Source organism: Lithobates pipiens, unplaced genomic scaffold (genome assembly GCF_037356315.1).
Source record: "Lithobates pipiens isolate NorthernLeopardFrog02 unplaced genomic scaffold, aLitPip1_a1.2 Scaffold_19, whole genome shotgun sequence".
NCBI lineage: Eukaryota > Metazoa > Chordata > Amphibia > Anura > Ranidae > Lithobates > Lithobates pipiens.
This window is the reverse complement of record NW_027507764.1, coordinates 174,894,543-174,954,193: the sequence shown is the minus strand read 5'-3', so window position 1 is coordinate 174,954,193 and position 59,651 is coordinate 174,894,543. Positions and strand designations below refer to the sequence as shown.

At 42.2% G+C, this 59,651-nt stretch overlaps 2 protein-coding genes across 3 annotated transcripts; one reads left to right on the top strand and one right to left on the bottom strand.

Moving 5' to 3' along the window:
• Positions 1-232: 232 nt before the first annotated feature.
• Positions 233-30,202, bottom strand: EAF1 (ELL associated factor 1). The gene is made up of 6 exons (XM_077491492.1): positions 29,994-30,202; positions 17,349-17,443; positions 10,427-10,563; positions 3,967-4,133; positions 2,341-2,556; positions 233-762 (listed from the first exon to the last, which is right to left on the bottom strand). The coding sequence occupies exons 1-6, from the start codon at positions 30,196-30,198 to the stop codon at positions 716-718; spliced, it is 867 nt and encodes a 288-aa protein (XP_077347618.1). The 5' UTR covers positions 30,199-30,202; the 3' UTR covers positions 233-715.
• Positions 30,203-30,267: 65 nt separating this feature from the next.
• METTL6 (methyltransferase 6, tRNA N3-cytidine) lies at positions 30,268-44,590 on the top strand. 2 transcript variants are annotated; one of them, XM_077491491.1, is made up of 7 exons: positions 30,268-30,437; positions 32,741-32,813; positions 33,041-33,362; positions 37,890-38,024; positions 39,376-39,546; positions 39,632-39,773; positions 44,340-44,590. In XM_077491491.1, exons 3-7 carry the CDS (start codon positions 33,063-33,065, stop codon positions 44,486-44,488), a joined length of 897 nt encoding a protein of 298 aa, XP_077347617.1. In that variant the 5' UTR covers positions 30,268-30,437; positions 32,741-32,813; positions 33,041-33,062; the 3' UTR covers positions 44,489-44,590. The 2 variants fall into 2 exon arrangements, with proteins under 2 accessions (XP_077347617.1, XP_077347616.1); XM_077491490.1 differs by lacking the exon at positions 32,741-32,813.
• The last annotated feature ends 15,061 nt before the right edge of the window (positions 44,591-59,651 follow it).

Here is a 59,651-nt window from a genome sequence, read left to right as displayed (position 1 = left end):
CAGGGTGATAGACAACGCTAGTAAAGCAATGAGGACTGGTGCTCCCTCAGAGCCATTAGATGTTTACCACTTAGCCAATGTCCATCTCTGCTACAGAATATAATTATATATGAATTCATGTTTCAGCTCCAGTGTTTTCAGAAAGTTTGCAACTGCTAACCTTTTTGTATATGTAGATGCTGTTTTGAATAGATATTAAGTGTCAAAAACACACAGGAAGAGACCATAGGAGTACTTGAAAACGCTTTATCCCTTTCCAATACATAAATACAGAGTTAAAATTAATATATGTATATATAATATATACACGGGAACAATTTTTAAAACATTAATATACACCTACAAGCTAGTGCAGAGAAAACAGACTTCTTATTTCCCCAAATATTATGAAGACTGCGGTGGCATTTAAAATGAAATAGCAGTTTAGACTAACAGTTAACAATGTCTGCTACATGACTCCAGTCCAAGAGCTCTCCAACATGGTGGAAAGAGGTTCTAGACTACTAAAACTCCACACACACACATACACACAATAGCTTTTTGAACAGGTCTACTTCATAAAGAAAAGTGTCCATTCTTGTATTAGCAAAATTGAAATATTGTTTTTCTTAAGAGCCAGCATTTAAAAACCTGATTTAGTACTTCAGCGGGTGTGAATGAGGACATTTCTCTGCAGATGATGAGATGAAATATATACATGATTAAAGTGTCTTCTTTAGTCATCACTGTCACTTCCTGATTCACTTAGCTGAAGGTCATTTCCTAATGCAGTTGAAGAAAAGAGAGACATCAAATGACAAATGCTTTTATCGTGGCCTGAATGCATAGAGTACCTTCTGTGTCATTTGAGCAGAGAGCTTCTGGGTTCATTTACTGGGGAGAGATTCGAGAAACAGATGCTTCTTGATCTTCCCTCATTCACCATCCTGTCATCTTTTATTGTGGGCTCCCTGGGCAGGGGAGCCCATGACCTACTGAAGGAGATGTGCAGAACACATCATTAGCAGTCAAAGGGTTAAGGTGCTGGATGTCAGAATGTGTTTTTGATATCACATGATTTGTGTGTAAAGTTCTTCAGAGCTCAGTTCTGGGAAAATTAAAAAATCCCACTGCATTGGTGGATTTTACATTTTAGTGGGAGGTGGGCTTTAACACAACCTTCCTCCCAACCTTGAAATATATCTGAAGCCAAAGCTTTTTTTTTTTACAGTAGGAAATAGTTAACCCTGTGAAACTATTTTTTTTTCCTTGTGGTCGTTGGGCTGAGGGGAACACCCATTTTATATTGTTGTCACTGAACCAGGTGTCCTCATTAGAAGATTCCCCCTCTATTCCTCTTGCGGCGACATATACGCTTGGATAGAAGCCTTATTGCATTTTTTCCCCTCCTCTTCTCGGGTCCCCCGCTGATGCTCTGGGCTCCTCCCCCTTGCCGAGTGCCCCATAGCCAGTCGCTTGCTATAAGGGCACTTGTGCATGCTCGATCCTGAGCCCTGCTCTGTGTGTCCATAAGACACACATAACAGGGCTCGGCCCTGCCCCTGCTCCCTTACCACTGGCTGTGATTGACAGCAGGGAGAACCAATGACTCCTGCTGCTGGCTGAGCCAATGAGGAGTCAGAGAGCCACATCAGCAGCTTCTCTCGTGCACATCACTGGATCAAGATCAGGCGCAGGCAAGTATTAGGGGGGCTGAGCTGCATAATAAAAGTTTTTTTACCTTTCTGAATAGAATGCATGAAGGTAAAAACAGGTTTTACAACTACTTTAATTGCACTCCCACGCATCTGTTGAACACATGCACAGCCAACAAAACACATGGTAGTGCATTTTGGTGCAGTGTTATTTCAAAAACCATTCTAGCCCATTTCTGACACAGAGCAGCCTACTGAAATTATTAGACTGCCTGAAAACGCAACATGGGAATATGCAGAAAGACATGCATGATCAGACACACCTCCTGGTGTGAACAAGCCCTTAATCTCAATACTTACCTTACTAATCTTACTACAATTTTGATCTTGTTTTTCACATTGAGAGTAACTTTATTTGAACCCAACAAGTCTATTTTGAATGATCCTTTACTGCACACATTTTAGCACATTGGCACACCTGAATACGCAATCATATTTGTGCCCCCAATTTACATAATCTTCTCCCGAGCCCTGTAGATCATTAACACAAAGGCTACCTGATTTTCAGAAAAAGTACTCGCTTATTTCTGAAAAAGTGGTTTGTGCCTTAAGTAGCTATAATTATTACAGCTGCACTGTACATCATAATTAATCACAATTATGTGATACTATATAAAAGGTTTGAAAAGCAGAAGGCTTTACTTACGGAGAGTGTTCATAAGTTGGTTGGATCCCTGGGTTCTGTTGGTACCATTGGAGGCAGATGTTCGATTGCCATACTGCTGAGAAGGAGATGTGTGTGTGTCATCTTCCGCTCCACTGCTGGAACTATCATCACTCCCCGAGGAGCTTCCTGTATCAGATGAACTGGATCCACTGCTGCTGCTCATCTGTTCAATCATATCGACCTCAGCTCTCAGTTCTATGACAAGCAAACACACATTTCATATAAGAAATGACTCTGGAGATAAGTCATTCTAGTCTTTCTATATTATAACAATTAGTAATTATTTATTGGAGAGAATGAACATAGCTGACTTTCATAAGAGACCGGGAGGTGGTGATCGCATGCTCTAATACTATAAAAACATCATCCAGAAAACGCAAGAGTTATACAGAGAGAGGGCTGGAGCTCAAAGATAGCAAATATGACAGTGCTCTATACACACACATGCACATTATAATACTGGAAGTTTAGGAAGGGGGGGGGGGATTATCGGACATGCTCAGATAGCAGCTGTGCGCAGGGCTTAAGAAGACAGTGAGGGTTTTATGTGATGCTCCCTGGAAAGAGAAGTATTTTGTTTCTTCTTTTGCAGGGAGCAGCTGGCTAAAAAATTTTTGAGAAGCGACAGGATCACTTTGAGGAGGAACTGGCCCCGCAATTTTTAGTTATCCCGCGCATATGCCGCAGGTCCTACATCTGTCCGCACGCAATGATTTCAATTTGTACACATGCTGCCGATATCTAGGACCATGATATCTGCTGCATCTATGCATATGTGTAGGTATCGGATACATGTGTATATGTGCCACAGGTCTCTGGCAAGTCCTAAGGTCCTGCAGCACATCTGTGCATGTGTGGAATCCCACAGCATGCATGTGCCCATTAGTAAAGCTGTCCCCTGGGGTGTGCGATGTGAACATTCTGAAAAGCAGAGGTTGGGGGGGGGGGGGGGGGGTTCCAATGTCATCCTCGTCTAGGAGAGAAACCAGGAAGCAGCACTAAAAAAGCTGCATGCACATGGGCACGTTAAAATAATTCCATCTATGCTAGATATTTTCTGCAAATAACATCCACAGTATAAAATGCTCACTTTGGTGTGCAATTACACATACTTACAGGTGTGGGGTTTAGAAGTGTATACATGTAAACTTACACGTAAACTTATTCTACTGTGTATTCATTTATTCTGGCCATTTAATGTGAATTTATGCACATACAGCATGTGCATAAATGATGACCTCAGGTTTGGGGCCTTTTCACCCAAAAACGCTGCTCTAAAAATCTGAATCTAAACACTACAAAGTGCATGGATACATTGGCTAAAATAGAGCTAAATTTTATATATATATATTATATATATATATATATATATAATCACATGATGAAAAATTCCTTTAAAAGTAAAAAAATTTCTGCCCAATGTGCATGTTGTCGAAGGTTAAAAAAAAAGTTCTAAAAGTTAAGAGTATGCAATTGTGGAAGAGGGAGGGAGGATGACCCAGGAGCAATAAAGCTTTTTGAATGGGTGAAGGGTCGGCTTTAAGTCTCACTAGAAAATATGTTAAATAAAAAAACAATTTGTTTCATCTCAAGCTTTAACCCTACCTCTCTTGATGTCATCAAGCTGAGGCTCTGGAGATGGATGATCCTTCACTGGAGAGGTTTTAGGTCCAGCAGATAGTTTGGATGGGGTCTTAAACTGGGAGCTTGGCTGGGTAGAACGAGCAGATTGTTGTTCCAAGCGAGCCTGTATCTTGCTGCTCCCTTCAGCCCTGAAAAGGAAACACTTTTCATTATTTCAAGATCATAGTTCATTATTTAGTTAGTAAATTTTATACTCACATTCATGCTGAAAACAAGACATCAGTTTTTCTTATTTACTTGATTGCATTTGATTGTTCCACATCCACATAGGCACTCAATTCCAGAGAGATTTTTTGGAAGCCTAAAGTGGTTCTAAAGGCTTTTGTCCCGTACACACAATCGGATTTTCCGAAAACAAATGTTGGATGTGAGCTTGTTGGCGGAAAGTCTGACTGTGTGTATGCTCCATCGAACATTTGTGGTTGGACTTTCTGCCAACAAATTTTGGCTAGCAGGTTCCCAAATTTTCCGCCAACAAATTTTTGTTGTCGGACTTTACGATCGTGTGTACACAAGTTCGTCGCACAAAAGTCCACGCATGCTCGGAATCGATATCTCCATTTGTAATGGAGATATCACGTACGTCTTGTACGTCACTATGTTCGTAATTGTTGGCCAACATTTGTGTGACTGTGTGTATGCAAGACAAGTTGGAGCCAACAACCTTTGAACAAAAATCCATGGTTTTGTTGTCAGAAAGTCGGGTCGTGTGTACAGGGGCATAAGAGTTTTTTTTTTACCTCAATGCGGTGAACGCATTAAGGTTAAAAAAAAAAAAAAAAAAACACTCTTAAAAAAATTCCATATAAACTGATCCCCTACCCCCCCCCCCCCCCAAACACTCACCTGAGCTTTTTAGTGATTCAAGGCTATGCTCAGCTTCAAGACTTCACTTCCTGGCCTCACAGGAGACTCTGACAGCAGCGAGAGCCACCGGATCCTGCTGCTGTCAATCAAAATTAGGTGAGGAGCGAGTGGGGGCGTGGTCAAGCAACGTTTTATGCAGTCTGTACACACACAGCCCAGCTTGGGAACGTGCCAGCACAGGTGCCCCTATAGCACATGGCTTGCTATGGGGGTACATGCAGGAAAGTAGGAGCCAAGGAGTTGAGGGACAGCTGTGGGCAATACCACTGCTCAAAGCAGGCAAGTATAGCATCTTTTTTATTTAAGACAAAAAATAGGATATAAAACCACTTTAAAGCAGGACATAAGTTTATTATACTTACCTACCCTCCAGCAATGCAATGTCTGCAAGCTTCCCTGCTGGCACTGACACCTTTGCTTGGTTTCCAGGTTTGGCGTCATTGGTCTATCTCGATTGGCTGGCCCAGGATGACGTAACCCCCACATATGTGCAAGGGAATTCATCTCTGTGCACTCAGCAAAGGAAAAAGTCAGGTCACAAGCCCGTCTCTACTGTCTGGCAAAGCTGTGTAAACATAAGGACTCCATGGACAGAGCTAAAAAAAAAATATATATATATATATATTTTTTCAGATGAAACATTTCCCATAGAATAGAAAATGATTATGGTTAAGAACTGATCTTTTTTTTTTTGCTGCCAGTGATTGGATAGCTTGTCCTTTACAGACAGACACAGTCCATTTGTGCCACATCATGAGAATGTTGAACTGAAATGGTCGGGAGTAGTAGTGAGCTAAGGGAACTTCCTTAGAGGCCAGCATGAGGCCCAGAACCCTCATGCAGAAGTGGGTCGAAGGGGTGCCTGGCTGATCTGACGGTTTGACAGCTGGACTCAGAAAAGCAATGTAAGAACATTTTGGACTGTGGCTTACCTAAAATCAATACTATGTATTCTAGGAAAAGGAAAGCCTGCTGGAAGGCAGACCTCTTGAAATTGAACACCCATTCCAAAGTTTGAAAGAGCTGAATCATCAATTGAATGTTGGAAGACAACACTGTGGCTGAGGAGTCTTTCAGTAGCAGCTCACCTAGGTATTCCGTGACATGGATGCCCTGAGATCTTAGCAGGTTCAAAAGCGTAGCAAGTACCTTTGTGAAGACTTTTGCAGAAGAGAACCCGAAAGGGAGGGGGACAAATGGAATTCATTGGTGTTTGGAAAAGATGGGAATATGAAGACAGAGATCTTGAATGTCTGCTGGTGCCAAAAATTAGCCTGGGAAAAGCAATGACAGTGCTTGCGAACTTCATGCAAGATGAAACAGTGGGTTGAATTAAACAGGACTAAAACTGCAAGGGGCTTTTATGTCTACTGAGCGCCGCACCCACTTACAGCGGAACCATACTCGCCTCCCACCTGTGATGAGGCAGGCATCTCTGTTAGGTCTTCTTTCAAGTTCAGAGTCTTTGGCTATCTTGATTGGCCACGATGGGATGGCTGAAGAGTTCATTCACAGGAGTTCATTCAGCACAGGCCAAAATTGTTAAATTGAGAAGAGGTACAATGCACACTTTCGGCAATCTTCTTCATGATGTACACTGAGCTGTTTACATTGTAGGCAGCTCAGGGTACATTGTGAAGTAGACTGCGAACAGACATGTAAGAATACTGTATTGCAAAAGAGACAGAATTGGTCTCCTTTGCAAAAAAAAGCCTGTGTGCTCACAGGTTTTAATTTTCTTGTAAAAACCCAGTTTAATTTCAGAAAAAGGTCATGGTACTCAGGAACGTAACATTATAGTTAACTGGAACTTACTATATGTAAACAGAATTACAGTATCTCACAAAAGAGAGTACACCCCTTACATTTTTGTAAAGATTTAATTTATTTTTTTATGTGACAACACTGAAGAAATGACACTTTGTTACAATGTAAAGCAGTGAGTGCACAGCTTGTGTAACAGTGTAAATTTGCTATCCCTTCAAAATAACTCAACACACAGCCATTAAAGTGGTTGTAAACCAATTTTTATAACTTTATGCTTCAGGTAAGCCATATTAAGGCTTACCTGTATCTACCCTGGATATCTCCTAAACCTGTACTGTTTAGGAGATATCACCCTGTGTCTGCATGTGCTGAAGTGATCGGCACATGCGCACTGAAGCAACGGCACATCGTGCCTTTGCTTCAGTTGGATGTGCCGTTACCGCCAGCTCCCACGCACATGCTTACTTCCGGGTATCGCGGCTCCAAAGTGTCAATATTTTGTATGGCCATCATTTTCCAGCACTGCCTTAACCTTCTTGGGCATGGAGTTCAGAGCTTCACAGGTTGCCACTGGAGTCCTCTTCTACTTCTCCATGATGACATCACAGAGCTTGTGGATGTTAGAGAATTTACACTCCTCCACCTTCCATTTGAGGATGCCTCACAGATGCTCAATAGGGTTTAGGTCTGGAGACATGCTTGGCCAGTCCATCACCTTTACCCTCATCTTCTTTAGCAAGGCAGTGGTCATCTTGGAAGTGTGTTTGGGGTCGTTATGTTGGAATACTGCCCTGCAGCCCAGTCTTATGCTCATGCTCTGCTTCAGTATGTCACAGTACATATTGGCATTCTTGGTTCCCTCAATGAACTGTAGCTCCCCAGTGCAGGCAGCACTCATGCAGCCCCAGATCATGACACTTCCACCACCATGCTTGACACCATCTGAACCAAATAATTTTATATTAGTCTCATCGGATCACAGGACATGGTTCCAGTATTCAATGTTCTTAGTCTGCTTGTCTTTAGCAAACTGTTTGCAGGCTTTCTTGTGCATCATCTTTAGAAGATGCTTCTTTCTTTGACAAAAGTCATGAGACCAATTTGATGCAGTGTGTGGTATATGGTCTGAGCACTGACAGGCTGACCCCCCACCCCTCCAACCTCAGCAGCAATGCTGGCAGCACTCATACATCATTTCTCAAAGACAACCTCTGGATATGACGCTGAGCACGTGCACTCAACTTCTTTGGTAGACCATGGTGAGGCCTGTTCTGAGTGGAACCTGTCCTGTTAAACCGCCGTGAGAGTCATAACACCAAATTTAACACACCTGCTCCCCATTCACACCTGAAACCATGTAACACTAACGAATCACATGACACCGGGAGGGAAAATTGATAATTGGGCCCAATTTGGAAATTTTCAATTAGGGGTGTACTCACTTTTGTTGCCAGCGGTTTAGACATTACTGGCTGTGTGTTGAGTTATTTTAAGGGGACAGCAAAGTGTTATTTCTTTAGTATTGTCACATGAAAAGATATAATAAAATATGTACAAAAATGTGAGGGGTGTACTCACTTTTGTGAGATACTGCATGTAAGGAAGTGTAACTCATCAATTAGAAAACGGCTGCATACCTAAACCAGGGCACAAGGCAGGACTGACAGTATAGCAGGAGGCCCATAAAACACTAGTTTGACATGCCTGCCCTAGCACTTCTCAATTCTACCTAAAACTAAGAAAAATGTTTTGGATGGAGTTCTACTTTAAAGCTCAACTCTGAGCAAATAAAAAAAAAATATCCCTTGCAGTGGGGCTGTGCCTGCACTGCAAAGGCTAATTCCTTGTTTATGTCTAGGGAAACAATAAAAGGAGATATACTTACCCAATTCTCTGCTCCTCCCCGCAGCAAGACCGATCCCTGCAGCTTCTGTACCCCTGTGATTTAGGATCCTGACATTATCAAGACCAGAGCAGAGTCCATAGCCCTGCTCTGGAGGAGGCTGAGGGACAGTCCACAGCCAGATCATAGGGGGAGCACCGCCTGCCAAGGGAGCAGAGAACCAGATAAATAAAACTGTTTCTCCTTTCCCCTAGACGAAATTAGCGAATTACCCTTGCAGTATGAGCAGAGCCCCATTGTAAAGGATACATTTTTATTTAAAAATATATACATTTTGCAAGCTACTCTAGAGCAACTGGAGACTGCAATCAGCATCAGGTATGAAGTAACCTGAGGTTACAACCTAGCATCAGGTGTGGTAAAACAATTCCTGCGAAACAAAGTGCAAATTCACAGCTGCTAAGCATTGATCACAATCCCATAATTTGTGAAAACATATATATATATATATAAAACAAGCGGTGTGCGATACTGAACCTTACAAATGCATAGATAGTGCCATAAACAATGATAATCAATATTGCTAAAAAATGTAAGTAGGACATAGAAAAAAAAAAATTTGTGTAAAAAGCAAGTTCACAGTGAAAAAAAATGTAGTATTAATCCTTAGTATCAAGTGTCCAAAAAAATAATAATCATCAATCCACAGAGACAAAAATGCAAATTTGGGTATTATACATCTTATTGTCCAAAAGGTGACTCTAGTGATGGTAACCCTGATCAGAAGGGGCGACTTCACACATGGGCGCTCAACCCCCCCCCCCCCCCCCCATGTGAATGCGCTCACTGGCTTAGCAGAATCCCACAGGAAAATCCAGAGAAGTTGTCCTCAATTTAAAACAAGAAAGAGGCTGGATAGTGCATTATCACTAGAGCTCCTCCACTGTCCTGACCCATCCCCATGGTGGAGGAGCTCAGATATATGCTTGTTTGTACAAGCTGCTGACACATGCAAGTTTGAACGTCGTTTGGAGGGGAATCCTATGCTCAATGCTTTTATGGTTTTATAGTTTGGTGGGCTGGAAGCACCTAAAATGTGTGAGTACCCTGATGTTATGTTTTCTAAATACATTTTTAAACTAGCGATAATGCCAGCCTCTTTCTTGTTTTAAATTGAGGACAACTTCTCTGGATTTTCCTGTGGGATTATGCTGCGCCAGTTTCACTTAGAGCCCAGGAGTGGTTCAACTGCTTATGTGGACCAAACTCTGGACCACGGGTGGGGGGCACGTGTGTGAAGTCACCCTCTTCTGATCAGGATTACCATCACTAGAGTCACCTTTTGGACAGTAACACGTATAATACTCCAATTTGCACTTTTGTCTCTGTGGTTTGATGAAAATTGGGAGAAAAAATCTCCCTTTTTTTGGACACTTGATACTAAGGGTTAATACAAAAAAAAATAAAAAAATCAACGTGAGCTTGCTTGTTACAAAAATAAATAAATAAATAAATAAAAAAATAATGTTCATAGTTACATTTTTTTGCAATATTGATTTTCATTGTTTATGGCACCATCTATGCATTTATAAGGTTCAGTATCACACACCACTGCATTTTTTTGGATACATTTTATTTGCCTGGATTTGGGCTTTAAAAAAAAATAAAGGAGCGGAATGTGCACTACATAGTGTAGAAAAGAGAAACCAAAGTAGACTTTTTTTTAAATGAGAGAGTAGAGTGCAGTGCATTCTCTCAGCAATTAAAACAACCCAAGGAAGGCATAAGAACAAGGTCAGTTGACACAATAAAGGTTGTCCGAGTTGGCAAAAGTGAAGTAACCCATAGCAACTAATCTAGATTCAGCTTTCATTGATGTGACTAAGGGGCAGTTTTTCTTCTGCATTTTTCTATAAGATAAACACGTTGATTCCTTTGTTGTACCTAGTTTTCTTGACTTGTATGCTGCTGCTTAGTTTTTCCAGGACATACTCCCCAGTGTCATGGTTTATTATAAGCACGCAGTCTTTCTGGTAGGGCCTCTTATTCCCTTTGAAGACAGTCATAGGAGGCGTTGAGCCCTGAAACAAAGAAGAGCATTGAGTTTAGTTACAAAAAAGAGAATTTAATAAAACATCCAGTTTATTTATTTTTATCACAGACACCTTACTTTAGATATGAAGTGCTGTACATCCAAAAAAGAAGTACCGAGTGTCCATTTTACATACCGTATTTCCCGGTGTATAAGGCGACCAGGTGTATAACACGACACTCTAATTTTAATGTTTTTCTAGAGTTTTTGCCTATACTCACTGTACAAAGATGAACCCCCTTCCAAGGCCTCATATTCCCTATATTTCCTTCTTCTTGCTGGAGCTGGAACCATACTGCGCTGAGCCAATCACGGCGAGTGATGTATTCTATTAATGAATACAAGGCCTGCGCGGATTGGCAGAGGCCTTGTAACTAGTGTACTGGGTGACAATGGTTAGCTAATTTTTTATAGCATCAAGGCACCCGCCGTATTTTATCTAAATAAAGGTTTAACCCCCTGATCACCCGGTGGGTGATATCAGTTAGGTTTTAGTGTCAGATAGGGTCTGCGTCGACCCACACACACACCATACACCTCCCTTAGTAGTATAGCGTCTGAACGGATCAATATCTGATCAAATATATACTAGCATCCCGAGCAGTTTAGTGTTCCCAAAAATGCAGTATTTGCAGGATCAGCCCAGATACCTGCTAGCACCTGCATTTAGCCTCTCCGCCCAGCCCACCCAAGTGCAGTATCAATCGATCACTGTCACTTACAAAAACACAACACACATAACTGCAGCCTTTTCAGAGTCCGGCCTGATACCTGCAAACGCTAACAGTTTTTTTTTTGCAGAGTCTGAAGCAGTCGCTGACAGTCAGGAGCTTTTTTCCTGTGAGTCTCAGTAGCGTACCAGTAAATTTAGAGACCAAAATGCCAAATTGAAGGTCCACAAGTGAAGAGGCCTAAACATTTTTAAGCATGACAGATAGTGAAGAGGAAGTCACTCATCTGTCAGATTGAGGCTCAGAATATGAACCTGTAGACAGCAGTGGCACCCTGACAATGAAGTTGTGGTCCCTGCCAAGGTCAGGCATACCCGACCCCGTTCTGCTGCTGTCGCTAATGTTCAAGAACTACAGGGCTCTCGTATGGAGCAGAGAGCCAGTACTAGCACCGCTCATCCTGGTGAACTGGCAAGTACCAGCAGCCTAGTACATCCAGCACTGCAGTAACACTTGGTGATGTGGCGAGTCCCATAAGTGTAGTTCAAGCTGGCGATGTGGCTAGCACGAGTAGTGTCCCACTACCACCAAGAAGAAAACAAATACAGGCCCTTGTGCCATAGTGCCCTTCCTGCTGCATTCGCCAATCCTAATTGGGAGCCCACCACTTCTGCAGCATCCGTACTTTCCCCATTCACAGGCCAACCTGGAATTCAGGTGGAAACAGTTCATTTTACGTCACTTGATTTTTATTCGTTTGTCACGGAAGATCTCTATAGATCTATTGTGGACCAAACAATTTGTATGTTGGTCAATTCATCGTTGCTAATCCCCCAGTTGACCCTTGCCAGAGATTGGAGACCTATTACTGTCTCCAAATTTAAGACCTTCCTGGGCCTATCCCTCTTCATGGGCGTAACTAAAAAGAGTGAGTTGCGGTCATATTGGTCCACTGACCCAATTCACCATATGCCTGTGTTCTCTGCCTCCATGACCAGGTCACGATATGAGCGGATCTTGCGGTTCATGCACTTCAATGATAATGAACTCTTGTCCTCGGTTGACCCTGGATTTGAACGGCTCTACAAAATTCGCCCCCTCATAAACCACTTCAACCAACAGTTTGCAGCCTTGTTTACTCCCAATCAAGTTGTCTGCGTTGCGGAGTCCCTGACTGAGTTTTTTGGCCGCTTGTCTATCAAACAGTATCTTCCCAGCAAGCGTGCCAGATATGGGGTCAAGATGTATAAGCTCTGTGACAGAGCAACAGGCTATACATATAGTTTTATGGTTTACGAGAGAAAAGATAGTCACTTAGAGCCCGAGAACTGCCCAGACTACATAGGAGCACTGGTAAGATTGTGTGGGACTTGGTGTCACCCTTATTCGGAAAGGAGTACCACTTGTGGACAATTATTACACAAGCGTGCCACTTTTTAGCCACCTTCTTGATTATGGAATTGGCACATGTGGCACCATGCGATCTAATCGCCAGGGGTTCCCCCAACAGCGTGTAGAATCCCAACTTAAACAGGGGGAGAGAGCCTGCTTGAAGTGTAATAATTTGTTAGTGAAGTGGAAGGATATGTGTTTTGGTTCTGTCCTCCCTTCACGCAGACATGATGGTCCAAATTCTTACGGCAACTGGTGTTGTGGAGAAACCCCTCTGTGTCCACGAATACAATCTTAATATGGGAGGGGTGGACCTCAATGACCAGTTGCTGGCGCTGTACCTAATTGCCCATAAGGCCAGACGCTGGTACAAAAAAAGTGTCTGTATATTTATTTCAATTGGCTCTGCTGAACACTTTTGTGCTATACAAAGCTTCAGGACGGACTAATCCTTCCTTAAATTCCAGGAAGAGATCGTCACAGCCCTTCTGTTTCCAGACGGTGCTATGGTCCACCTTCCCAATGCAAATGCAGTGAGCCGGCTGCATGAGAGGCATTTTCTGTATGTCCTCCCTGGTACCCCTACCCAAAGAACACCCCAAAGAAGATCGCATGTCTGCAGAAAACGTGGATTTAGGTGTGACACACGCTTTTATTGTCCCTCCTGTCCTGACCAATCTGGTCTCTGCATCAGTGACTGTTTCAAATGCTACCACGCACTAGTTGAGTATTAGCGTAGGGTACAGCACTACACAGTCCTAGGCACACATACACAGGGTCACGAAAAACGTGATGGCCATCACATTTTGAGAAACCCTAATCTGCAACGTTCAGTTTACAATTTTTATAAAAGTGAAAAAAAAAACCACAAAAAAATATATAAAATAAAAAAGCTAGAAATTGTTTTATTTTTCTTCTCTATTTTGTTCTCTCTCTCTCTAATATTCGCTCTCTACTGTCCGCTCTACTGTTCGCTCAAAATTGTTCTAGATCTATTGTTCTCTCTCTGTCTCTCTCCGTGCAATTCAGCTCCATGACACACGGAGTTTGCCACTCTGTGGGAGGGAGGAGAGGAGGAGGGAGCACTGGGGCGAGCCAGGAAGACACCCCTGCAATGGGCGGCACCAGGGCGTGCAGGCCCCGCCCTATTATTGGCTCTATTAAATTTTTGGTGCATCCCTAGTTAACCATCATTTGCTTAGCAGGTACGCCATTCAGCTGCAGCATGGGTTTATGTATTCTGACAGCAACAACGTTTGCTCCCACAATACATAAAGCTGCGACTCCAACGCTGTCGGAGGTGATCTCACCACCACAGTTGGTAAAAAAAAGAAAAAAAGAAAAGAGCATATATGCCGAAAAATGGGTGCAGGGGTGGAGGAGCGATTTGCTTCTAACATGAGTGGCGGATTGCCCCCATGCTTCGGCATATATTTTTTTTAGGCACAGATTGCAATGTTTTATTTTTGCTATGTTTTATTGTATTTGCTTTGCAGATATGGTAAGTCTTATGCCCTGTACACATGGTCGGACATTTCCGACAACAAAATCCGTCTGATTTCTCTGACGCATTTTAGCCTAAACTTGTCTTGCATACACACGGTCGCTCAAAGTTCGGAAAATCCGATCGTTCAGAACGAGGTGACGTACAACACGTACGACGGACTATAAAAAGAGACCAGTAGCCAATAGCTTTTGTCTCGTAATTGATTCTGAGCATGCGCGGCACTTTGTGCGTTGGAATTGTCTACACACGATCGGAATTTAAAGGATTGGATTTTTTTTTTTTTTTTTTAGATCCAGATCTCAAACCTTGTGTGTCGGAAATTCCGACAGAAAAAGTCAGCCCACACATGATCGGAATTTCCAACAACACAATCCGATCACACATGTTCCGTCGGAAAGTCCGACCATGTGTACAGGGCATTACTGTTATACTGTAATGTTACTTTGTTTTATTGTTAACCATCATTTGCTTAGCATGTAAGCCATTCAGCTGCAACATGGGTTTATTTATCTTGACAGCAACAGCATTTGCTCCCACGATATGTAAATCAGTGACTCCAGCGCTGTAGGAGGTGAATTCACCACCACAGGTACAAAATTAAAAACAAATGGTGCATGTATGCCCATCATTAGAAGTGGGTTGATGAAGGGTGGTATTCTAATGGTGGGCATACCCACCCGTCAATATCTTTTTTACGTTCAGCTCATAGGCTGCATGAAAGAAAGAAAATTACAATGTATGCACAACAAGGATCAGCAATGTATTGGTATGTTGCTGGACTGAGTGCTTATACCAGAATCATGCCTGCAGGTTTAGTTATCATCTTGGTATCATTCTTTTCAGCCAGCGGCTTTTATGTAAAAGCAATCCTAGCAGCCAATTAGCCTCTAGACTTCTTTTACACGCAGTGGGAGAAAATCCCCCCCCCCACCATCTTCCATGGCTTTCTTGTTCCCAACAGGGAACCCGAGAGTGCAGCCAGTGGTTCCGCCAGCTGACCATAGAGCTGATCAGAGACCAGAATGGCTCCAATGATCTCTGTGGCCTAAGAAACCGGAAGCTACGATCATTTCATGACTTAGGTTTCGCCAGATATAAACAACACCATTGCTGAAATTGGCAGAGCATTTTATTACACCGATCTTGGTGTGGTCAGATGCTTTGAGGGCAGAGAAGAGATCTAGGAACTAATAGACCTCAATTTAAAAAAAAAAAAAAAAAAAAAAAGCAAAGGCTAATGCAAGCGTCAGTCTGGTGTCATATATAAACAGCAATTGCACCATGCATGTGAGGTATCACCACAAAGGTCAGATTGAGGGCAGTCATTTTATCAGTAGATCTAAATCTAAAGTGGTAACCTGTAAAGGCTTTTAAAAATGTATGTAGTTTATCGCCGCTGCACGTTTGTGCTCGATTTTAAAGCATGTCATGTTTGGTATCCATGTATTCGGTATAAGATCATCTTTTTATTTCATCAAACATTTGGGCAATATGGTGTGTTTTAGTGCATTAACATTTTTTTTTTTAAGTGTATTTTTTTCCCCCAAAAAATTGCATTTGAAAAATCGCTGCGCAAATACTGTGTGAAAAAAATGCAACACCCACCATTTTAATCTTTAAAGCCTTTGCTTTAAAAAATATATATAGTATTTGGGTGTTCAAAGTAATTTTCTTGCAAATAAAAAAAAAAAATAATAATATATATATATATATATATATATATATTTTTTTTTTTTTTCATGTAAACAAAAAGCGTCAGAAAGGGCTTTGTCTTCAAGTGGTTAGAAGAGTGGTTGATGTGTGACATAAGCTTCTAAATGTTGTGCATAAAAATGCCAGGACAGTTCAAAACCCCCCCATATGACACTTTTTTGGAAAAGTAGACACCCCAAGCTATTTGCTGATAGGCATGTTGAGTCTATGGAATATTTTATATTTTGCCAAAAGGTGCATGAAAATGTATTTATTTATTTATTTATTTTTTGCACAAAGTTGTCACTAAATTATATATTGCTCAAGCATGCCATGGGCATATGTGAAATTGCACCCCAAAATACATTCTGTTGCTTCTTCTGGAGTACGGGGATACAACGTGTGAGACTTTTGAGTATGGGGGTACCTCATGTGTGGGACTTTTTGGGAGCCTAACCACGTAGAGGACCCCGAAAACCAATCACCGCCTTCAGGCTTTCTATGGGCGTACATTTTTGATTTCACTCCTCACAAAATATCATTTAGTGACAACTTTGTGTATTTTTTTTTTTGTCATTTTTCAATCACTCATGACAAAAAAAAAAAAAAAAAAAATTCAATGGGCTCAACATGCCTCTCAGCATTTTCCTTGGGGTGTCTACTTTCCAAAATGGGGTAATTTGGGGGCGGGGGGGGGGGGGTTGTACTGCCCTGCAATTTTAGCACCTCAAGTAATGAGATAGGCAGTCATAAACTAAAAGCTGCGTAAATTCCAGAAAATGTACCATAGTTTGTAGATGCTACAATTTTTTGCGCAAACCAATAAATATACGCTTATTGAATTTTTTTTTTTACCTTGGACATGTGACTGAATACATTTTGGCCTAAATGTATGACTAAAATTTTGAATTTTTCTCCTAACAAAAAGTAGAAAATATAATTTTTTTTTTTAATTTTTGGTCTTTTTCTGTTTATATCGCAAAAAATAAAAAAATAAATTAAAATCGCAGAGGCAATCATATACCGTCAAAAGAAAGCTCTATTTGAGGGGAAAAAAGGACACAAATTTGGTTTGGGTACAACATTGCAAGACCGCGCAATTACCAATTAAAGTAGCGCAGTGCCAAATTGTGAAAATTGCTCTGGTAATTGAGCAGCCTAATCTACCGGGGCTGAAGTGATTAAATCCATGTGTCCGGCGCCCTGCATGTAGATTGGGGGCTGGACGAATGGGGGGGGGGGGGTTCTCAAACATGTGCCTCCTACAGACGGCCTACCACTAACCTTTTTGATTGATGCAGTTCACCTGTATAGTTATATGTTTTTTAAGAGCCCGTTGAATGTGGGCTTTGTTGTCCACAGAATGAGCGATGCCAAACCATGGTCACTGAAACACCTACCTGCCTCACCAACTCGCAGGTAATTATTTTTAAAGTTAACAGTTTCCTCTAATATTGCTGATTAAGAAAAAATATACAAAAACATTTAAATTAGACAAAAACTATGACTTACTGGGATATGTGGTAAAGTTATGGTGACTTCATCACCTTTGCCGACTTGAAGTTCTCCCTCACAGGAGGTATCAATAGAGGCCGGTTTAAAATCATCTAAAAAAGGAGGAGGAGAACAAGCACAATTTAGTTTAGGGATTACTCATTTAGCAAAATTCTGCATTAAACAGCCCAATCTGTATAATATACTGTACATGTAACTAATTTAAAGTGAAATCAAGGCATGCATGATACCTGTTCCAAACTACCAGGGCTTATTTTAGTTTTTTCACTATGCTTGAATATGAAAAAAACAAAACAAAAAAACAATGACTCCCCTGATGAGTGTATTGATATGCAAACCATGAATTATGATAATTTTTAACGACTGACCCATCTTTAAAACCACTTAATGGCCAGGCCTTTTCTGAGATTTTTTGTAAAAAATTACTAAAAATACAAAAAAAAAAAAAATAGTATTTTTTGCTAGAAAATTACGTAGAACCCCCAAACACACACATATATAAATTATATATTATATTAATATATATTATATATAAAAAAAAGATCCTAGAGAATAAAATGGCGACCGTTGCAATGTATGTCTCACGGTATTTGGCTTCGATCTAAGGTGAGTATTTCATAATGAGCTAGTATGCTATGCATACTAGCTCATTATGTGTTCGTCTTTCAGGTTTTTTTCTGTTTTTTTTTTTTGTAGTGGGTTTACAACCACTTTAAAAGCATAATTTAAAAAACAAAAAAAAAAACAATACACACACACACACACACCACATTGATCTGATGCTTTAAAAAAAAAAAAAATTCTTTAATTCCGTCCTAGACCAGAAGCGATATCATGATTCTGCTCCAGTCCTCTTAGATCATAGCGGTTATCAGAGACAATCCGGTCTCTCTTCACCACTATGGCCAGCTGCCAAACAGTCGAATCATTTCCCAGGCTCGCCAGTGAGAACAGTAAGTCCGAGAAACACTGGCAAATGGCAGGAGGGGGGACAACCCCTCCCACTGCTTCTAAAAGTGGTCCAGTGGCTAATCAGTTGCTCGGATCGCTTATAGCTTCATCCGTAACCCCGGTAAACCACTTCAAAAGCAACATACACACACAGTATCTCACAAAAATGAGTACACCCCTCACATTTTTGTAAATATTTTATTATATCTTTTCATGTGACAACACTGAAGAAATTACACTTTGCTACAATGTAAAGTAGTGAGTGTACAGCTTGTATAAAGTGTAAATTTGCTGTCCCCTCAAAATAGCTCAACACACCATGTTGAACTTTCAGTGACCAGTATGAGAGAGTGATAACACCAAATTTAACACACCTGCTCCCCATTCACACCTGAGACCTTGTAACACTAACGAGTCACATGACACCAGGAAGGGGAAAATGGCTAATTGGGCCCAGTTTGGACATTTTCACTTAGGGGTATGCTCCCTTTTGTTGCTAGTGGTTTAGACATTAATGGCTGTGTGTTGAGTTATTTTGAGGGGACAGCAAATTTACACTGTTATACAAGCTGTACACTCACTACTATATTGTAGCAAAGTGTAATTTCTTCAGTGTTGTCACATGAAAAGAAAGAATAAAATATTTACAAAAATGTGAGATTTTATATATACATACACACACACACGTATTGCGGTCTTGAAAAGATTAGTTATTGGTAGTGAGTACAAACCACATGGGCTCTTTACATATTTTTTCTCACAAGATCTGAGTATTGGGTTGATGACATTTTACTTTAAAACACTGGGATGGGAACAATTGCTGCAATAATAATTTTGCTATGAGTGTTTATACTGTATACTGGTGTGGACAATAAGCTCAGTCTTAGCCCTTGTACACACGGTCGGAGATTCCGACAACCAAATCTCCGACCGTGTGTACAAGGGCTAAGACTGAGTAAAATACGCACACACGCACTTTAAAGGCATTTGAATGCTGAAGGTATAAGCTGTGCTGCTCTGCAGTAATTTTTCATTAACACCCAACTGAACATTCAGGATAAATTAAACGTGTTCAATATATTTCAGTTTGCTTTCTTTAAAAAAAATAGTCAAAGTCTGAGTAGAAAAACCTATCCCCTACCAGCATAAGAGTGGGAACCATCTAAAGAAGAATAAAACTGTTGACAATTGTTTACTATGTCTAAATGGAAACTGCACAGTATCCTTACTATTGCATCCTAAAAATTATTTGTGCCATCTGCTCTTATCCAGTATACAAATGTCTTTTCGACATGCCATGTCTTTTCAAGACATACCCACATAGCGTACCACTTATGACTCTATAAAATGTTCTTCAATGTCACTGGCGTTGAAAGGGTTAACACTGGGGTGCAGTGAAGGGGTTAATGTGTTCCCTAGTGTGTGTTCCAACTGAAGGGGGATGGGGACTGTGCAGGGAAGATAACAGATCACTGTTCACACTCTGCATGAATGGACGATCTGTCACTTCTCTCCTCAGAGAACCGGAAACCGTGTTTACACACACAGTTCCCGGTTCTCTGTGTCTCAGCGACGATCATGGGAGCAAAGCAACATTACATAACGTTGTTTCACCCAGCTGTGCCATTCTGCCACAGTACAACTGTGGCGGCTGGTCGGCAAGTGGTTAAACATATTATTCACTCAGACCAGGTAGGATTTATGCCCAATATGTCAAAAGCAGTTAATATTAGACGTGCATATTTAAATATACAGGGTCCGGTCCCGGATCATCCAAATCGTGCCTTTTTGGCACTGGATGCCATAAATGCCTTCGATAGTGTTGAATGGCTTTATCTATGGGTCATTCTGGAAAAATTCAAGCTTGGTTCTAATTTTTGCCAATGGGTACTGTTGTTGTATGCAGCTCCTATGGCATCAATTAGGGTTAATGGCCTTCAATCTTCTAGTTTCAGACTTTGCTGGGGCACTAGGCAGGGGTGCCCATTGTACCCCCCTGTTCTTTGCCCTAGCTATAGAGCCCTTGGCTTGTCTTATGCAGGCACAAATGATGGGTATTTCATACCCCACTAGATATACTCAGATATGGGAAAATGATAGACTCCCGCAGCTTTCAGAGGTGGGAGAAATCAGGAACAACGTTAGTGCAACTGTATGAGAATGGTTTACTTAAGTCCTTTGAAGAGTTAAGGGAAGAGTTCCCTTTACAATCAATTCCTTCAATTGAGACATGTGCTATATGCTCAGTTTTCATCCGCTTAAATACTCTTTCCCCCTACCCCTATTTTCGACAAGATCGTACAAGCAAGGTACAAAAAGGTCTTACCTCTGTTACATATAGGGTGCTGTTAGATAGATTTCTGTTGAGCTTTACTATTCACTCTACAGCTGGATGGGAACGGGATCTTGGTCCCTTTCCGGAAGAGGTCTGGGAAGATGCTCTCTGATCTCTGCCTCGAGTATCCCTCTCTCCATCACACAGACTGACCCAGATCTTTATCCTTCATAGGGTTTACAGAACTCCTCAGTTTTTGCATACCATTGGCCTGAGATCTGAGCCAGTCTGTGCTAGATGTGGTTACTCATGTACGTTAATACATCTTTTTTGGCGGTGACCTAAACTCCAGAAATACTGGGTGGAGGTGATGGGTACATTAAAATCGGCTACTGGATATCAATATATCGGCAGAACTACTTATGTGCCTATTGGGCTACTGTGATAGCTCCACTTATACTTTTTCTATGAGCAACACTATTAAGCGAGCACGCTTTGTTGCCCGCAGACAGATTGCCCTTAAGTGGGCCTCTCCCCATCTGCCGACTGTATTTGACTGGATTTCAGACCTTAATAGGATTATGATATTTGAAAACCACATTTTTTTTAAGGAATGTCATGAATATATTTGATACTATCTGGTCAAAGTGGCTTGAGTCTATATTCCCGGCATCGATATGACCAATCTGTATTATGTATATTCTAATATCAGATATTGCGCTGTAGGTGACCATCTTAATATAAGTATTTATGGGTAAATATATAGGTTTTGGATTTCCCTTTTTTCTGTGAAAGCTGTACTTTGTGGCTACCCTCAGTGCTTCTAATGCTGCGTACACACGATCGGACTTTCCGGCAGACTTGGTCCGGCGGACCGGAATCCATCGGACAATTCGATTGTGTGTGGGCTCCAGCAGACTTTTTTTTCCCCAAAAGTCAGACGGACCTAGAAATAAAACATGTTTCAAACCTATCCGACGTACTCAGGTCCGGCGGACAAAAACAAAAAAAAAACTTCCCGCCGGATTGTCTGTCGGACTTTCCGAACGGGCTACTTGCCCACACACACGGCACTTTTTCAGCGGACTAATACGCCGTACTAAGTCCGCCGTACTTTTGAAATGAACGGACTCGCCCACACACGCGGAGGAAAGTCCGCTCATTTTGAGCGCGTCTCCAGGTAGGCGGGGCCCGCGAAGGATACGTCGCTGGTCCCGCTAACCTGGTATGGACTTAAAGGGGAAACCCAACGCCGAAAAAAAAAAAAAAAACGACGTGGGGGTCCCCCCTCAGGTCCACATCAGACCCTTGTCCGAGCACGCTACTTGGCCGGCCAGGAAAGGGGGGGACGAGCGAGCAGCCCCCCCTCCTGAGCCGTACCAGGCCGTGTGCCCTCAACATGGGGGGCGCCTTGGGGAAGGGGGGGCCGCGCAGCCCCCCCACCCCAAAGCACCTTGTCCCCATGTTGATGAGGACAAGGGCCTCTTCCCGACAACCCTGTACCCCTACCCATTCACCTGTAAAATAAAGTAAAAAATAAAATAAAATAAAACACAACACACAAGATAAAATAGTTTATTGCACAGCTCCGGGGGTCTTCTCGCCGGACTCCTCCGCTATCTTCTGCTAGCTCTTTTACTAGCGGAAGAGCCCAGCTTTCTTCCTCGCCGCCGCCCTCTTCTTCCTACTTCAGGGGTCTTGTCCCCCTCTTCGGTTATTATGCCGGGCCACCGCGCCTTCTTCTAGCTCTTTTAAAGGCGGTGGCCCGGCATAATAGCTAGCAGAAGATAGCGGAGGAGTCCGGCGAGAAGACCCCCGAAGACGGGGAAGACCCCCGGAGCTGTGCAATAAACTATTTTAACCCTGTGTTGTGTTTTTTTTTGTACTTTTTTCACAGGTGAATAGGTAGGGGTACATTGCACCCCATACTCATTCACATAGGGTGGGGGGCCGGTATCCAGGGCCCCCTTATAAAAGGGGGCTCCCGGATTCCGATAAGCCCCCCGCCCGCAGACTCCGACAACCAACGGCCAGGGTTGTCGGGAAGAGGCCCTTGTCCTCATCAACATGGGGACAAGGTGCTTTGGGGTGGGGGGGCCGCGTGGCCCCCCCTTCCCCAAGGCACCCCCCATGTTGAGGGCACGCGGCCTGGTATGGCTCAGGATTGGGGGGGGGCGCTCGCTCGTCCCCTCCTTTCCTGGCCGGCCGGGTAGCGTGCTCAGACAAGGGTCTGATGTGGACCTGGGGGGACCTCCATGACGATTTTTTCGGCGTTGGGGTTCCCCTTTAAGTCCATACCAGGTGGCGGGGCCAGCGACGCATCCTTCGCGGGCCCCGCCTACCTGGAGACGTGCTCAAAATAAGTGGACTTTTCTCCGGGTGGGAAAAGTCCATTCATTTCGAAAGTACGGCGGACTGGCATACACACGGCCGGATTGTCTGCCGAAATGCGAGTCCGGCGGGAAGATTGGAGTGCAAAACTACTTTCTAAGTCCGCCGTACTTTCGGGTAAAAAAAAAGTACGCCGGAGGCTACACACAGGGGGTATGGTCCGGCGGACTTGAGTTTGCCAGACTTTTCCACCCGATTGTTTGATCGTGTGTACGCGGCACTACAGGTTTTTATTTTTTCTTATACTCCAAGAATTAGGGTGGGGGAGGGTTTTTTTAATGTAGCGTTTGGACTATGTGATTTTGTTTGTATTGTTTTAATGTTTGCATATAAAAATAAAGAATCCGATTAAAGAAATGTATTATAAACACAAATGCCTATGTCTTTTCAAGCCATACCCACACAGTGTACCACTTATGACTCTATAAAGTGTTATTCAAGGTTTATATTTCTGTTGGTGTCGAACCTGGTATTTTTTGTCTATGACCCTAATGCTGCTGCCAACAGTTATATGGGCGTTGCAATTATATCTACTCTGTTTGTGACTTATGCTGTTTCACTACGTTAATTGTTTATGGTTGTGCTGCCAACCTGTGGTCAGCTTTTTAATTACATTCAATTGTCTGTGTAGTCTCTCTCTTATCTGATGCAACATCCTTCCTCATGGTGAGTTCCTGTATTGTTCCTGCAGGACACACTTTGAGGCTTGCAAAGAAATATTCCTTTTAACTATTAAACACTGTAAAAGCCAACATCTACCGCATCATATTGTTTGTCTCAATGCTTCTGCATGCAATAAAGATATTTACTGATGCCAAGTGTTTGGTGATTTCAGCTATCTGTTGAAGACTGTCTGCAGTAATTGTCTCTGCTACATTCAGACCAGGTATAGAGGTCTCAGGAAGGGATAAGTCTCTATTACAATAAATTAGTCATTATTGATCACTGAACTTTAACTACTTGACCTTCATTTTTATTTTTTTGCTATTCTGCATTGCGATACTTAACCTTAGCTGCCTAACAAGTCGCATCCCGTTCTGTACAATGGAACCGTTAGAATAGGAGCAACACAAGTCGCTCTGACTTAGAAAAAGGTTCCTGTACTACTTTTGGGGCAACTTCAGGCAACTTGCATTGACTTCTATACAGAAGTCATTTTGCAAGCCGCCGCTGAAGTCGGATTCGGGTCACCTGAGGCAGTCATGCTGCAAGTCGTGCTGCCTCAGTGTGAACCAACCCTAAGAGAAAAGGATAATTAGACACTAGAATGAGAATACAGCTGTGCTATCATGGTGACTATGTGAAAAAGGAACTACTGGTAAGAGTAAAGCAGGCCATAGACTGTTCGTATTTCGAGCAGTTCAGCAGGAACCGGCCGAAATTTGAACCATGCATGGGCAGACTGAATGTACCCAAGTTGATTGAGCGATCAACTTGGGTACAACCAGACTGTCGGATTTTATTTGTGATTCCCTAGCGGCTACTGCATCAAAAGCAATAATCACTATGTTCTGGTGGGGACAGCTTCACTCACCAGGAGAACACAATGCCACAATTGGAAAGATTACCCTATCAATACTGTCTGTGGTTGCAGGAAAGAAATTTGCTATGTCTACGGCCAGCCTAATTTGTGTTTTCCCACTATTTCCCATGACAGAATACCTGAGAGATGCAACAGATAAATACCTCATGGGTGGGAAGCCGAGGAAAATATGTTCCATTCAAAATCTGACTCCTTATCTAGATCTACATCTATTTTTGAAATGCCAAACTTCTTACTCTCTTTAAGAGTGAAGATTACTCTGACAGACCACTTATTTTGTGCTTCTCTCGTTTGAATTCAAAACAATCAACTTGAGTTTGTCTACTGTAGATGCGGAGCTGGTCGCTGGAACTAAGGGTGTCTTCTGCTTGCAACAGCAGCTGCAGGACTTTGATTGATTGAACAGTGGACTTTGGTGGCAACTCCTCCATGTCCTTATTTTTCCACCTTCCTCTTCGGGAGGACCCTTGAACTGGACAAATCAATCCCCATTTAATCCAGATTTGTGGAGACCAAAGACTGTTTACAAGTTGGTCAGAAACAAGAACATTGTGGAGTCTGCTCTGGGCCTGCCTCTAGTTGCAAAGTGATCTGGAGGAAGGTTTCTTCAAAGAGACTCACCACCAGGTACAAAGATCTACCATCTATGGTGATCCAAGGGGGGCTGCCTTTTAGGAGTTTCATGCATGCCAAAAACCTGAGCAGATATAGGCAATGCCCCTATAGCATCATCCATGAAGAAACTGGAGGTTACTTTGCAGTGTGCCAAAAAGTGCCTCATCCACCAGGGGGAGAGGATGTTCATTGAAGACTGTTGCAGATTGGTCCACTGTCTGCTCAGAGACTATAAACTTATAGGCTTTAAGGAGGAAGAGGACATCTGAGAAGATTTACTTTACCCCACCCTTCCTTATGTGTCCTACCTTCAATAAAGCTTAAGGCTAGCTTCACAATGATGCGGCCATGGGTCCCAGCAGGTGGTCGGGTGCGTTCCTGTACACCGATTCAGGTCCAAATTTTTGCCTGAATTCACACCTGAAACAGAGCCAAAGACGCACAGGACCCTTTTCCCAATGCAGACTATGGCCGAACTGGTCACAGTCTCCTGTCATGCGAATTGGATGTGGATGATCCGCATAAGTGTGAACCCAGCCTCAGGCTTGTGAACTCTTTACCTCTCCCTTATCCCTCCTTCCTACACCCATTACTTGCTGAATTGTTCTTAAAAAAAGTTTGTTCTGTTGTAGTGCCATGTAGGATGTGCAGGGCAGGAGTTCAACGCAGGCACAGCACATCTGAACATGCACCGATATTTTAGTGGTACCTTATGGGACCGCATAATGCTTACGGGGTAAAGCGGTGTCATGCTTTAGGTGATGATTCGGGGAACTCTGCCCCACACAGAATGTTAGGCATCATACTGTTGATTAAATGTAATTTATTGCGCGGTATGTTCATTTGCTGTGTCGCAGTACAGGAAAGAATGTATCCTGACATAGCAAATTTTATTATATATATATTTTTTGGTCCCTGAAACAGATTCTGTTGACAGTTACTACTCCCACAATGGGACTTGTAGTTCTGCAACAGCTGGAGGGCCCAGGTTGCCTACCCCTTCTGTAAACCACACTCTCCTTGGCCACCAAGGATCTAGGAACAACTTCATCTACTTCTTCTTGCCTCTCATCCCACCCTTCTAGGAGTTCTCTTATGTTTAAAGGTAAAAAGAAACACATTGTGGTTGAGAAATCGTTCTGCCTAATCCAGCTCCCTGCAGCTGTGGACATTAGTCTTGACTTATTCTTTTCCTTTCAGATGTGCAAGGGGTAAAGAAAGAGAATGCACCTCGGCCCAGTAACAGATGTTTTGGATGAACTCCCACCCTTCCTCCCCAACCACTGCACCCCTCACACTGACAGGTCGATGAGTTTTATACTAGGGGTGGACAGAGTTTAATGAGGAACTGAGATATTAGTTTCCCCATCAGGTCCACTTCACTTTTGAGAGACAGCCCACAGCAGGTGGTGGATCCATAACTGCTTTTCAGTCTAATAACAGCTTTTGAATCTGCCCACTGCTGTGCACTGTCACTCAAAAAGCAGACCTGATGGGAACTAGTCTCTCATTTTCCCCCACCAGGCTCCCCCAAACCCAGTGACATGTCATTGCCCAAATAGTGAAATCATTCAGATTTGGGTTGAGGGACCAAACCAGTGACCAATTCCCACCAGGAGCATGCTGCAAAGGCCTAGGAAGGCATTCACCCTGTAGAAATGTATACCTAGGGGCCGACAGGTGATTCCCCTACTCCCTGTAATCCCCCCAGACTCCTCTTCTCCCTCAGACTATGAGCCTAGTATGCTCTCTCTGCCACACCTGCTAGGAGGAAGAAGGGACCAGCCTGAACAGGAGCCACAAAAAGGTCAGATGGTAGAGCACCCTCTGATCCTGTGAGGGACAGAAAACCACTGGGGGGAGAGGGGGGGTAGTCTAGCCTTAAAGTGGAACTAAACCCTCCTATCCGTTAAAGCCAAGGAAGCAGCCATAGATCAGTTATGACATCAGCCATTTGATGGCTTGACATTTCTATTGAGAGCACAACCAACTGTGACAGTTATCATTCATGGCATGCATGGAATATAACTGTTTTGGGAAACCATTCAATTGATGGGTTTAGTTCTTTAACCCTTTCATGACTAAGCCTATTTTTGGAATTTGGTGTTTACAAGTTAAAATCCATATTTTTTGCTAGGAAATTACTTGGAACCCCCAAACATTATATATATTTTTTTAGCAGAGGCTCTAGAGAATAAAACGGTGATTGTTGCAATATTTTATGTCACACGGTATTTGCGCAGTGGTGTTTTAAACGCAACTTTTTGGGAAAAGGGACACTTTCATGAATAAAAAAAAAAACGAAACAGTAAAATTAGCCCAATTTTTTGGCGAAATGTGAAAGATAATGTTACGCCGAGTAAATAGATACCAAACATGTCACACTTTATAATTGCGCGCACTTGTAGATTGACGACAAAGTACGGTACCTAAAAATCTCAATAGGCGACGCTTTAAATTTTTTTTACGGTTACCAGGTTAGCGTTACAGAGGAGGTCTACTGCTAGAATTATTGCTCTCGCTCTGACGATCGCGGCGATACCTCACATGTGTGACTTGAACACCGTTTACGTACGCGGGCGCGACTTCCGTATGCGTTTTCTTTGCTTCGCGAGCTCGCGGGGACGGCGGACGCTTTGAAAATTTTTTTTTTATTTTTTTATTTATTTTATTTATTTTTAAATGACTAAATTGTTTAAAAAAAAAAAAAATAATTTGATCACTTTTATTGCTGTCACAAGGAATGTAAACATCCCTTGTGACAGTAATAGGTGGTGACAGGTACTCTTTATGGAGGGATCGGGGGTCTAAAAGACCCCCCACCCCTCCTTTACACTTCAATGTATTCAGATCGCCGAAAACGGCGATTCTGAATACCGGATATTTTTTTAAAACCGGCGCCATTGGCAGCCGAGTAAACGGGAAGTGACGTCATGACGTCGCTTCCGTGTTTACGATGAGGAGACTGGAACGAAGCCGATTACGGCTTCGTTCCAGTTCCTCCCCAGCAGCCAGAGCCGACGGATGTTTAATCGGTGCTCCCGATCGAGCGGGAGCACCGGTAACAGCGGCGAGAGGCGGCGGGAGGGGGGGACGTCCCCTCCCGCTCCTCCGGCATAACAGCCGAGCGGCTTTTAGCCGCATCGGTTGTTATGCCTGGATAGCCAATCGCCTGCTGTAAAAAACGGTACCGGGATGATGCCTGCAGGTGCGGGCATCATCCCGGTATAACCCCCGGAAGCCGAGTACGCAGATGTGCGTACGCTCGGCGGGAAAGGGTTAATTTGTAAAGGGTAACTCCACTTTTGTGTAAACAATTGGGAAACAAGTCATATTATTGAATGTTATTAAAAAATACCTTTCCTTTTCAATCTTCAGTACTGTAAAATGCAATGCAATATGGCAACCTGGAGGTGTTCTGTACACAGATGGTGAACATAAAACCCCCCCAGAAATGTAATTTCCTGCTTGTGTGATTGGCTCATTGATTTCCAGAAGTCTGCACTAAGATACAAATCAGATTTTGGGCACCCCCTGCAATAAAAATATAATTTTTGGTGTGATACTCTCAAAAGGGAAATCACATCTAAAGGGATGCATACCCTGCCCCTTTCCTCATTAAAGCCCTGCAGGGACACCAGCTGATTGACAATTATAAAACTCCCATATAAATTCGCTTAGCACATGGACACAAGCAAACAGTTATTCCATGTAACAAAAGGTAGGAATCAGCAACATAGTTTTTTTTTTCCCCCTCAACAAAAGTGGAGTTACTCTTTAACTGTCTCTGTTTCCCGTCCCCTGAAGTTGGGTGTTCGCTCCGGTGCAGTTTTATGGGACGCATAAAAAACATATTACAATGGAAATCACTTTTATTCATGGCTTTTAACCTTTTTCCAAAAGAAAAATAAATAAATAAATAAAACTGTTGCTGGCCTCGTTTACACTACAAGCCATGGAGCAGTACAACCAGGTGGTTGATCTGTGTTTTTACTGTATCCAGATATACCTTATGCAAGTAGATAAGGCCATGCCACAACCCTGAGCCAAACACTTGGCTCACAGTTGGGGTGCAGTTTTGCAATAGAAAATCCCCTTTCAACTGAAAAAATTAATAAAAAAGCTGTCTCTTTGCTTATTGTTCTACTGTACAAATTGAAAAATGAACAGGCAGAATAGAAGAAAATGTAACGCAGAGCACAGAGTGCTCAGGGGCTGCATTTGATGGGCACAGTGGGGCTGCATTTGATGGGCACAGTGGGGCTGCATTCGATGGGCACAGTGGGGCTGCATTTGATGGGGTTTTTTCAGCATTTCTCAGACTTTTTCGGTTTGTGCCCCAAAATTTTTTGAACACCAGCCACCACTACTATAAAGTGGTTAAAGATTTTGCAGATGCTAAGTGCAGGAAGACATATTGTACTGTAATATAGTTTATATTGTAGTGTGATGCATAACTGGGATGTATGACTTGGCAGTTCCAGTGACCCCTGCAATGTGTATTCCTACAGTCTATAATAAAAACAAAAACACAATAATAAAAAATGTCTTCTTCGGAACCTAACATATATTTTTTTAGAACAAATGCAGTTTCTGATTAATTTCCTATTTTTCTTTGTCATATAATTGAATTTTTATGTTGAGGGCCCCAAGGTCTAGATCCAGCACCACTCACTGTCACCTATGGACAGGTCATGACACAATAGGATGGCTAGCCTAGGCTCATTGTAATCTATGGACACAACACGAAGCTCGGCTCCCTGTCATGTATGGACATTAGAGCGGTCATTAGAAGAACACATGACGTCAATCAGTAAACAAGGCCTGGGATTGGTCTAAGCCGCGCACGTCACTCCCCGGTACTCACATCGTACTGTGTGGAAGGAGGAGCGCGGCCTCTTCTCGAAGCTCTCTCCTAGTCTCAGAGCATGCTCCTCCCGGTCCAGAGGCGGTGGTGGGGGCGTCCCGTTCATACCTACGGATTCCGTATATACCGAGCGATATGCAAATAATCCCGTCAGCAAGCTACGCGCTGTTTCCCCAGCGAGCATGCGCAGCTTTGGCTTTCCCATTGGTTCGCAGTTACCCCGGTGACGCACGGCTGTACGGCATGAATAATATTCCGGGGGGAACAGCGCATATGGTGAATGGTTCCCCTGCTGCATGCGCTTTAGTGTGGTGACAGGCATAGTATTCTGTCAGCTATCCCTGAGTCCGGACCCGCAGCTCTGAAGAGCTGTCCTCTTTGGTGAACACACCTATGAACGAGTTCAGTGCCATGCTTCTTTATGACAGTGGTGTGGGAATCTAGGTATGTCTGCTTGTTGGGTTATACATATTTGGGGTAGCATGGAGAAAGAGCTTATCATTCTTGTCTTGTTCCATAATCCACACCATATTAACGCAGGAGTAAACCGATTAAATAAAAATCCTGTAAGAAAATTGCATAATGTGCTAGTATGCACTGCATGCTAGCACATTATGAAATACCTTAGAATGAAGTCCTCCATGCTGTCACTATTGAAGGTGTTTCCACCTCCACCCACTCTGCCACCTCCACCCCATCTTTCACCCTCTCTTCCACCTTTCCACCCTCTCTTCCACCTTTCCACCCACTCTTCCACCTTTCCACCCACTCTTCCACCTTTCCACCCACTCTTCCTTCTGGGTTTGCTTCCTCCGACCATCTGATTGGCCAAGCCACAATGACGTCGCTCCCGCACATGCGCGTAAGAATCACAGACAACGGCTTGCAGCTCCAAAGGGACAGCACAGGTATGCCTTCCCTTTAGGGCGCATGCGCTAATGGCATCACCGGCTGCATGCAGTGTGAATATCTCCAAAACCGTACAGGTTTAGGAGATATTCATTCTACCTACACGTAAGCCTTATTATAGGCTCAGTAAAATAAATTACTTTACTACCACTTGACCTTCTGAACGTTTACCCCCCCTCCCACTTTAATGACTAGGCCATTTTTTCCAAAACGGCACCTCTAACTGAGAATTGCGTGGTCATGCAACGCTGTACCCAAATACAATTTATATCATTTTTTTTTCCCCAGCAAATAGAGCTTTCTTTTGGTGGTATTTGGTCACCACTGGGTTTTCTATTTTTTGCGCTATAAACAATATTTTTTTACTCTTTTCTATAAACCATATCCGATTACTTTTTTATTTATTTTTTCTAATTTGTTCATAAATGTAGGCCAATATGTATTATGCTACATATTTTTGGTAAAAAAAAAATCCCAATAAGCGTATATATTGATTGGTTTACACAAACGTTATAGCGTCTACAAACTATGTGATGTATACTGGAATTTTTTGTTTTATACTATTATGGTGGCAATAGTATGGCAGACAGTCTGACACTTTGTGGGGACACTGACACTTTGTGGGGACACTAATGCAGTGATCAGTGCTACAAATATGCACTGTCACTGTACTAGTGACACTTGCTGGGAAGGGGTTACACCCATGGCAATCAAAGGGTTAAATATAGGGTTCCACCAATTTTTTTTAGCAGGGAGTATGAGTAACGATACTTTCTGTCAAGTACTCACCGATATTGAGCATCGTTATTTTGTGGTGCGATTTACGTCAATCCTAAAAAAAAAAAAAAAATGTCATCAGGAATGCGTGCGGTTCCTGTCTGAATCTCATGCGTTTTTTGCCTTTTAGTTAAACTTTAAATTCTGACACTGAAATAAATGTTCCGATTCCCCTGACTTGGAACTATTGAATTGATCCTTACCTAAACGTTCTAAACCAACACAGCAGATCATCTGCTTTTTATATTTTTGCAGCATAAATAGAACAAGATCAAGATAGATTTCTTTCATTGATTTCATTAAAACAATTTATTTTGTGTAATGGCCAGAGAAAAACTGTCTGGTATATTGCATTAGAGAGCAGTGGGGTGTTGCTGCTCCATCACGTCTAAGCACAAGCCGGAGATGATGCGACCTATCTTTATTGAATAACTGCAAGTACAGAAAGTAAAGTCACCAGTCTGACTGTGCTGCCTGGTAGGGGTGAGAAAATCTTAGGCTAGGGGACAGTCATAAATCTTTGGCAGGTAAATAAGCTTCCTCCATTTTAAGCATTTCAGTAGTGCTTTTTAAAGCGGGAGTAAACCCGCTGACTTTTTTTTTTTTTTTTTTTTTTTTTAAGACCTGCAAGGGAAAAGGCATAATGAACTAGTATGCCCCTGCAGGTAAGCCTTATTATAGGCTTACCTGTAGGTAAAAGTAAAAACACTATACAACCACTTTAAGGTTGGCCTGGACTTCAGCTTTAAGATTAATATTGTACACGATTTATATAGCACCAACAGTTTACGCAGCATGTATAGGGGGGACAACACAATTGCAGTACAGTTCAATACAAAAGGTATAGGAGGGCCCTGCTCATAGAGCTTACATTCTAAAGGGAGGAGGTGGTGGTACAAAAGGTAATAGCTGCAGAGAATGATTTGATGGGGTTGGCTCGGGGACAGTTGTTGTTAGGTGGGTGTGGGATAGGCTTCCATGATTCAATGAGTTTTCAGGGATCTACAAAGATCTCTAAGATCTACAAATACCTAAGATCCACAAAATCTCCTTTTTTACAGGGCTGCAAAAATCTCAGGACTGAATGGATAGAAATAAAGAAATCTATTGACAAGCAAAAAACCTCCTATATAAGTATTTCAACTATGTATTTTTTTTTTTTTTTTTTTTTAAATCTGTAGTCAGGCTTTATATGGGTTTTAAGTCTAACATGGCCTTCTATTGAAGTGATTAAAATAATAGCTTTTGTATATATAATTATTAGAAAAATATTGTGTGTGATCTATTGTTGAAAAAAACAATAAAATAATTGAATTTCAAAAAATATTGGGATCCTGATTTTTTTTTTTTTTTTTTTATAGTTCCATACTGTAGTTGTAAAGCATGGATTCCTGTGCCTCGGATGGTGATAACTCCGCAGGAAAGAATGGCTCTATCTGTGAACTACCTCCTGCAGGAGAGGTGCAATTTCAGAAGAAAGCTGACCAAGTGATAAGCGTTAGCCCTGAAGTGGCACAAAAGCTGCAAAATGATAGCGTTCTGGTATCGGAGTTTAAGCGACTGAAACTAGAAACAGATGCACAGAAGAACTGGGACTTGTTCTATAAAAGAAATAGCACTAACTTTTTTAAGGACAGACATTGGACAACAAGGGAGTTTGAGGAACTCAAAGCCTGTAGGGAGGTAAGTACGGCTCTTTCAGTATTGTGAACACAGAAAGATATGAAAGCATGAATGGATAATTGTTTTAGTTTGACTCTAGAATTTGTTCTATTGTCAAGGAATGGGAAATCTTTAAACACCATATCCATCCACAAATAGATGTGCCCCTACCAGCACTGTGGTTGTTAAAGCAAAGCTTGAGGAAGTCAATATACACTGTTTTACCGGTCAAAGCATTCGTAGTTCTGTACAGCCAGTCTTGGGATTCACACACATTTTGAATGGCCAGACAGGTGACACATGTAGTTCTTGATTTAGTATTTTTATCTTTTTGGCAAATCAGCTTTCTATGTCCTTTTTTATAGCCTTCAGACATTGAATATTCAATCACCATCATTATTTAAAATGCAATAATACCGGCCCAGGAAATAGCTGAGGGATCTTGCAGACTAATAAAGGCGCATTTGTGTGTAAGAAAATACACACTATGCTATGCACATTTTGTCCAGTCTTGAGATTCATACAGCCAGGTTGATGACCTGACTTTTTTTTTCTACTGTAGTTTAAGCTCAGTTTAAGAATCTAAGAATGGCATTGGTTCCCTGGCAGTCTGTAATAAATTAAAAACATAAAAATAAACAGCTACAGCTGCTATACTCGCCTCCTCTCTGGTGTTGTCCCCTGCAGACTCGCCCACTCAGGGATGCCATGCTTTGAATGACGCCAAGCCTCAATCAGCCCACTTTTTGGTGAGCCAAGGGTGTTAAAGCTAAAATTCATGCAAAACAAATAAAATACCCCTTGCAGTGAGCCTATTTGACTGCTACAACATTTAGAATCTACCCAATGCTGGAGGAAGAATAGGGCAAATAGGACCCATGATGTCAGCAAAACCAGCCAAAGGGACTTGTAAAAAGGTTTGTTATAGAGAGAGAAAAAAAAAATTGGAGGAAACCTTGTATTTATGAAAATCCAAAGCTTCCCCTGAATGGCAGAGACTCATTCAGGTCAATTCCATTTACTTCCAGCAGCAGCTGGGAAGTTGCCCATACTGCTGCAGAACGCAGAGCCACATACCGTATGTAGATGATGCTACAACAGTACAGTACAGCGCACAGCGGCTGCATCAGTTAGTAAAAAAAATTGTTAGTTTGGACCAGCTTGGCCCAAATTAACCATTTGAAGTCATAGAAAATATGGAATTCTGAAACAATTGGTCAACAACAGCCTGCCTCTTTACAAAGATTGTTATGCTAATAGGTATTGCCCGCAAAAATATGACAAGGTTTGGTCCAAATGGCTAGCGGATGCCTCCACAGCCTCAGATTCACACCCTACTTCCAACCCATTATCTTCTGCTAAGGAATAGGAATCTGCAATTGTGAATGTAACATACATTTCTGAGATGCAATTTTTAGCCCCATGCTGTCCTCCTACCCATGGAGCCAGCTTGCTGAGACCACCGCGATGCCTTAATTTCACGGTTTAACTTAACTATTTGCCTTATACCATAATTCTGTACGTACAAAAGTTAACACTCATCATGGCCAATGTATGTTGTTTTTCTGTTAAGTGTTTTAAAACCCAATAAACAGATTTGCAAAAAAAAAAAATGGAATTCTGATTTAATGATAGTTTAGAAGATTCAACGTTTGAGATTATTCTTGTGCTACATATAATTGGTCACTAGATGGCACTGTTTTCAAAGACTGAAATGGGAAATAAGCTATTTTATAGGGATGGTATACAGCAGTGCAGCAGTGGTGATAAACTTGAAAATTAGTGTCTCAAGTGCAGCCCCCACACTTCCAGAGGGCCACGCAATAGCAGTACATTGCGTTGCAATAAGCAGCCTTTTCAAAATGAATGGATTGTAATGCATAACTAAGTCCAAAAATTGCAGTACAGGTATACGGTGTGTTGTGTGATATATATATTTAATTTTTTTGTTCTTTTTGTATGTCTGCTGAACAAAAAGGGTAAGGTAAAATAAAATATGTAATCGTTCTTTGCTGTGAGTGGCAGCAATGCCTGGTACACACAATGAGATTATCAGGCAAATGATTGTCCATTCCGTGTGTTTGTTTTTTTTTTTTTTGTCGTATTTATTTATTGTTTTGCATGCTAATCTCAGATCGAACCTGAAGAGTTTACTAAAGTCACAAATTCTCGTATGACAGAATAAAAATTCGGAAGTGATGTAATGTGTTGTAATACATTTGTATCGTATTTTCGAATGACAGCTGTACTGATTAAGCAAAAATCGTATGAAAAAATGTTTTGTGCATGTCCGATTAGATGAACTGTCACAATCAGCTCTCGGAAGCTCTGTAGTAATGATCTGATTATCGTACGATCGCTTCAAAGCTGTATTTTTCATATAATTTTCTGATTGTGTGTACAGAGCTTAAAATAAACCCCGGCACTGGTGTCAGTGACTGCAATAATAACATTTACATTGGTGGTCATTGGCAGTACCATTTCAACCCCCTTAATTTCTACATCAATGGTAAATGGCAATACTGTTGTCGTGGTAATTTGGCTGCTGTGCTATGCACACAGCCCCATCTACTACTGTGCTTCCAATAAGCACCCATTTCCGTCTTAATGATATAACGCTTTAGCTTACCTTCCAACACATTCATCCCAATGAACAGACTCAACCATCCTTCTACGTTCTCAGTTCCATGCTCATGCGCCCCCCCCCCCCCAGGGGCTCAACATCGACTTTTATTATCTCCCAAAGAATGACAAACAGGAAGTCCTGCCCCCAACAGGCAGGCACTCCCTTAGTACAGAAAATGACATCACAGGAAATGACATACATTAAAGGGGAGGGCATTCACAAGAGGAAATGCACACGCCCCCTTTTAGTCAGTATGGCGCACAGACCATAGTGCTTTCAAAGTAAACAGTATGGGGTGAGCTCATTATGATTCTTAAAAGCTTGAGACAATCTGTGGGGACATTGCTACTGGTGTTGTCAACATACGGTACTAGTATATTAACAAGGCCGACACCAATGTCCTCTTATTAAAGCAGATTTGTATCCAAAAAGGATAACGTAGCCACACCGAGATAAAATAATATGTCTATCTCGTTATGTAGACTTCGCTTCTCTAATGCCCATATTCATTTGAAGGCAAGAAGCCCAGCGCATTGCGCTTGGTACCTACAAACATCCACAGACACAGAGAACACGTCTCAAATCCGATGAGAAGGTTTTCATACTGACTTTTTACCCCTGGTCTCGATTTGACCCAAGTACACTCTGCTAGAGCGCTCCTCGATCAAACCGGACACAGGGAGACAGATGGCAAACTATAAAACACACATCCTAGAATAAAATGTTATACAATCAAATTTTCCACAACACTGTTAATTCTCACCCCCCTGCAGTGGCCTTCAGTGGCATTGCTGTTAACAGCCACCCATCACTACCACCTCCTTTGGTGGTCAGTGGCAATGCTATTAACCCCCACTTCCCACATCACTCTCTATGATGGCTTTGGGTAAGAAATTTTACTCTCAGCTGGAGATTACTCCACTTGACAATATTAGATAATAAGGAACACAGAGAGCAGCCCAGCACCTGTCATCTCAATGCCACTCTGCCTCATTACAGGCACACCCCACTTTTAAGTACACAATGGGACCAGAGTGTGTATGTAAAAGGAAAATGTACTTTAAAGTGAAGCAATACCCTTTTTCACTTCTCCATACATGTAAATACTCTAGCTCTATGGGAAATCTTGGTCAGCTTGACATGGCACTGCTCCCGAACCAAGTGACAGGGATACCAAACTTGGAGACCCAGGACTATGACATGGTAGATTACCTAGGCAAGCTGGCTGACCCCAAAATCAGATATGTTGTTGTCCTGGGTCCCCTTTCGGTGCTCCCCAAGTTTGGTTTCCCTGTCACTTGTGGTTCCGGAGCAGTGCCATGTCAAGTTGACCATGATTTCCCATAGATGCCATTGTCCGTACACGTGATTGTACGTGAAATGAGGGTACATAAAGCGGGGTATGCCTGTATAGTGCACATTTGAGAAAGGCAGAGTGTGTTGCAGCACCTGGTCTCCTGCTGCCACCCTGCACTGATGCCCAACAGTTATGGCCCCTGTTCAGGAAGTGGCAAGCAGCACAGAGAGAGTCAGCAGGCGGAATCATAATGTCTATGAGCGGGTGAAAGAGGGAGGAGGGGGGTTTCTAATTAAAAATAATGGTTGGTTGTTCTTGCTTTGTACAGTGTATATATAGACTGTATAGCTAAACTACACATTAATTGTGTGGTAGGTATCAACAAATGTTATTAACAAAAGATGTATTGAATCTGAATGACTTCTATAGAATAACACAGACTGTTCTGTTTTTTGACATTTTGGACAATATGGCTTATTGCCAAAAGTTGGATTTGACAATATTGCAAACTTCCTTATGCCAATTTGCCAATGATTGTAATGCCTCCTCCCATATAAAGTTGTGGCTTTCCATTATATTTCAGCAGTGTATGATGATCTACTGTGTGGCTTGTTTTTCATTACAGTTTGAGAACCAAAGGCTAACTATCCTAGAAGCGGGCTGTGGTGTTGGAAACTGTTTGTTTCCTCTCCTAGAAGAGGATCCACGTCTGTTTGTGTATGCCTGCGACTTTTCTCCTAGAGCTGTGGAGTTTGTGAAGGTTTGTATTCACTGGCTTTTCCCAGTGTTGTATGTTTTAATAGTTTTGTTGTTCTATATTTATGAGGAACTCTGTGGCATTTTGGAATAATATATTTAGTGATTCTATAAATGTATCTGGATAGTGTTTTTTTGCATTCAGATATTGTTTTCCTGTATGTATGGAGATGTATTGTATATTATGCAGTATTGTTTTCAATACTTGCCACATAGTAAAATTTAAAAGTGGAACTAACACTTGATATATAAGAGAACAACATACTACTGAAACAGAAGACAAAAATAAAATCATTTTACATAAACGAATTGTCAACAAGATAAGTTACCGCACCAGTGCATAGCTTTTGTTTGCAGCTTCCAAGCATTTGATGCCTCCAGCTTGGATATGATCTCAGCTTGAGTCGGCATCTTCTTTCTAGCGGTAGATCATGGCCTACTAATGATGTAAAAAACTGCTGTGCTCACACATCTCAGAAGGTGTTGGTAAAAGCCACTCACTTTTTACAAGTGTCACAAGCAGTTCTGCGTTGATTGCACTGCATGTTAATCTAACAAAGTAGCTTACAATGATTCTTGCAGTAAACTCTCTTTTGGCAGCTTCACCCAAAAGAGAAAGTTCCACTTTCAGGCCTCCTTAACCCCCAAGGCTCCCCCCCCCCCTTTTAGGATCACCTAGGCGATCTGAACAGAAGTTCTCCTCCCCCCTCCCCGCAGTCCTCTAGGACACGTCACAGGTCCCAGAAGACTGCAGGACTATTTAGCATACACAACGCAGCTCACGCATGCACGATGGCACCCCAATGTGAAGCTGCAAGCTGTCACAGCTGGGTGCCCACAGCTGAGATGCTGGAGCTGGGGACAAAAGACAGATGGAACAAACAGCTTGGGTGAGCACATTGCTGGATCCTGGGACGGGTGAGTACAGTTTTTGTAACTGCTGACTTTTATTAAACACAAATGTGACTGAATCTCCTCCTAAAGTGACACTACATTTTTGCCTTTGAGTTTGGTACTCTGGGGTGAGAATAATGGGTACATTAGACTTGCCATTCAATTTTAAGGAGCTTGTGGGATCCAGTTCTGGGTTTTAAACTACATAAACGTTATTGCTGGCATGACGCCTAATAGAGAGGGACTTTGGGGGAAGCAGCCTCAGGGCTGAAGGCAGATGTACTGGGAGTGAAGATCGATACTGTTTAGAAGCCTTGCTTGCTTTTGCCCTTTTAGTTTTATTATCTGCTGCAAACATTTCCAGAAGGTATAAAAATCAGTGTTCGAACCAAACAGTTCATTCATTCAGATTTTGCAATGTTAGATTTATTTTATTAATTTAGTCTCTTTTACATTCTTAGCAAAACCCATCTTACAATACAAATACCTGCAAAGCCTTCCAGTGTGATCTGACCAAGGACAATCTAACCGAGAACGTACCGACGGAAAGCGTGGATGTCGCCACATTAATCTTTGTCCTATCTGCTATCCATCCAGATAAAATGCATCTTGCTATTAGTAATATTTACAAGGTACATTGCATTTACAAAAACAAATTCTAAAATGTCATGTACACTTTGTATAAGCCCAAACTAAGGAACATTATTTTTCTTACAGGTGCTGAAACCAGGTGGTTGTGTTTTGTTCAGAGACTATGGGTTGCATGATCATGCCATGATACGTTTCAAACCAGGAAGTAAGCTTGGGGAAAACTTCTATGTAAGACAAGATGGGACACGGTCTTACTTTTTCAAAACAGGTGAATACTCAATTTTAATTGGATTTTGAATGCTATCCTATGAGCTAAAATGCATCCATGGAAAAGTTCCTATAGTGTAAAGACTAATGCATGAACTTTGTTCCTGGGAGAGCAATATGCTTCAACTCTCATGATCCAGACAGATAAATTAGGGATGGGTTCCCAAAAGTGGTGCCTTCCTGCCATTACTGCATAGTCCACTGGTGATCTGCAGACTTTGCTCTTCCGGTCACCATTCACCCAGATGCAGACTTGAATGATTTAGTGTCCCTGATATAGAGATAAAGTAGAGAACCACTATATATTGAGTAATATGCAAAGGGTGTGTTATCAGTAAAGAGATGCTTGTAAAGCTGAATGAACTGAACTTGGGTAAGCTTACTGATTAGCTAGGGATTCGGGAAAATATAAGCACATTCCCACCTCCTGTAAATAAGGCATTTAAAAGGTTAAATGTGTAATAGAGAATATAAGAACACCGTTTTGCTATAAGCTGATAAAGTGGAATTTTATTCAGAAAATTAAGTCCTGCTAGATCACTTCAGGCTGGCCCATTTTACATGTATAGCTATGTTGAACATTAAAAATAAGTGTCTATACTTTATAAAATGCAGTAAAACACTGTCTCACCCTGTTCTGCACATGGTTAGCTGGTCTCCACTTGGGCATTTTTAGGCACTGCCAAGTTTTTAGAGGACAATCTGCTGACAAGCATAAAGTGGAATTAAACCCTCCTATCCTTTAGGCTCCGTTCATACCAATGTTTTTTTTTTTTTTTTTTTGTTTTTTTTCTTGCTTTTTGCAGGAAAGAGAGGACATTTTTATTTATTTTTTAATTTATTTTTTTAACACGGGTTCCTATGGAACAGGTTCACTTCAATGCATTTTGTGCCTCTGCAAGGGTCAGGGACTTTTAAAAGCAAAACAGTGATTTTTTTTATTTATTTTTTGGTTCAATAGACATCAATTGAGAAACTGCAGAAATGCAAGGAGTGCGATGGGTGTGTTTTTTTGTTTTTTTTATTTTTTTATTAATGATTTGCTTTTTTAACCACTTGACCACTGGGCACTTAAACCCCTTCCTAAGCAGACAATTTTCAGCTTTTAGTGCGCTCACATTTTGAATGACAATTTACTAGTCATACAACACTGTACCCATATGACATTTTTGTCCTTTTTCACACAAATCGAGCTTTCTTTTAGTAGTATTTAATCACTGTTGGGTTTTTTATTTTTTGCGCTATAAAAGAAAAAAAGACTGAAAATTCTGTAAAAAATAAATAAATAATAATACATTTTTATTTGTTTGTTATAAAATTTAGCAAATTAGTAATTTTTCTTCGTGCATTTTGGCCAAAATTTCTACTGCTACATATCTTTGGTAAAAATAAGTACAAATTGGTGTATATTATTTGGTCTTTGTTAGGGATGCACCAAAATGTAATCTCGCTGAAAACGTATCGGCCGAAAATGGGCTTTTTGGCTATTTGCTGAAAGAGAAAAAGGTCCGGAAATGGGGCGGGGCTCCGCCCCGCACCACTGGTGCCGCATATCACGGGGGCTTCCTGTAGCATAGAAGAGAGGAGAGCTATTGCCTGGTTGATTAGAGCGCCGGAAACATCACTGCTTTAATTTCAATAGCGGTGTGTTCCCTGCTGCGCGCCGTCACATACAGCCGCTTCCCTTTGTCCGGGGAACTTTGATAGACAGATCACCCGTCCAAGGATTGGACGGGTGATCTGTCTATTAAAGTTCCCCGGACAAGGGGGAGGGGCTGTATGTGACGGCGCGCAGCAGGGAACACAGAGCTATTGAAATGAAAGCAGTGATGTTTCCAGCTCTCTAAACCAGGCGGCGGCAGCTCTCTTCTCTCTTCCCTTCACACAGGGAAGACACGGGCTGGCTGCACTATTGGGGACACGGGCTGGCTGCACTATTGGGGACACGGGCTGGCTGCACTATTGGGGACACAGGCTGGCTGCACTATTGGGGACACGGGCTGGCTGCACTATTGGGGACACGGGCTGGCTGCATCTGACGGGCACTGTTGATGCTGCATTGATCTTTTGTATCATGTCTGCAGTCTCTGATCATCTCCTGTACCATGTCCTCAGTCTCTGACCATCTCCTGTACCATGTCCCCAGTCTCTGACCATCTCCTGTACCATGTCCCCAGTCTCTGACCATCTCCTGTACCATGTCCCCAGTCTCTGACCATCTCCTGTACCATGTCCCCAGTCTCTGACCATCTCCTGTACCATGTCCCCAGTCTCTGACCATCTCCTGTACCATGTCCCCAGTCTCTGACCATCTCCTGTACCATGTCCCCAGTCTCTGACCATCTCCTGTACCATGTCCCCAGTCTCTGACCATCTCCTGTACCATGTCCCCAGTCTCTGACCATCTCCTGTACCATGTCCCCAGTCTCTGACCATCTCCTGTACCATGTCCCCAGTCTCTGACCATCTCCTGTACCATGTCCCCAGTCGCTGACCATCTCCTGTACCATGTCCTCAGTCTCTGACCATCTCCTATACCATGTCCCCAGTCGCTGACCATCTCCTGTATAAAAATATATTTTTTTAAATAAGTTTCGGTTTCGGTAATTTTCAGATTCGGTTTTCGGCCTAGTGTATTTTTTTCATTTTCCATATCAGTTTCAGCACCAGGAAACCCATTTGGTGCACCCCTAGTTTGTGAAAGTTATAGAGTCCACAAGCTATGGTGCCAATATCTGAAAATTGATCACACCTGAATGTACTGACAGTCTATCTCATTTCTTGAAACCCTAACATGCCAGAAAAGTGAAAATACCCCCAAATGACCCCTTTTTGGAATAAGACATTCCAGTATATTTAGAAAGCTGCATGGTGAGTTTTTTGAAGTAGTCATTTTTCCCACAATTCTTTGCAAAATCAAGTTTTTTTTGTTTTGTTTTTTTTTGTTTTTTTTTCCATAAAATTGTCATATTACCAGGTTTTCTCACACACAGCATTTGCATACCAAAAATTACAAACCCAAAATTACAATGTAAACATCCCTTGTAATAGGAATATGGCATGACAGGTCCTCTTTACATTGAGATATATCAGGTGAGATATCGGGTCAATAAGACCCCACATCTCACCTCTAGGCTGGGGAAAAAAAAACCGATCCTGGCTTCAATCATAGCGGTGAGTCGGTAGAAGCTGCAGGGGGGGGGGGCGTGCCCTCTCGCCTCCCGTAAGAACGATCAAGCAGGGGAACAGCCGCTATGATCGTTCTTATGGTGTAGGGAATTGCCAGCTGAAAAAGCTGATCTCTGAATGATGCCTGCATCATAGCAGCAGGCATCATTCAGATACCCCTGCACAAAGTGAAGGACGTCATATGACGGCCGAGGGGTGGGAAGTGGTTAAAACGCCTTCTTTCTTCTTCTTCTTCTTTTTTATTTTTTTTTATTTTTTTTAAACACAAAGTTGTCCATTTATACAATATTTCTAACACATAGCATGTACATACCAAAAATGATACCCTGTGCGCGGGAGTCAGTTGGCAGGCGCAATGTCTGCCGGGACCCTGCGATCATTGACAGGAGAGGCAGACCGATCTATGTAAACAAGACAGACCACCATTCTGTCAGAGAGGAAAATAGAGATCTTGTGTTTCTGCTAAGCAGAAACACGGATCTCTGTTTTCCTTCAGTTAAGCCACCCCCACACAGTTAGAAATCATTCCCTAAGAGCACACTTAACTCTTTGATCGACCCTTTTGTTAACCCCTTTCCTGTCAGTGTCATTGGTACTTTGACAGTGCATTTTCTTTCTTTTTAGCACTGATCACTGTATTAGTTTCACTGGTGCCCAAAAAGTGTCCTATTTGTCTGCCACAATGTCGCAGTACAGCAAAAAATTGCTAATCGCCACCATTACTAGTAAAAATAAAAATACCATAAAAATATTCAGTAGTTTGTAGACGTGATAACTTTTGCGCCAACCAAACCAATATACGCTTATTGTGATCATTTTTTTTTTTAATTTTTTACCAAAAACATGTAGCAGAATACATATTGGCCTAAATTGATGAAGAAATTTTAGAATTTTTTTTTTTATTGGATATGTTTTATAGTAAAAAAAAAAAAAAAAAAAAAAAAAAATATATATATATATATATATATATATATATATATATATATATATATATATATATATATATATAATTTTATTATAATGAAAATTTTTTTTTCCATAGTGCAAGAAATAAAAACCGCAGAGGTGATCAAATACCACCAAAAGAAAGCTCTATTTGTGGGGGAAAAGGACATACATTTTATTTGGGTACAGTGTCGCATGAACACGCAATTGTCAGTTAAATTAATGCAGTGCTGTATCGCAAAAAAATGGTTATGGAGGGGATGAAACTTTCCGCATCTGAAGTGGTTAATACATATATGAGAGCAGTTGCTTACACTGCTTAATCAAGGCGTCATTATTATATTTTTTTCTTTAATTTAAAGATCTGCTACTGTACTGTGTGTTTAATCTGCCTGGATTTTAACCATAATTAATTTAATACCTTTTTTTACAGAGTATTTGCAAAGTCTCTTTACGACAGCCGGGTATACAGAAATTTCCAATGAGTATGTTCTAAGAGAGACTGTGAACAAGAAGGAGGGCCTGTGTGTACCAAGAGTCTTTGTTCAGAGCAAATTTTATAAACCTCTGCAGATGCTTTAAGTTTTTTTTATTTGCATGTGGCTTTTAAACCTTATTTACAAAATGTATTTTTTATATATATTTTTTTCAAAAACTATTAAATAAGTGTATTCTTTTTCTGAATCATGTTCTGAACTACTATGTATGTATGTTTTATAATAAAATAACATTGTGTTTTTTTTTTTAACAGCAATTAACTGAGAATTCAGCAGTCCCTAACTTGACTGGTTGGTGGATCTGAGTAAATTCTTATCTAATTTTGCCATTGACTTTTACCAACACTGCAGGATTCACCTCTTGTTACTAAAAGGAAAATACTTCTGCTTATAATTGTTTATCTGTAGAAATTTTTTTGACCAAACGCCTACATAGGCCTCTTAGGTGTTTGTAAATGTTTTCACATAAGATTCACACAACTCTTAGGCTGGGTTCACACTGGTGCGATGCAGGAACCCTGCAAATCCGGTGCGGTTTCCCGCATCGCACCTGCATCGTACATTGGTTCACACTGACAACTGGGAACCACTGGGGATGTCAAAGTAAAGTTAATGACACTCCCAGATTGGATTGCAGTGTGAACTGGGAAATTGTGCAGGAATCAAACTGCATAGGTGTGAGCACCCATGCAATCTGATTCCAGTGCGGACCAAAAAAAGGGGTCCTGCACCATTTTGGTGTGAATGCAATTTCAGCTGTAAAGTTTGTATGGTTGGAATCGCATTGCACAGACATCGCATGTGATCTGCACAGCAATACCATGCAAATAACATGCAATGTCTGTCATCGCACTGGTGTGAACCGCCACTAACCTTTTTTTATTTTTTATTTTTTTTTATTTTATTTTTTTTTTTTTCTACAGAATCTGATAAAGTGTGAATCTTGAGTTGACACCCTTTTATAAATAGATCCCTTAACCACTTCAGCCCCAGAAGGATTTACCCACTTCCTAACCAGGCCATTTTTTTGCGATGTGGCACTGTCACTTTAACTGACAATTGTGCGGTTGTGCGACGTGGTAATCAAACAAAATAGATGTCCGTCTTTTTTTTTTTTTTTTCACACAAATAGAGATTTCTTTTGCTGGTATTTGATCACCTCTGCGTTTTTTTTCTTTTTTGCGCTATAAACAATTAAAAAAAATAAATAAAATGTTGTCATCAGTTTAGGCCGATCTCTGTTCTGCTACGTATTTTTGGTAAATAAAAATCGCAGTAAGTGTGTATTGATTGGTTTGCGCAAAAGATATTGCGTCTACAAATTAGGGGCAGGGAAGGGATTAAAGGGGTTGTAAAGGTAAATGTTTTTTCACCTTAATGCATTCTGACAGTGCCTACGCCACCAGGCCCCCCGTTTTTACTTACCTCACCCCTCGAAGGTCCCGCACTCGTCCCCCGACGTCCTTTCCACCGTTCAGCCTGGCCGCTGATTGGCTGGAGTGGATGGATGGAAAGCAGCGCAGCCATTGACTCGCGCTGCTGTCAATCACATCCACTGACGCGGGTGGCGGGGCCGTGTGATACAGCCGGCAGCTATAGCCGCTCGCTGTATCACGGGAGCGCGCCAGCAGGTGCTTCTCACCATGAGAGGGAGCTCACATGAACGTGAGAAGTACATGTGGGAAGAAGCAGAGACAGCCGCCGAGGGACCCCAGAAGAGCAGGTTCGGGGCCACTCTGTGCAAAACGAGCTGCACAGTGGAGGTAAGTATAACATGTTTGTTATTTAAAAAAAAAAAAAAATTCACTGTACAATCCCTTTAATATCAAGGGTTTAAATGTGTTCCCTCACTGTGTGTTCTAACTGTATGGGGGACTGTGTGACTGGGGAAACACACAGATCCATCTTCCAGCATGGCAGAAAGACAGGATCTGTGTGATCTCCCCCGTCAGAAGGAGATCTACCTTGTTGACACATAGAGCCCGCTGGACCCGATCATTGGTTCCCGCGCTGGCCAGTGGGAGCGCACGCGCCCAGAAATGCGACGTGTACGAGCCAACATACACACCTATGGCAATTTTCGGGATCGAGCCACCTTGCTGCAGTATAATGACGGCAGCTGGTCGGGAAGTAGTTAATGTATACAAGTCATCATTTTAAACATTGTCATATTAAAGCTGCATTTTTACCTTTTTAAAATAAATAAATCCTACAGCTTTAGTCACTTTATTACAGAGATTTATGTCCCATGTTGTGCAGGCAGCTGGATCCAGGAGCAATCTCCACTGCAGGGATGCCTATCCTCTTTCAGTCTCTAAAACTCTGGCGCTGCAGTGGTTAATAGCTTTGGGTATTCAGACAGAGCAGCAGCACAGATGGCCAGACAGGGACATGCCCCCTTCCTTCTCCCTCCTTCAATGAGAAAAAGGTCTTTTACTGATTATACTGTTACATATTTTTATATTCTTGAAAAAAGACACAGGTCTATTCAGTTCAACCTATGTATGTATAATTCTTTTTGTTTATTTTTATTCTCTAACAATACCCACAGGTGTGTGTGTGTGTGTGTGTGTGTGTGTGTGTGTGTGTGTGTGTGTGTGTGTATATATATATATAGATATAGTAATTTTTTTTTTTTCTCTCTCCCAGCTAGTACTACTTCCCAGGGGAGGGAGTTTAGTTTCTTGTTTTTACTGCTCTAACAGTAAAGAACCCTATCCGCAATCTAAGAATAAACTTCTATTCTACTAACCTTAAATCATGGCTGCATGCTCTCTTGAGGGACTTTTAGAGTAAACAGTTTATCACAGTTACCAAAATTACCTTTGATGTACAGTATTCGTGCATTGTAATCTTATTCCCTCTTAAAGCGAGGTTCCCATAAAAAAAAAAAAAAAAATGAATTAAGCTACAAATACTGCAGCTGCTGCCTTTTAATAATCAGACACTTACCTGTCCCAGGGTCCAGCGATGCGGGTGATCGAAACCCCGCTCGTCTCCCCCTCTGTTCGCCGGCATTGTAACTGTGGGCGCCAGCTGTGTCTTCACAGCCGGGCACCCACTGCGCATGCGCGAGTGGCCCCCTGTGCTGTGATGAGCCGCGCAATCATCTGGGACCTGTCACGTGTCCCAGATGATTAACAAGAGGGATGGGCAGAGCTGAGCCCTTCCTGCACCGAGGGGAAGTGATGGCAAGAGCCCAGGCACTGAAGGAGGCAGACTACGAGGGACCCCCTAGCAACAGCCATTTAGAGGTAAGTAAAAAAAAAAAAAAAAAAATGCCAATTTTTTTGCGGGGGGTGGAACACCACTTTAAGCACTCTCTTCTCCAGAGTTATTGCACTGAATTCAGCAGTTCCTCCTTATTGCTTTCCCTGCACATCCTGTGCATTTTAGTTAGTATCTTTCATAATGCTTACTGTCTTACAGTGACACTGCTTTTCTATAGATACGGTTTGCTGGGGGAACACTGTCACCCTAGCACACAAAATACATTTTTCTTTTGAGGCTTAGATACACTTGTATTTTTATGTTTGACCACTAGGTGATGCTTATTTTTTTCCCCCTCACAAAATCTGTACACACTGTCCTATTATGGTTGTTAGCAATAAAGTTTTCTGTTTTTTTTCTTACTGTTTAGTGCAGTTTCAACTGAGATACTGAAAGAGCCTGCTGTCACCTTGTCCTTTGAGGGGAAAGTGACCTGGCCTATTTTTAAAACTCATCCCATTAGCCATTTATAATAACCATAACCTTCACAAGGCTCACCTCCACACAGGTGCTGCTAAATACCTGGTATTTCTTGGTATAGGGGAGCATGTGGACCTGTTCCCAATCCCTAAGCCACAAATGTTGTGACATGAAGAAGGGGTTGACATTACTAACTGCAAGCTCCAAAACTTGTATTTTGTGGCCACTGTGACAGAAAAAGGAATGGCAGAGGAAGCTGAGATGGCGAGCATAACATGGTGGGGGTAAGGGGACTTTAAAGGATAGGTCCACTTTAAAACAAATAACACTTCTCTTTCCCCCCCCCCCCCCTCCCCCTCCCTTGACCTATCCTAACCCACCCTCCCTCTTCACAGATGCATACTTACTTTGATCTGCTGCCCGCAGTTTCTGCTATTTGTTTACATTCAGCGGTGCAAGCTTGGCTTTACCTGTGCATTAGTGCCCCATAGACTTCTATAGCTTCTCAAACTGTCTATGGGACTGTACTTACACAGGAGGTGCTGGAAGTAAACAAACGTGGAACCGCGGCTGTTAGATCAAGGTAAGTATGCATCTGTGGTGGGTGAGCTCAATATCTTTTGGACACAGCTTCTCAGGCCTCATTTACACTAATACTCCTGTGTTTAACTTTTTTCTAAATATAAGAAAAGTTATCTGAGAAGTATAAAACCACTTTTATGCTTCCCAGATCACTTTTCCTGCATTTCGATATCCCTGGGATTACATGCGTTTAGCCCCATTCAGAGTTTTTAATCAGACTCTGAATGCACAGAATTCAGTTTTCTCCAAATGCAGCTAAAGTGACTGCACCTAAATGCAGGTAACCACACAGTATGAAAGGTACCATTGCCAAACTATTATATCCTATAAATGCAGGTTTGACACTGCCAGTGTAAATGAAACCATAGATTTGCAGCAACCTTACAATGTATTGATAGGAGACGGCCTTATGTGACATAAGATAAAATTAGCTTGAACGTAGGATAAAGAATGGTGTTCTAGAATGTACATATACACTGGAGTCTACAGGGCCTTAAAAAAAAGTATTCATATCCCTTGAAATTTTCCACATTTTGTCATGTTACGACCAAAAACGTAAATGTATTTTATTGGGATTTTATGTGACAGACCAACACAACGTGGCACATAAGTCTGAAGTGGAAGGAAAATGATAAATGGTTTTCAGAATTTTTTACAAACAAATGTGAGGTGTGGAAAGCATTTGTATTCAGCCCACTTTACTGTGATACCCCTAACTAAAATCTAGAGGAATAAATTGCCTTCAGAAGTCACCTAACTAGTAAATAGAGTCTACCTGTGTGTAATTTAATCTCAGTATAAATACAACTGTTCTGTGAAGCCCTCAGAGGTTTGTTAGAGAACCTTAGTGAACAAATAGCATCATGAAGGCCAAGGAACACACCAGACAGGTCAGGGATAAAGTTTTGGAGAATTGTAAAGCAATGTTTGGTTATAAAACAAATATCCCAAGCTTTGAACATCTCACGGAGCACTGTTCAATCCATCATCCGAAAATGGAAAGCATATAGCACAACTGCAAACCTACCAGGACATGGTAGTCCACCTAATCTGACAGGCCGGGCAAAGAGAGCATTAATCAGAGAAGCAGCCAAGAGGCCGATGGTAACTCTGCAAGAGCTGGAGAGACTCACAGCTCAGGTGGGAGAATCTGTCCACAGGACAATTATAAGTCATGCACTCCACAAATCTGGCCTTTATGGAAAAGTGGCAAGAAGAAAGCCATTGTTGAAAGAAAGCCGTAAGAAGTCCCATTTTCAGTTTGCGAGAAGCCATGTGGGGGGACACAGCAAACGTGGAAGAAGGTGCTCTGGTCAGATGATACCAAAATTTTACTTTTTTGGCCTAAAAGCAAAATGCTATGTGTGGCAGTAAACTAACATGGCATATCACCCTGAACACACCATCCCCACAGTTTAACATGTTGGTGGCAGCATCATGTTGTTGGGATGCTTTTCTTCAGCAGTGACAGGGAAGCTGGTCAGACTTGATGGGAAGATGGATGGGACCAAATGCAGGGCAATCTTAGAAGAAACCCTATTAGCCCTTGAACACACGGTCGGACATTCCGACAACAAAATCCGTCTGATTTTTTTCAGACAGATTTTGTCTGAAACTGGTTTTGCATACACACGGTCTGACAAATTTGTCAGAAAATCCGGTACGTGATGACGTTCGTTCGTTACGACGGGACTACGTTGTGGCTACTAGCCAATAGCTTTGGTCTTGTAATTTGATCTGAGCATGCGTGGCACTTTGTCCGATTGGAATTCACTACAAACGATCGGACAATGTTGTCGGAAAATTTTATATCCAGCTCTCAAACTTTGTTGGTCGGACATTCCGACTGAAAAAGTCAGATGGAGCCCACACACGGTCCGATCGGACATTTTTTGTTGGAATTTTCCGACCGTGTGTACAAGGGCTTAGAGTCTGCAAAAGACTTGAGACTGGGTTGGAGGTTCACCTTCCAGCAGGACAACGACCCTAAACATACAGCCAGAGCTACAATGGAAGGGTTTAGAACAAAGCATATTCGTGTTAGAATGGTGCAGTCAATGTCCAGACCGAAATCCAATTAAGAATCGGTGGCAAGACTTGAACATTTATTTATATGCGAGGTCCGGCGCCACTGTTACTTGGCTACAATGGAGTGTGTACACAAAATGTGGGTACAACCACACCACTGGCCTCCAGAGAAGTGCAATAGTTACCAAATTAGGTGTCAATCCTGTCCAAACCAGTTGTATATAATATATATAAAGGAGGAAAAGGGGGAGTATGCCAAGACAGAAACCCTTCAACTAGCCTCTACTGGTATAAAGGTACCATTAATATTATACTCCCGTACTTCTAATCAACCGCTAGAGTTCCACAGATGGTAAATATACGTACACAAATCTAAATATGTGCATAAACATCAGGGATTACTATTAAAGTGCATGAAATACAATCATATACATAACGTGCAAATATCATGCAAGTAAACAGAATATACTCATTAACCACTAAATTAGTAAATAGAAAATAGTCCGGTAAAGTTGAAGATGCAATAAAAGTGCAATAAATGAAGTGCACTGTGCCCTCAAAAAAATCGGCTAAAAAATAATAAAGAAGAATAGACAATATATATATATATTAGTGAAAAAATGTGAAAAAGAATTATGACAATAAATACATAAAAACATAAAAATCCCAAAAATAGTTCATATATGGCCAATATGGCAATCTTCTTTGCTGTGCAACCCAAAAATCAAAAGTACTGATTGTCCACAGATTCTTCAAATAAGTGCAGTAGGTGAAAGTGACTGGTGCTGAAAAACATAAATTTCAGGTGACTTCCGTGCTCACCCCCTTAGCTCCCCACTCACCGGAACTATGAGCCCACGAAGGGCAGTCAGGCCCGTAGAGATCACACAGCAAGCGTTGACGCGTTGATAGAGGATTTTCCAAAGGTTGTATCCAATCTTTTCCTGATGTGCAAAGAACGCTGGTGCTAATGCTCAGGATCTCCTCAGGAAGAAAAAAGGGGGGAGGGTTCCATAGTGTAGTAATTCCAAAGCTCAAAAAATACGTTTTATCTGTAAACTTTATTCAGAATACGGGGGATGAGTTTTACAAAAAATACCATCAAAATTTATATATAAAAAGTTCATGTAATACATTCATATAAAAAGTACATCAAAAGCCCCTGAGGGGTGTATTGGGTAAAGCCCCAAGGTGGCTCAGAGGCCAGGAAACACAAAAAGAATTAAAAACAATCCGGAAATTTTTTTTTTAATGAAAAATATATATAATATAAAATAAAAAAATAAAAATGAAAGAATAAAAAAGTAAAAATATATTAAACGTAAAAATAAATTAAGCAATAGCTAATAATAGCTTTAGTATGTGCGCCTCTCCTGTGTCTGGACCACGACTTCATCACGGCCGATCACAGATGGTCACACCCCGGCTGTGCACGGCGCATGCGCGCGATCGCGAGCGCACGACGGTGGCGGCGGGTTCCCCGGGAACACTGCTCGTCACCGACGCTGGTAAACAGCCATTGGCCAGCTGTTTACCCATGTGATCGGCTGTGAAAGGAACACAGCCGATCACTAAAATGTAAACAAACCGCGCTAACGAGATGTTATCGGGTTGTTCTCCTCCTCACACACCGATCGTGTGAGGCGGAGATTGCGGTAACATCTCGTTACCGCCTAGTGTACACCAATCACACTGATTGCGCCCCCCCCAATAAAGAGGACCTGTCACCACCCCTCATAGTACCTGTCAATCACAGTCCATCAGAGTACCTGTCACAGTCCATCAGAGTATTTGAGTACCTGTCACAGCCAATCAGAGTACCCGAGTACCTGTCCCAGCCCATCAGAGTACCCGAGTACCTGTCCCAGCACATCAGAGTACCCGAGTACCTGTCACGGCCCATCAGAGTACCCGAGTACCTATCACGGCCCATCAGAGTACCCGAGTACCTATCACGGGCCATCAGAGTACCTGAGTACCTGTCACGGCACATCAGGGTACCCGAGTACCTGTCACGGTCCATCAGAGTACCTGAGTACTTGTCACAGTCCATCAGGGTACCCGAGTACCTGTCGCAGTCCATCAGGGTACCCGAGTACCTGTCACAGTCCATCAGGGTACCCGAGTACCTGTCATGGTTTAACAGAGTACCCGAGTACCTGTCACGGCCCATCAGAGTACCCGAGTACCTGTCCCAGTCCATCTGAGTACCCGAGTATCTGTCCCAGTCCATCTGAGTACCCGAGTATCTGTCCCAGTCCATCTGAGTACCCGAGTATCTGTCCCAGTCCATCTGAGTACCCGAGTATCTGTCCCATTCCATCTGAGTACCCGAGTACCTGTCACAGTTCATCTGAGTACCCGAGTACCTGTCACAGTTCATCTGAGTACCAGAGTACCTGTCACTGTCCATATGAGTACCTGCCACTGCCCTTCAGAGTACCCAAATACCAGTCACCAAACCATCAGAGTACCTGTCACCAGGCCATCAGAGTACCCGAGTACCTGTCACCAGGCCATAAGAGTACCAGAGTACCTATCTCCAGCCCATCACAGTACCCCAGTACCTATTTGCAGCCCATGTCTCATAGAATATACGTTGGGATGTTTGCTTTCCAAAATGGGGTCTTTTTGTGGGTAATTGCACTGTCCTGGTGGTCCAGGACCTTCAAAAGTGTGATAGGTAGGAATGAAATGAGATGTGTTATTTATGCTCCTAAAATGCCTGAACGTACTACTTCAATGTTCGACCTCTCTATGTGGCCAGGCTGTGTAAAAGTCCTACACATGTGGTATCGCCATACTCGGGAGGAGTAGCAGAATGTGTTTTGGGGTGTAATTTTTGCTATATACATGCTATGTGTTAGAAATATCTTATAAATTGACAATTTTGTGTAAAAAAAAAATGCGTTTTAATTTTTTTCCACATATTCCAAAAACTTCTGTAAAAAAATTAACCATTCAAAAGACTCATTATGCCTCACAGATTATACGTTTGGGTGTTTGCTTTCCAAAATGGGGTAATTTTATGGGCAATTCCATTGTCCTGGTACACAAGGGCCTTCAAAAGTGTAATAGGTGGTTGAGAAATTAGTCATTTTTGCTCGTAGAACGTCTGAAGGTACTACATCAATGTTGATGCTCTGTATGTGGCCAGGCTGTGTAAAAGTCTCACACATGTGGTATCGCTGTACTCGGGAAGAGTAGCAGAATGTATTTTGGGGTGTAATTTGTTGTATGCATATGTTGTGTGTGAGAAATAACCTGATAATATGACAATTTTGTAAAAAAAAATAATAAAAAAAAATCTTCATTTTGCAAAGAATTGTGGGAAAAAATGACAACTTAAAAAAACTCACCATGCTACTTACTTAATACCTTGGAATGTCTACTTTGTAAAAAGGGGTCATTTGGGGGGTATTTGTACTTTCCTGACTTGTTAGTGTCTCAAGAAATGAGACTCACCTGATGTACTGAAGGCCTGATCAGATGTGATCAATTTTCAGCGATTGGCACCATAGTTTGTAGACTCTATAACTTTCACAAAGACCAAATAATATATACTAATGTGAGTTATTTTTACCAAAGATATGTAGCAGTATAAATTTTGGCCAAAATGTATGAAGAAAAATTACTAATTAGCAAAAATTTATGACAAAAACAAAGAAATAGGCATTTTTTTCACAAAATTTACGTTTTTTTTATTTATAGCACAAAAAATAAAAAACTCACTAGTGATTAAATACCACTAAAAGAAAGCTCTATTTGTGTGGAAAAAAGGACGCAAGTTTCATATGGGTACAGTGTTGCATGACTGAGTAATTGTCATTCAAACTGTGAGAGCGCTGAAAGCTGAAAATTGGTCTGGTCAGGAAGGGGGTGTAACTGCACTGTATTGAGGTGGTTAAATCTCAAACCGCCAAATCTATCCCAACGCCAATTTAAACCTCTCTTGCAGGTCACAACAGCAGGCAAACAAATAATTGCCAAATCTTGGAAAACTTCTAGCCTCTGTGTCCTTGCGGTCAAAAACAAGGTCACACAAGTGATTATCCACGCAAAAATAGAGGCAATCATATCTGATAAGGTAGCCAAATTCGAAGCGCTTTGGCCCACCCAATTTTGATGAGTCCCTTTTACTCCCATAAGAGGCATCCTTACCAATGTATCTCTAGACCAACTTGCCTGATACTAGCCAACAAAACTTGAAACCTCACACAAACCCTCACCCTCTCCATTCTCCCCTTCAGTCTCCTCCTTCTCCCCTCTTTACCCTATTCTCTCTTCTGAATATCCTACCTCCTCGTTCCTGTAGGTAGTTGTCATTTTACAACTTGTTTCTATAGTTGAACTTCTCACCAGGTCAAGCTTTCTGCATTGTTAAACCTTCAGAGTATATTTCTCTTATTATACGGTTGCTTTATAGTTAACAACAGTATTCTCTACACATCGACTTATTGGTTCTCTGGGATTTCTTACCTGGACTGCACAACCTTCTTCTGGCTCGCTGAGGCTGGATTTTCTAATGTTCCTGCCGCAAGTTTAGCCCATACTTGGACATTGGTTTGTCTTCACTCCACCGCACACATTTCTATGCACTTAGTCATCCTCACAAAACTTCTGACATCTCAGGTGGGATGAGTTGTCCTCCCCCGTGACACAGCAAATCCCCATTTTGGGGTGTCTGGGGGCGCTAGACGATAACCCCACTTTCTGCTTAACTCTAGGGATAGACTACGTTGAGCCCACATGTTTCCTAAAATTGTTTTGGCAATCATACGCATTCATGCAAATCTGCTTATAATGACACTGTTTCTCTTCTGTATTGTCATTACTGAGACTTTAATAAAACATTGAACAAGAAAAAGGGACCCGGTCCTTGAAGGTTTGCTAAAAGCAGCCCACCGTGATGGGTGAAGGTTGGATTGTCTGTTAATTCAGGAAATCCTTCGGCGGGGATAAGGTAAGGGAAGAAACTTGGGGACTAAAAAGTCCACCTATGCTTTCTTCTTTAAGGGAAAAATGTTGTCATGCCTTAATTCTCCACTAGAGGGGGTATATGCACATACCATGTTTCCCCAAGTCCGGGTCTTATATTAATTTTGGTAACAAAAGACACAGTAGGGCTTATTTTTGGGTTAGTTCTTACAATGTAATGTGCGGTCTTCTCTCCCCCTCTCTTTTTTTGCCTGAAAGGAATCCCCAGTGTGAACTGAGTTAACCACTTTCAGACCGGACCATTTTGCTGGTAAATGACCAGAGGTCTTTTTACACTTTGGCACTGCGCTGCTTTAACTGGTAATTGCGCGGTCATGCAATGTTGTACCCAAACAAAATTTGCGTCCTTTTCTTCCCACAAATAGAGCTTTCTTTTGATGGTATTTGATTGCCTCTGCGATTTTTATTTTTTGCGATATAAGCGTAAAAAGACCGCAAATTTTGAAAAAAAATGATATTTTCTACTTTTTGTTATTAGAAAAATCCAATAAACTCAATTTTAGTCATACATTTAGGCCAAAATGTATTCAGCCACATGTCTTTGGTAAAAAAAAAGTCAATAATTGTATATTTATTGGTTTGCGCAAAAGTTGTCACATCTACAAACTAAGGTACGTTTTCTGGAATTTACGCAGCTTTTAGTTTACGACTGCCTATCTCATTTCTTGAGGTGCTAAAATGGCAGGGCAGTACAAAACCCCCCCAAATGACCCCATTTTGGAAAGTAGACCCCCTAAGGAAATTGATAAGAGGCATGTTGAGCCCATTGAATATTTTATTTTTTTGCCTCAAGCGATTGAATAATGACAAAAAAAATTATTAATTATTAATATTTTTTTTTTTTTACACAAAGTTGTCACTAAATGATATATTGCTCACACATGCTATGGGCATATGTGAAATGACACCTCAAAATAAATTCTGCTGCTTCTCCTGAGTACGGGGATACCACATATGTGGGACTTTTTGGGAGCCTAGCCGCGTACGGGGCCCCGAAATCCAAGCACCGCCTTCAGGCTTTCTAAGGGCGTAAATTTTTGAGTTCACTTCTCACTACCTATTACAGTTTTGAAGGCCATAAAATGCCAAGATGGCACAAAACCCCCACAAATGACCCCATTTTAGAAAGTAGACACCCCAAGCTATTTGCTGAGAGGCATGTTGAGTTCATGGAATATTTTATATTTTGCCACAAGTTGCGGGAAAATTACAAACTTTTTTTTTTTTTTTTTTTTTCACAAAGTTGTCACTAAATGATATATTGCTCATGCATGCCATGGGCATATGTGAAATGACACCCCAAAATAAATTTTGCTGCTTCTCCTGAGTACGGGGATACCACATATGTGGGACTTTTTGGGAGCCTAGCCGCGTACGGGGCCCCGAAAACCAAGCACCGCCTTCAGGCTTTCTAAGGGCGTAAATTTTTGAGTTCACTTCTCACTACCTATTACAGTTTTGAAGGCCATAAAATGCCAAGATGGCACAAAACCCCCACAAATGACCCCATTTTAGAAAGTAGACACCCCAAGCTATTTGCTGAGAGGCATGTTGAGTCCATGGAATATTTTATATTTTGCCACAAGTTGCGGGAAAATTACAAACTTTTTTTTTTTTTTTTCACAAAGTTGTCACTAAATGATATATTGCTCACGCATGCCATGGGCATATGTGAAATGACACCCCAAAATAAATTCTGCTGCTTCTCCTGAGTACGGGGATACCACATATGTGGGACTTTTTGGGAGCCTAGCCGCGTACGGGGCCCCGAAAACCAAGCACCGCCTTTAGGCTTTCTAAGGGCGTTACAGTTTTGAAGGCCATAAAATGCCAAGATGGCACAAACCCCCCCCAAATGACCCCATTTTGGAAAGTAGACACCCCTAAATTTAGGGGTACACTAATGAGACTAGGTAATAAATGGCGGGTGCCCTGAAACTATAAAAAAATAACTAACCAACCAGCGTCACCTGTAACCGTTATATGGTGATCACTGGTGAAAGGGTTAACTAGGGGGCAATCAGGGGGCTTTATGCGGTAGTATATGGGGGTCCCTGGCGCTATAAAAAGCTGCGGCGAACCTAAATACCTACCTGCCTAAGTAGCGTCACCTGTGACACTAATACAGCGATCAGAAAAACGATCGCTTATTAGGCTGGGTTCACACTGGAGCGATGCGGGAACGCCACGAATCCGCGGCGGGTTCCCGCATCGCATGCCTCCCGGCGGCAGTTCACACTGCCCTATGCGAACTGCTGGGAGTGTCAGTGAAATGTTAATGACACCCCCAGATCAGTTCGCATATCGCAGTGCGATCTGCAAACTTGGATCGCATGGTGTGAACACCCATGCGATCCGATTCTGCTGCGGACCAAAAAAAGGGTCCCGTGCGAGTTTGCGGCGGGTGCGGCGGGTGCGACACGAATTCAGCCATACTATCTGTATAGCTGAACTCGAATCGCACAGAGATCGGATGTGATTTGCACTGCAGTGCGGTGCGAATCACATTCGTTCTCATAAACCGCTGCAATGTGAACCCAGCCTTAGTGACACTGGCGACGGGGGGTGATCACGGGGTTAAACCTTTATTGGGGGGGTTAGGGGGGTACCTTAGAACTAAAGGGGGCTAACCCTAACTGCCCTAACAGTTATTACAGTCACAAATGACACCCGCCGGGTGATCAGGGGGTTAAACCTTTATTAGGTAATAAATGGCGGGTGCCCTGAAACTATAAAAAAATAACTAACCAACCAGCGTCACCTGTAACAGTTATATGGTGATCACTGGTGAAAGGGTTAACTAGGGGGCAATCAGGGGGCTTTATGCGGTAGTATATGGGGGTCCCTGGCGCTATAAAAAGCTGCGGCGAACCTAAATACCTACCTGCCTAACTAGCGTCACCTGTGACACTAATACGGCGATCAGAAAAATGATCGCTTATTAGGCTGGGTTCACACTGGAGCGATGCGGGAACGCCACGAATCCGCAGCGGGTTCCCGCATCGCATGCCTCCCGGCGGCAGTTCACACTGCCCTATGCGAACTGCTGGGAGTGTCAGTGAAATGTTAATGACACCCCCAGATCAGTTCGCATATCGCAGTGCGATCTGCAAACTCGGATCGCATGGTGTGAACACCCATGCGATCCGATTCTGCTGCGGGCCAAAAAAAGGGTCCCGTGCGAATTTGCGGCGGGTGCGGCGGGTGCGGCGGGTGCGGCGAATGGCTGAACTCGAATCGCACAGAGATCGGATGTGATTTGCACTGCAGTGCGGTGCGAATCACATTCGTTCTCATAAACCGCTGCAACGTGAACCCAGCCTTAGTGACACTGGCGACGGGGGGTGATCACGGGGTTAAACCTTTATTGGGGGGGTTAGGGGGGTACATTAGAACTAAAGGGGGCTAACCCTAACTGCCCTAACAGTTATTACAGTCACAAATGACACCAATGCAAAAAAAAAAAAATGACATTGGTGTCACTGTGACTGGGGGGCAGGGGTAATTGGGGGGGTGATCGGGGGGGTGTGAGTGTGCCTGGCATGTTCTACTGTGTAGTGACGTGTTGGTGCAACTCACCGATCCTCTCTCCTCGGTGTCGGAACGAAAAATACCGACACGGAGGAGAGAATACATCACTTCCTCTCCTGTGTTTACATTACAGGAGAGGAAGTGATGTCACGAACGATTCCTATTCGTCGGGAGCGATCGCGAGGGGGTGGCCATGAACGAATGGCCGCCCCCTCGTCCGGGATCGCTCCCGCGCAAATACCGACCGCCGCAGGCACCGGGCGGGGGCCCGATCGGGCCCCCGACCCACGGGAAGGCAGGGACGTACAGGTACGCCCATATGCCTGCCCGTGCCATGCTGTCGACATACATCGTCGTGCGGCGGTCGGGAAGTGGTTAAAATGGTCGTAAAATCCTATAATCCACTCTATTACAGTAGT

Excerpts from the sequence above, each read along its gene's own strand:
- EAF1 (XM_077491492.1), bottom strand. The coding sequence starts at position 30,198 with ATGGGAAAGCCAAAGCTGCGCATGCTCGCTGGGGAAACAGCGCGTAGC. Across the intron at positions 2,557-3,966 it reads GCTTGATGACATCAAGAGAG|AACTGAGAGCTGAGGTCGAT; the intron begins GTAGGGTTAAAG and ends TGCTTGTCATAG. Across the intron at positions 763-2,340 it reads CCAACTTATGAACACTCTCC|GAAATGACCTTCAGCTAAGT; the intron begins GTAAGTAAAGCC and ends CAACTGCATTAG.
- METTL6 (XM_077491490.1), top strand. The coding sequence starts at position 33,063 with ATGGATTCCTGTGCCTCGGATGGTGATAACTCCGCAGGAAAGAATGGC. Across the intron at positions 33,363-37,889 it reads AACTCAAAGCCTGTAGGGAG|TTTGAGAACCAAAGGCTAAC; the intron begins GTAAGTACGGCT and ends TTTTCATTACAG. Across the intron at positions 39,774-44,339 it reads GTCTTACTTTTTCAAAACAG|AGTATTTGCAAAGTCTCTTT; the intron begins GTGAATACTCAA and ends CTTTTTTTACAG.